Genomic DNA, 72,089 nt, shown 5'->3' on the forward strand with positions numbered 1-72,089 from the left:
GTCACTTTTAGTCATGTCTGACTCTTCATGACCCCATTTGGGGTGTTTTTGGAAAAGATATTCAGTGATTTACCACTTCCTTCTCCATCTCATTTTACAGATGAGGAAACTGAGGTAAGTAGCCTTAAGTGACTTGTCCTTATCTATTACATGGGGATATTAACAGCATCTGCCTCACTGGATTGTTGTGAAAATCAAACAAGACAATATGTAAAGCATCTTGGAAACTTTAAAGAGTCATATAAATGTTGGCCATCATCATTAATATGATTCTTTCATCTCTGGCATTCCATTCAGTATGCTATAAAGACCCTTCCAATTAGATATTCTGCAGCTTTATTATTCCACTTTCAAAGATACTGCTCAGCTATTGCTTTCTATGCTTTCAAGAAAGAATCTGTCCCACCGTCTCTGTTTCCTCTAAGGCCATTATTAATTTCATTCATTCAAAAATCTTCACTAAATCAGAATCTCCTAGGCAGCTCTGTGCTCAGCTACTCTTGAGGGAGACAGGAGAGAAGATATGGTTGCCCTCCTTAGAAAGGTCACAGTCTGGTTAGAGAGCAAAGGCCATCTGAACTTTTCCACTAAACTTGAAAACAAGGCCAGCTAGGTGGCATCACCAGCTCTGGAGTCAGGGGGGCCTGAGTTCACATCTGTTTGCAGACACTTACTAGGTGACTCTGGGCAAGTCACTTAACCCTGATTGCCTTAAAAAAGAAAAAAAAACAAGCAACTTGGAGTCTTGGGAACTGAGTTCTAATCCAACCTCTACCAATGAAATGAAATGTTGCATTGGGAGAACTTTGCCGCAGTTTTGTCAAGTGGAAAATGATGGAACTGAACTACGTGATCTCCGTGGTCCTTTCTACTCTTAGATCTATGCATATTATTCATCTTCATGCAATCTTCAATGCAATCAAACTGGCCTTCCTTCTGTTTCTCTGGGATATATAAATATAGATAGACACATATATTATGTATGTATAACATATACACATACACAGTTACATACCTATTTGTGTGTATACATATATGTACATATACACAAATGTATATATTCCATCTTTCATCTCTGGGACTTTTCTCTCTCTGAGTCCTAGGACTAGAATACATTCCTTCCTCAGCTTTGCTTTAGAGAGTCCCTCCATTCCTTCAAGGACGAATGTCAAGCATCATCTTTATGAAGCCTTTCCTGATCCTACCAAATGACTCCTTGGTGTTCTTTGAACCAACCATTCCACCTTCCAACTCTGGGCATTTTCACTGGTTATCCCGCATGCCTGGGATGCTTCCCCTCCTCATCTATGCCTCCTCACTTCCCCATCTTCCCTCAAGTCTCAGTTAAAATCCTACCTTCTACAGGATGACTTTTCTGATTGCCTTCTTAATGGTAATAATCCCTTCCCTCTGTAAATCATCTCCATTTTTTCCTGTCTGTATCTTCTTTGTGCAAAGTTGTTTGCATGTTGTCTCCCCTACTAAACTATAAGAACTCCTTGAAAACATGGACTTTTTTGGTCCATTAAAGTGCCCTGCACAGAGTAAGCCCATCAAATTGTTTATTGACACACTGACTGGCATAAGGCCTTCATTGCAGTACCTTGTACATCTGTGCTTAATCCTATGTTTGTCTAATATTTTTATCACTGATGTGGATATAGGCAGCAAGGGGACACTCATCAAATTTTCAGATGACACAAAGGTGGGAGAAGTAGTTAATAAACTGGATCCTAGAGTGACCAAAATGAATTCTAGTAGGCTAGCAAGACTTCTTAAATTTTTTCCACTAGCAACCTCTTCAGCACTTCTTAAACTGTGGGTCCTGGCCTCATATGGGGACCCTCAGTTTAAGAAGCACTGGGCTGAAGTATTTGGGCTGAATCTAATTAGAGGAAATGTTGTTAGAAATCAAAATGTACACTTGCCAAAAAGACTATTTTATAGAGAACTCACATGGGGCAGGCAATCACATGGAGGTTAGAAGAAGTGATAAAAGGACACTCTCAAGATCTCTCTCAAGAACTTTGGATTTGACCATGCGAAATGGGAGACACTGGCACAGGATCGCTCAGCATGGTGTACCCACCTCAGACTAAGGTGCTGTGCTCTATGAGCAAAGCAAAATTGAGACAGCACAAAGGAAATGTAGGATGCCCAAATTTGAAGTAACCACCCCAAATATTCACACGTACTATCTGTGTCCAATCTGTGGTAGAGTATCTGAGCTCATATTGGTCTGATCAGCCATGGTTGGACAAACTGAAACTTCACTTTATCATGGTGATGTCATTTGGGTCCTCTTCAAAAATGAAGGACAACAACCAATCAACCTATGAGATGAAATTAAGTAAGGATAAATACAAGTACTTCCACTAAGGCACAACAAATCAGCTGCATAAGTATGAGATGTAGGAGAGATGTTCTAAAAAAATTCCAGAATTTTTATTGGACTGCAACCTCAATATTAATTAGCTGTGTGATGTGGCATCTTATGAAGAAAACGTTTCCAGAAATGGGGAGGTGATAATCTCATTGGACTCATCAGACCTCACTGGCGGTGCTGTGGTCAGTTTTAGGGGCCATCAATGAAGAAAGATGTAGAGAATCTGTCCAAGGCAGAGAAACTAAAATGGTGAAAGGTCTTGAGTTCATGTCAAATAAAGATTAAATGAAGGAACTGGGCTTGCTGACCCCAGAGAAATGAAGACTAACAGTGATGGGGAAGGAAGATATTATAGCTCTTATCAAACATGTATCATAAGGAAGGACTAAACTTCCGTTTTGCTCCAGAGGATAGATAATCAAGAAACAAAGATCAAAAACTGTAGAGGACATTTTTGTCTCTATTTCAGGAAGGAAAATGAAAGCTTCCTGATAAGAGCTGCCCCGAACTTGAATAGATTGCCCAAAGAGGAAGTGTCTTCCCTCTCCTTGGAAGTCTTCAAATGGAGCCTGGAGTGGACCACTTAATAGATTTGCTATAGTGGCCTCAATGATCACTAGGGCCCCTTTCAATTTTCAAATTATCTGATTCTATAGTTATGTTAAATTGATTTTGCATATATTCTCCATTTACTTAGATATGCATAAATGGATGGTTAGGGTTAGGATTAGGTCTCCATGAGAGTAGGAATTGTTTCTTTTCTTTTCTTTTTTTTTTTTTGCCTTTGCACTCCCAGCACCTTCCACCATCCCTAGCACATAGCAGGAATTAACGGATGTTTATTCTTTGGATATGGTTGGTTGGAGTGAGCTCAAGGCTAAAAAATGAGGTCAGTGTCAGGAAGAATAAGGTAGGCACACCATCTTTGCTTCCCAATTGCTCTTCAACCCCTACCTCTCAGTTTCCATCCCTATCACTTTACTGAAACTGGCTCCCTCCAAGATTACTATTAACCTTACTTTACTTTTTTTTCCTAATTCTCAGTGTCATTTCCTTCTTTGTAGCTTTAGGTGCTACTGGTTAAGTGCATTGTTCTAATGGATGCCCTCTCCCCTTTTACCATCAGTGACACTACTCTTCCTTGGTTCTCTTTCCTTTTCTCTGACTTCTCTCTTTTTCATTGGATCTTCTTAAACCTCTCTGAAACATGAACACTCTCTCCTTTTCTGCTTCTGTTCTCTCTTCCTTGACATTGGCAGTGACTCTCACAACTTTGACTAACACCCCTAATGAGCTCTGGTTCCCTTCTCTGTAAAATGAGGAATTGGTATTAAATGGTCCCTCGGGTTCCTTCTAACTCCAACATTCTGTTGGATATTCTAAGGTCCTTTCTAGTTCTGATACTGTATGTTCTATTTGAAAGTCCTCTCTTGTTCTATGATTTTGAAATGCCTTTGAAACTAAGCTCCTTGAGCTGGCTATTGGCCCAGTGCCTAATGAGTTAAATAGGCAACAATTAGAAGATCTACCATCCTCTGGAGATCAATGGCCTTTTCTTGTGCGAGGACACAGGTGTCCTCAAATGGAGTGCCTTTGAATTTCATAGCTTCTGGGCTTCACTCTCCTCCTTTGTCAATTGGAAAAGAAAACGGAAGGTTGGACTAAATGACCAGTAAAGTCCCTCCCAGCCCTGATACTGTATGTTCTATGGCATGACAATGTGGTTAAAATAACACTGAACTTCGAATCTTGAGCCCAAGGTTCAATTCTGAGTATTGACCCTTACTAGCTCTATGACCCTGGACAAGTGACAACTCAGGAGTTCAATAGAAAGAACAGTAGCTGCAACAGTGACTTCTCATCAACAAGCACCTGCTATATTGCAAGGATTTTTGTAATAAAAGTGCTTTGTAAGCCTTAAAAATATTTAAAAAAAAAATAGGAAAAAATAGGAAAAAAAAAACAGGAAGGGCTAAGTCTCAGGGCAAGAGCTAATGCAGAGAGCCACTGGACCTCCCATTTTGACTCATAACTGTCCAGCAAAGCTCTTTTGAATTATTTTTCCCTTCACTAAAGCCTAATAGAGTTACCAGCCTCCCTGAATATTACAGGGCAAAGTGAATCATGGGATGTATGAAACTACCTTTCTGGAAGCTTTGCAAATCTAAATTTCTAAAAGGCTATGGGATAAGCCAGTCTGGATAACAAGTAGAAACTAGGTAATGGATTGCAGGCAACTGTGCCCCTGGAGGAAGTGCTAAGCCCTAACAGAACCCATGGGGCACCTTGCTCCAAGGCTAGCTTCAATAAGGAGGTGGAAATTTTACTGTCCACTTTTATTTCACAACCTGGTACTGAGTTGAATAGCAATTGCTGCTATGGTGCTTTTTTTATATTAGCATAGGAAAGCTGTTCTTGCCAAGCTGCAAGTGTTATTCAGCTATATTAACTCGTATCAGACCTTGTTCGATCTGTTGGGAGACTATCGAGAAATGAGGCAGTGCATTGAACTTGGGATAATTCTAGGTGCTGAGGTCCTTCTCAGCTCTGATATTCAACATTCCATGTTCACAAGATCCTAGATTTAAAACTGGATAGAACCTCAGAAGCCATCTGGCTGTATTCACTCATTTTACAGATGAGGAAACTGAGGCCCATAGATTTCATGGTCACAGAGCTGGTTAAGTTTGTAAGGTGGGATTCTTCCTAACCCCAAGTTAACTGGTAGGTTGCTGTTGTTTTCCACCACACCAGGACTCCAAGTCCAGAAGGTAAAACTACAAATAGAAAGGGAGGAAAAAAAAGAGATGTGTCCAAAGATTCCAATTATCTTTAGCATACAAGAATCTGCCTTTCTGCAGGCTAGCATCACTAGTTCTTTCAAGTGAACCTCAATATGGCATGATCTACGATCCTCTGAGTAGTGTGAATGCTTTCTCACAACAATCCTATGAGACATGTATAAAAGGCATTGTTGTCACTGTTTTCTAGATGATGAAACTAAGGGTCAGAGAAGTTGTTCACCATCCATGGTCATACAAATAGTAAATGACGAGGACAGGATTTAAATTCAGAGCACTTAACTCCAAGTCCAGCGCTTCCCTCACTGTACTATGATACCTCAAGTGCCCAAAAAGGATGGTATTTACAAAAATAACCAAAGCTCTGGCCTGAGAGTCAGAAGACCTAAGTTCAAATCTAGACTCTTCTAGTGTGATATTGCCAAAGGACCCAAATTTGAAGCAAGTAGTCCTGGCTTTGTGTCCTGCCTTTGATTTTTTGGAGCATTTGATGATTTTGCTATCCTTGGGCTGCCCCTGTGGACATGGGGTAGTGAGCTCCCCTTAACTGGAGGACTTCAAAGGCTAGAGGGTCCCTTGTTGTGGGTGTTGTAAAGGGCATTGTTCTTTAGCTCCATGTTGTAGATGACCAGTTCTGAAATTCTGTGAGTCTATGACAATCAGATGATTTCGCCCAATCCTCCCCTCTCATTTTAGAGCAAGAAACTGAAGCCCTGAGAGAGGGACCAAGCTGTGTAAAGTCACGCAGATAACTAGCAACACAGACAAAACAGAAATTCAGGTTTCCTCACTTCCATAATCCCACGTTGTCTCTTAAGCTCCCTTGAAATAACCTAAGAATAGCTATGGTAAGTTTAACTCTGAAAACCATATATACTCAATTTCCATCTCTATAAAATGAAATTCCAACCATTTCAACAATCATTTATTAAGCACCTACTAAGTGCAAGGCACTGTGCTAAGTGATGGGGAAACAAAGACAAAAACAAAATAGCCTCTGCCTTTAAGGAGCTTATATGAAGGGGCTGGACAGATAATTTTTTGAATTCCTCTGTCTTTTATCTTAGAATGCTATGAACTGGTTTTTGTTTTTGTTTATTCAATCTGCCATGTTCCAAGATATCTAGGTGGCACAACCTTCTAGAAAGGAGTCCATGAAGTCTTCCAGATCAGGTGAGAATTCTGGCCCTAGAGTGAAGAAGACCTGAGTTCAGATCCAGTCTCAGACACTAGATTTGTGACCTTGAGCAAGTCACTTCACTTTTGTTTGCCTCATTTTCCTCATCTGTAGAACAGAGGTAAAGACAGCATCTGTTCTCTGAGGGTTTTGTGAGGATCAAATCAGTACTTGTAAAACTCTTAGCACAACATCTGGCACTTAGTTCGTGCTCTATAAATACTTCTTTCCTCCCTCCTAAAAAAAAAGAAGGCTGAGATCTGGTATTGAAAGTTTGAAGCAAGAACCTAAGTTTAAAAAGAAAACTATGCCGAGATGCAAATATAGTAAATTATAGATGTAAATAATTAAAAAGTAATTAATGAGTAACTTGCAACTCTGAGATTTAGAGTCCTAGAAAGGAGACAATGAAATCTATTTCCAGATTGTGTGAGGCAACAGTCCTGGAATCATAAGACCAAGGAATATTCAAGCTAGAAGCAACCTTATGAGACCAATACTTTGTACAGAGGAGGAAATTGAGACCCAGAGAGAACAAATGACCCTTCTCAAGACACACAGATAATTTGGGATTGCAGAAAGACTTCAAGGCTTTGATTCAAAAAAAGTGGGTCTAATCCCAACTCTAGCACTAAACAGACATGTTACTGGACAACTCTTTTCATCCCCAAGCCTGGAGGAAACAGGATATGTATGTACATGGAGTGGCAAGTAACATGTTGTAGTCAACAGACTTTTGAAGATGGAATGGCTGGATTTGAATCCCAGATCTAACACTAACTATGTATTGTTGTACAAGTCATTGGGCATAGTTGTGCCTCAATTGCTGTCCTCTGTCAAAAGAATATAATAATGCTTTCATTTCTTATCTCCTAGATCTATTGTGAAGTTCAAGTGAGAGAATATATTTAAATTACTTAGCAAACCTTAAAGGCCTATAGAATTGTCACTTACTACTTTTATTCCATAGACGTGAGTTCACCTTATTTGTTGTTCAGTTGTTTCAGTCGTATCTAACTCTTCATGACCGCATTTAGGATTTTCTCAGCAAAGATGTTGGAGTGGCTTGCCATTTCTTTTTCTGGTTCATTTTGCAGATGAGAAAATTGAGGCAAATAAGGTTAAGTGACTTTCCCAGGGACACACAGATAGGAAGTGTCTGAGGGTGTATTTTAATTTAGGTCTTTCTGACTCCAGGCCCAAATTCTATCTAGTATGCCACCTAGCTGCCCTTCAAAACCTTATTAAGAAGTAACTAGTAATTTTAGGCAGTCTCTGTTAAATGAATGGTACCAATAACTAGCGTAAGTGATAAAAGAACATTTCTAGAGCAGGAGTCTAGAGCAGACTTGCTTGAAGGGGTAATAATTGGATGGGATCCAAAAGCAAAGTAGGGATTAGATGAATGGAGAGAATCAGGGATGGGGAAAGAATTCCAAATAAGTTTGCCTATATAAGGAAAAGCACCAAAGATGGACAGTACAATGTGTAGACCAGCTTCAACTGAGAGGAAGTGGAACTGGGAGGAGGGGCTGGGAAGGTGAGCAGGAGCTAGATGAGAAAAGGTTTTGAATACCAGGAAAGCCCCACTTGCTCCCAGAAACCTTCTACAACTATACGTGATATACCTCAATGTACCCTCAGAACTCCTGGACCTCTGGCTTCATTGTTTTCTACACAGGCAAATCATCTCCCTGTTTTGACCATGAGGTCCTGGAGGGTAGAGACCTTGGCCTTTCACCAGCTAAAACAGCAGGACTAGGTGGGCAGAGCCAACTCAGAAGGAGCATGGAGTAGTGGAAGGATCACAAAACTTGCATATGGATCTATGTTTGAATCCTTTCCCTGACATTGACTACCCATGAGATCCTGAATGCCACTCTTTATGTCAATTTCCTCCTATATAGAATGCTAATTTCTGGATTATTTATAAACTGTCCCAGATATGTTTTATCCTCCCTCCACAAAAATTGCTCCAATTGATTTGCTGGGAATATAAAACTTTAATTCATGTGACAAGGAATGTCATTTTCTCCATCCCAGCTCAATTGAGGTAATCCCAGGATGTAGTCATAGATGCCAAACTTTTGATATGCTAACATCTAGTAAAACCTAATGTCTTTATAAAGCATGACACCTCTGTCTCTCTGTCTTCTCTGTCTCTCTCACTCTCTCTTTTCCTATCTCTCTGAGTGTCTCTCTCTGTCTCTTTCTCTGTTTGTATCTGTCCAGTATTGTCTGTTTCTCTGTGTGTCTCTTTTTCTGCCTCTGTTTCAGTCTCTGTCTCTCTGCTTGTGTGTCTTTCTGTGTGTCTGTGTATTTGTGTGTGTATGTCACTGTCACTATCACTATCTTTGTTTTTTTCACTTTTTCTCTTTGACTCTATCTCTTTATCAATCTCTCTCCCTCCTATCTCTCTCTGTTCCTGTCTTTCTATCTCTGTTTCTGTGTTTCTTTGCCTCTCTGTCTCTCTCTCTCTTTCTCTGTCTCTTTCTGTCATTGAGTCAGAAGAGTTAATTGGATGAGTACTTCAGTCTAAGCCTTGAAAATAGTTAGAAGTCAAGATATCAGCATGCCGGGAGTTCAAGGAAGTTTAACCCAGGAGCAACCTGTGGAAGATAACCTTTATAAAGGGATGAGGAGAAGATTTCTCTCCTACACACCTACATTGACCATACTCTCTAGCAACAGAGCTACTTACCCAGGAGACACATTTATGGAGCATTCCGTTTGTTGCAGAGGAGAGGCTACATTACACTTTCCCTTTCCACCTTGAGCAGTTGAAGAATCAGTTCTATAGAGTTCTAGATACAGTTAAGGAAGCAGTAACACCAGGGAGTAACACTTCCCTCCAGGGATACTCAGCTTTAGAAAAGGAGTGAACTGAGGATTCAAGCAGCTTCAAGTAAAGTGACCCCAGACAGCATATAAAAGAACCAGCTATGGGAGAGCAAAAGACAGAGAAACAGAAAGACAAAGTGAAAGAAAATCAGAGAAAGAGAGAGAAGCAAAAGGGAGAAGAGAGAAAACAGAGAGGAGAGACAGAGAGAGAGAGAAAGGGAAGAAAGAGAAAGAGAGAGAGAGAGAGATCCTTTCAACTGAAAGTTGTGTTTTGTGAGAACTCTACTGAGAAACATCTTTGAGACCCTATTTGTGGCAAAGGAGTGAGTAGCCTTGACCATGTTTTCCCTGTGCATCTCCCTCACCACCATTGTACTCTGTGCCAACTATTCCAAGGGTTACCACGTGTATTGGTGGGAGACTGCCCCTCACATTTTGGTAGAAAAATGCTTTGTATCTATTATTTTTACTATGTCATCTTAGTAAATTATTTTTCTTTGAGTTAATTATATCTATTGGCTGACTGTTGCTAGAAAGAACACTAGAATTTGGGGCTTAGGACTTATAGTTATAAAATCTAGGACATGAAAGGTACCCTAGAAATTATAAGTGTGGTAGTTCTCCTTTGTGGAAGTAGCACAGAAAGGATGTTGTGCTACATACTTAATAGGATGCCTGGGAAAGGAAGCACTTTTCAGGCCTGAAGGTGCTATTCTCAACTCAAAAAATATATATTAAGCTCTCTGTGTGCTAACCCCCTGTGCTAAGAGCTGAGAGAGATAGAGTATTAAAGTAAGATTTAGTCCTTGCCTTCATGGAGCTTACAGATTACTAGGGGTATAAGACTCAAGCACAGATAAATACATGATTAGAAATAATTCTCAATTCTTAATGTTCTCTGTGGCTTATATTTTTTTTTTACGACAGCTCTGGAATAGACATAATATAAACTTCATTGTCTCTATTTTACAGATAAGGAAAATGTGACTTAAGAGAGTTTATGTGATTAATCTGTGGTTGTTTAGGCAGAAAATACTAAAGCTAGAATATGAAGCCACATGGCTCCAAATCCAGGAATCTTGCTTATTATGTACTTACTGATAACTGTATCTTGGTTCTGTCACTTATGTCCTGAATACTCTTGCAGAAGTCACCTCAGTTTTCTTATCTGCAAAATGAGGGCTATAGGACTAGATGACCTCTTGTGGGCCCTTTCAGGCCCAATTCTTATAATTCTATGATTATAAAAGAAGGAACAAAGTGAGAAGAAATTATAATAATTATATAAAAATATATGAAAATATATCTATATAAATAATAAATATCTAAATACATACAAATATATAAATGGTAATAATTAAAAAGATGACAATAATGATAATAGCAAGAATAGTAATGATGTTAGTTAGATCTCTTCCTTCCTCCCTGTTCAGCATTCTGTCCACTATATCGCGACATGACTCGTCACCTCTTTTGTTGACTGTTATGTAAAATGTGTGTTCGTCCTTCGTGCCATCAGAGAACTTGAATAACATGTCAGTTATGTAAAATAAAATTTTATCTAATGGCAAGCTTAAGGACGTCTGCTCCTAGATGAATTGTTCAAATTTTTAAGCAGAGAGGAACCTTGGCCTTACCCATATGCGTTTCCACGCTGTTCCTCTGGTGAGGAGAGGATCCACTGAGGTCTCCAGTCAGCCCAGGGATGGTATAGTTCTATAGAAGGCTTGCCCCACTAGCCAGTTAACAACATCAGGTTTCTGGATTAGTTGAGAGAAAGGCTAGTATTGGAGCAGTAGACAAATGACCTTGAGCCCGAGAACCCAGGTGAAACAATACAGTTTGGTATCATTATAACGGGACTGGATTTGCAAGTCTAGGTTAGATTCCCTCTTATTCCTCTTACTGATTTAGAGATCTTCCTTTCTCTGGACCTATTTCCTTATTTGCAAATGGAGATAACAGGCATTCCTCTACCTACCCCTTAGAATTGTTTTGAGTCTCCAGTGAGGTCACTGATGTCAAATATTGCCTAACCAGAATTAGGAAGTATTAGAGATGTGTCAGCTGGTCATATTATTCATTGATTGACTCTCCCCTGGTCCTCAGTCCCCCTACACACACATATTTAACAGAAGCTCCTCCAAACTTCCTTCCTCTCTTAACTCCCACATCAAATCAGGTCTCCTTCTGCCCTAGGGCCTGACATTGTCCATCAACCCACCTTCTTCTCTCCTTCCCCAGTCTGGGAAATGAATTTTAGGCAACAGGAGCATGTTCAGATGATGTGCACCTGGCTTACATGTGAATTGCCTCTTGTTCTCCAGAAAGCTGACAAGAGATGGAGATGCTGGCAGGATTAATTACACTCCCTCAGCACAATGCGGGAATTAAAAGGCAGGAGGGTGAAAAACACAAAGAAAATCTATCAGCAGCCTTTTTTGCAAAGAATGGAAGAAGGACTTTCATTATTGCTTTATTATTGGGGGATGCAATGAAAGGGTCTGGAGCTTTGTGTTTTAGAAGTCCTATTAATGTCACCCACCTCCACTCCCCATCTTTAAGGCCAAGAAATGGGGAGGACAATGGTAGAGATGTGGAGAGTAGAAGGGAAATTCCACCCTCCCACTCCTCCCACAGTATACTCCTATTTAGTTAGAATTAATAGACCGACATTTAGACTTCCTAAATTGTCAGCCTTGACAGCCATATGTAGACACTCCACAGGGGTAATCCAGGGCAAGGGAAAGTTCTCAGTTTGTTTCAGAGGAGAGAGGCCATTAGATTCTTTGACATACTTTGCCCTTCTAGATAAATCTTTAGTTATTTTTTCTCTACTATGAGCTACCATCTCCATCTCCAGACTCCCTGTTCACAAGCAAGGAGGTATTAAGGTCCTCAGCCTCCAGGGATTTTTTTTTTCTTTAGGAATCTCCACCCTCAGATCCTTTCCCCTTTTTCTGAACTGATCTCAATCCTTAAAAGTGGAAATGTGTCACAATGCAGAGAAAAACAACAGATTAGGGATAAAAGGCCTCATGGAAGTGCCAGCCCTCCCATTTACAAGTTGGGTGACTGTGGGCAGTAGCTACTCTTCCCTAAGACTCAGTTTCCTCCTCTCTAAAGTGTGGTTAAGACTAAATAAGCAAATTTTACCTTTTTTCTTGTGTCACAAGCCCCTTTAGGACTCCTCAAAATAACACCTTTAAGTGAAAATGAAATACATAGAATTCAATAAGAAACCAATTATATAAAAAATACGTATCCCCCCATCCAAATTCAGAGATTGAATGTATTCTTGATCCCCTTGAAGGCCTTAATTCTAGATTAATAACCCCTGGACTAGTTGATTCGAAGGCCCATACTAGCCCATTTACCCATACTAAGACATCTCTTGCTCTTAGTGCTCCAACATTCTGCAATTTTTGTAACAGTGCTATAAAGCTTTACCTCATACTATAATTAAGATATAAGGTATAAGTTTTGTCTGTACAACTTTCTGGGCATCCCAAAGGATGCTGAAGTTGCTGGAGTGTGGAGGGAGTGGTAAATCTCCTCCCTCCCTTCTTACCCCAACCCCAGTTCATCAATCACATGGATTTTTTCAGAGACTGGCCAAATACTCAGTCTAATTCAGAATTGATACTCTACATCCTGGCTCCCAATTAAATACCTGACTGCTGGTTCATTCCAGTTCTCTTGCTACAGGATTTCATTATCTACAGATATGAGTGAGAATCTTAATTGTCTCAGTATACTTGGAGACTCACAACTAATCAGCGTCTTATTGGCACTCATCAAGAAAATATACTGAGTCTCCTTCACTTGTCTCCCTTAAGGGCTTATATTGGTATATGCACTTAGTAGGCACTCAAAAATAGTGATTCAGTGAATAAAGGAGTGAATGAATGATGAATCCATGTAATATAGTAGAAGGAAATCTGAATCTGGGGTCAGGGAATCTGGGTTTGCATCGTACTTTTTCTCCTAACTAGTTGTGTGACTTTGGGTAAGTCAGTCTATCCATCATGACTCCAGTTCCCTCATCTGTAAAATGAAGGGATTTAATATGATTCTATAAATAAATACATGTGCAATTTTTAAAGGACCACAAATAATGAGAATCTAACTTCCTTTCACTCTGAAGCTAGTTTTCTGGTTAGACCATAAAACTATTAATGAAGACACACATAGTTTTAGAGTCAGTAAGAACCCTCAGGATAAGCCCTAATTTTTCCCCAGAAGGTTCTTTGCCTCTGGTTCCCATTACCTAGCCTTGACACTGTTCTTACTGACTGATCCCTAACCTAAGTCCTAGACTGAATCCTGGCTACAGAATAAGCCTTGACTCTGGACAACAACTGACCCCCTGATCCTGACTCCAGACCAAATTCTAACCAGACCACCAATAGGGAGCCCTAGCACTTGTCCCAAACTGAGCTCTAATCTGGGCTCCAAACTTAGCCCTTAATGTCAGCTGCATTGACTTGGCAGTCCATCAGAAAAAGCTTTCCAAAGGGCGTGAAGAAAGTCAACATATCCAAGATGAAGGAAATCATAGTTCCATTGGCACCTGCTCTGGTCAGACCCCATTGAGGATTCTGAGTTCAAATCCAGGCACTCTATTTTAGGACAGATGTATGGAAGTTCTAAAATGTCTAGAATGCCACTATGATGGTACAAGTCTTCACACCATATAAGGATTGGTTAAAGGAATACTTAACCTGGAGGAGATAATATTTGGGAGGGACATAATAGCTATCTTTAAATACTTAGCAACCTAGATTTAGCGCTCCAAGAGACCTTAAGAGACAGAGTACAACTCCCTCATTTTACAGACAAGGATACAGACTAAGAAAGGATTAGTGACTTGTCCAGGTGATTCACCACACAGCTAGTAAGTAGCTAAGGTAAGACTGGAACCCAGGTCTTCCTGATCCCAGCTCCAAGTTCAACATATGACTCTTGGTACCATACTGCCTCTTCTATTTACAAGTGAAAGAGGGATTAGACTAGTTCTCTTACACACCAGAGGGAAACATAATGATGGACAGAGGTTAAAGAGAAACAAAGTTAGGCATATTATAAGGAAGAACACTTCTTGATCATTACAGCCACCAGAAAGAATTCACTGCAGCACAGAGTCTTAATTTTCCCTTCACTGGCAAAGGAAGTACTTGAAGGGGAGAGGAAGAAAGAAATAATATTAAGCACCTACTATGCACCAGGCAATTTAATTTGTAAAGATCATCTCATTTGATCTTCACAACAATACTGAGTAGCTGTTTCTTTTTAATCCCCATTTTACACATGAGGAAACTGAGGCAGACAGAAGTTAAGTGATTTACCCAGCCTCACAAAGCTGGTAAGTATCTGAGGATGGATTTGAACTCAGGTCACTCTAACTCCAGGCCCAGAAATCTATCCACTATACCACTTAGCCACAGTGTTTCAAGCAAATGCAGAATAGAGAGAATTCCTATTCAAATCTAGATTAGACTAGTTTGCCACTAAGGTCCCAACTCTGAGATTCTGTGGTTCTGACTCAATCTCTGATGATGAATGTCTCATCTAAGCCTTGGTAGCTGGGTCAACATATGAGACAGTGGTCTATCCCTCAGCCTGTACTTGCAACATTTTCTATGATGTTTGCCATCCTGGCACTTAGAACACTCAGATGGATATTCCTTAAGAGACTACCATCCCTCCTCACTTACAGAAGGCATCAAAAAGAGATTTCAACGGAGGTTGTTTAGATAGCAGCTGTTTTTAGAATAACAGAGGTGAAAGAGAATTGAGATACCATCCAGTTCAGTGCCCACCTGAAGCAGAAATTTCTCTAAACAGAGATCCCTAACCTGGAGGCTGTGAACTTAAAAGAAATATTTTGCTAATTACATTTCAATCCAATTGATTTCCTTTGTAGCTGCATGCATTTTATTGTATGCATTTAAAAGTATTATTCTGAGGAGTCCACAGGCTTTACCAGACTGCCAAAGGGATCTATGAGAACAAGTAAGTTAAGAATCCCTGTTCTAAAACCTGAAAAAACTTACAAGAACCTATAAAAAATGAAGTAAACAGAACTAATGGAATACTGTACACAGTACAGCAATAGTATACGATGATCTATTAATGATTTAGCTATTAGTAGCAATGCAATTATCCAAACACAATTCCATTGTGAAAAATGCTATCTACCTCCAGAGAAAGAACAGATGAACTCTGAATACAGATTGAAGCAAATCATTTTTCATTTTTTTTGTTTCTTGGTCCACGTTTTCTTTCATAACACAACTAATATGGAACTGTATTTTATAGGACTGCACATGTATAACTTATATCATTTTTTTTATCATATCAGGTAAAGAGAAGGAGGGAAGGGAGAGAATTTGAAACTCAAAATTTAAAAAAAAAACTAATGCTAAAAATTATTTTAAAAAAGTAAAAGAAAAATCATATAATTTGGAAAATATGATATTATTAAAAAATAAAAGAACCCTTATTTTAAAATAACTCAATCATACTTCTAAAACTTGGACACACAAATCACTTTACCCAACAACAACTCTTTGTAGGGGTAGATCAGTAGAATAGGCTTGGTAACTTAAGACACAGTAGTCCATGATTATAGCAGTCTACTGTTTGATTAACCCAAGGAACCCAGCTTCTGGGATAAGAACTCACTGTTTGACAAAAACTGTTGAGAAAACTAGATAGTAGTGTGGTGGAAACTGTGCATAGACCATTGCCTGACGCAATACACAACAACAAAGTTCAAATGCATACATGATCTAGGTATAAAGGCTGATACTATAAACAAATTAAGGGAGCAAGGGATAGTGTATTTGTCAGCTTTATGAAGAATGGGGAAATTTATGACCAAACAAGAGATAGAGAATAATATTATGAAGTGCAAAATAGATAATTTTGATTACATTAAATTGAAAAGTTTTTGCACAAACCAAGCCAATGCAACCAAGATTAGGAGGGAATCAGAAAACTGGGAAAGATTTTTTACAACTAATGTCTGTGATAAAGGCCTCATTTCTAAAATATATAGAGAGCTGAGTCAAATGTATATGAATACAAGTCATTCCCCAATTGATAGTCAAAGAATATGAACAGGCAGTTTTCAGAGGAAGAAATTAAAGCTAAATGTAGTCATGTGAAAAAAATGCTCTAAATCACTATTTATTAGAGAGATACAAATCAAAACAACTCTGAGGTACCTTGTCACACCTATCAGATTGACTAACATAGCAAAACCGGAAAATGATAAATGTTGGTGAAGATGTGGGAGAATTGGAACACTAACTCATTGTTGATAGAGCCGTGAACAGATCCAACTACTCTAGAGAGTAATTTGGAACTATGCCCAAAGAGCTACAAAAAAATGTGCATATCTTTGATCAAGCTATATCACTCCTAGGACTATATCCCAAAGAGATCATTTTTTTTCATCCTCAAGTTTTTCTTTTTTCAAATTTTTAAAATATTTATTTGTTGTAACAACATTCATTTCCATGAAATTTTGAGTTCCAAATTTTCTCTCCATCTCTCCCCTCCTCCCACCCCAAAATGCTTTGCATTCTGATTGCCCCTTCCACCAATGTGCTCTCCCTTCTAACACCCCTCCCTTCCCTTATTCCCATCTTCTCTCTTGTCCTGAAGGGCATTGTACCCCATTGCCTGTATTTCTTATTTCCCAGTTGTACGCAAAAACAATTCTCAACATTTATTCCTAAAACTTTGAGTTCCAGTTTCTCTTCCTTCCTCCTTCCCCACCCATCCCTGCTGAGAAGGCAAGCAATTCAATATAGGTTATATATGTATAGTTTTGCAAATGACTTCCATATAGTTATGTTGTGTAAGACTAACTATATTTCCCTCCATTCTATCCTGCCCTCCATTTCTTCTATTCTCTCTTTTGATCTCATCCCGCCTCAAGAGTGTTTACTTCTAATTGCTCCCTGCTCCCAGCTGCCCTCCCTTCCATCATCCCCACAGCCTGCTTATCCCCCTTTTCCCTACTTTCTTGTAGTTTAAGAGAGATTTTCATACCAAATTGAGTGTGGATGTTATTTTTAACTTCAGCCAAATGTGATGAGAGTAAGCTTCACTTTTCCCCTCTCACCTCCCTGCTTTTCCCCTCCATTGGAAAAGCTTTTTCTTGCCTCTTCTAAGAGAGATAATTTCCCCCATTCTATTTCTCCCTTTCTTCTCCCAATATATTTCTCTCTCACCTCTTAATTTTATTTACTTAGATATAATCCCTTCCTATTCAACTCACCCTGTTCTCTCTCTCTGTGTCTGTCTGTCTGTCTGTCTGTCTCTGTCTGTCTGTCTGTCTCTCTCTCTCTCTGTGTGTGTGTGTGTGTGTGTGTGTGTGTGTGTGTGTGTGTGTTTGTATAATCTTTCCACTCTGCCATCTTGGTTGAGTCCACCCAAAGAGATCATAAAAATAGGAAAAGGTCCCACATGCACAAAAATGTTTATAGCATCTCTTTTTGTGGTGGTGAAGAACTGGAAATCAAAGGAATGCCCATCAATTGGGGAAAGGTGGAACAAGTTGTTGTATATGAAGGTAAAGGAATAGTTAGATTTTAGAAAAACCTAGAAAGACTTATCTGAACTGATGCTAAGTGAAATGAGTAAAACCAGGAGAATATTGTACACAGTAAAAGTCACAGTATGTGATGACTTTTTCTGATAGACCAAGTCTTTCACAGTAAAGCAAGGGCCTAAAATATTCCCAAAGAACTGTTGAGGCAACATGCCATCCACAACCCGAGAAATGACTATGGAGTCAGAATGCAGAATGAAGCAGATTATTTTTTCTTATATTGTGTTATGTTTTCGTTTGGTTTGGTTTTTCTCATGACTTTTCGGATTCATTTTAATTCGTCTATGCAACATGACTAATGTGAGAATGTGTTTAATAAGAATATATGTGTAGAACGCATATGAGATTACATGCCATCTCGGAGAGGGAGGGGAGAGGGAGAGGGAGAAAATTTCAGACTTATGGAAGTGATTGTTGAAAGATGAAAACAAATAAATTAAATTTTAAAAAGAGATTAAATAATTATACTATCTCTCTCAAAGAGTTTTTTTTTTTTTAATTAATTTGTTTTCAGTTTTCTCTCCCTGGCACCTTGCAAAAAGACAGCTGCTTGTTATGGTGAGTTTGTGACCATTCTTGCTGCCCTGTACATGTAGCCACCAACATTGCTCTTGATACAGGAAGAGGAAGGAACAATTCTCTCCTTCCCCTGAAGTCCATGTAAAAGTTGGCATTGACCAAGACCCCAAAAATAATCTGCTTCAAAGGAAGCCAGAAGTTGCCTCTCCCTTCTCTTTGTAGCTAGCTCACAACATAGTCCTGGATCAACTGTGATCATCTTTGACACACTAAGAGAACCACTGGTCACATATCTGTGTCTGAAAAGTGGGGCCAAGTGGAAGTGATCAAGAGACATGTACAACTCCATTGTCTCTGATACACAGGTCTGCTCCTTCTTCACAATTATACTTCTTGTGATAAACTCTGCTTTAGAGTAGGCCCCTTGCTTCTGACCATTCTCCATCCCCTATCTTGTCCCACACTGGAACATTCTTTACCTGAAATCTTCTATGTTGGAAATCCCTTACATAGAGTGAATCTTCCTATGACATCAGAGATAGACAACCAATCTATTGTACCTGAACTGGCACTCTTCTATACCTACCCCCATGCTCCATTAGTACCAATGGCCTACACAGAGGTATCTACTGCTCTACTGAGTGAATTCCCTATTTTAGGACCTGCTCTAGTGTCAGGCCTAGAGGCCTAAGGGCTACCCGAGTCTTACCTTACCTATCACAGGTCTTTGGCTGGCCAAACCGGATAAAGGTATGAGAGAAGAGACTTTCCAGAGTCGAACAAGGGTTAGGCTTTATTCAGGGTCTTGGTTACATGTGCAGGGTGAATTCTTCCTTAGGAGAGAGGAATCCTCTTCCCAAGGAGGCAAAGATCGTACAGTAAGAGAATGGAAGCGGGAGTGGGAGAGGGAAGAGGGAAGAGGGGAGAGGGAAGAGGGGCCTTCTGTCCTCTAAGGGCCCCTCAGCGCTAAGAGTGCCTTCAGGCTTTCCTGACCCTACTTACTCTCTCCCACCGCATAGTTTGCACCTGAATACCGTGCCTGTTCTGAGCCCTTAGACAACAATAGGTGTGCTCAGACTATGGATTAATCTCGAGGGTGGGGATGCTCTCCCCAGCAAGTTTCCCACGTGGAAGAGGCAGAAATGCACGAGATAGCCCGGGTCTCACACCTCAATTCCCAGCTGTTCCCTGGGGGGCCTCATGAGAACTCTAAGGTTTGGAAGTCCTCACCTTTACCTGCCCAAGACTGTCCACATAGAACTGAGCTTACACCCCCAACACTCTAGTGGTTGGAGAACCAAATCATGGCGAACTGGAGGTGTTAGTATTTGACCTGGTTTGGGAGTGTCAGCTGCTCCCCTGATTTTTCCTTCTCTAATTGCCCCATATACGTGCCTGGGATCCCTACCTTGGATTGTCTCCCCAAGCCTTCAGCCTCTGTTTATATACCTTCCCCCTCAATAAAAGTCAAATTCAATGTGTATATATGTGTGTGTGTGTGAGAGAGACAGACAGACAGACAGACAAACAGAGAGGTGGACAGAGACAGAGATACAGAAAATAGACTGAGAGAAGACAAAAGAACTAATGAAAGTTCAGGAGATTCCACCCTTCAGTATCTTGCCTTGAGAAATACCCACAAGGACTTAGCCAATGTCAAGGATTCCTCACCCTGAGTTTGCTCTTCTGCATTAATGATCAGCAAGTTTCAAAGGGACTTTCCCAGAATATATCGAGAGTGCCAGCCCACTCCCTCTCCTGGACTGTTCCCTGAGCCAGCAGGAAGCTCTAACTTACTAAAATGTTACAAAGATAATACCCAGACATTCCATCCATTTAAAAGCTTCTGTTCAAAAGCACGAGCTAAACAATAACCTTGTTGTACTTACCTCCTAGAGATCTAGGACACTCTTTCTTTTCCAGATGAAAAATACAACATTTTTTTCCCTTAAAATCTAAATGATCTTTATCTAATACCTAAACAGTGCTAGTCTGAGGGGCAGGGAGGTGAGCAGAAAGCATTTGTTTAAAATTTTCCAAAGCCTTTCACATTACAGCAAGAACAGAAGGCTGGTCTTGATGGGGAGACCAGGGCATAAGATCCTTCTCTTTAAGCATCTAAAAGACTGTCAAATAATCAGAAGGAGCAGATATGCTCCATGGACCTAAGAAGAGAATTAGACATGTGAGGGGAAAGTAAAGAGGAAGATATTTTTTTCTTAATATAAAGATATAGGTTTGGGTTCCAATAAAGAGATTTTCCTTGTATGAGTTTCAACCAAACCTGGTATTGATGTTATCACAAGAACTTTTCTATCACATGTAGATTTGATTAGGAAGGCCTTCTCCCATAGCTGGCACCAATCACTTTTTTTCTCAAGCCACCCCATTCTCAGGGTATATATTTTGCCACTTGAACCCCAATCTTGAGCATGTCCTCTCCTTAGCACTTTTCCCTTACCCTTGCACTGAAATGAATTTCTTGTAACCATGGGGACAAACCTCCATTTATATTTTCATATAGTTTGTGTAGATCTCTCTCTCTCTCTCTCTCTCTCTCTCTGTCTCTCTCTCTCTCTCTCTCTTTCTCCATATATGTGTATGTATAATTTCTACGTGGGTATGTACATATGTACGTGTGCACCTATATACATGTGTGTATGCACGTGTTTGCCTTCTTACTTCACCATATCATAAACCTCTTCATTGTAGCAGCCTCCAGGATATAAATATCCCAGGAATTCCAGAACTCAGATCTTTGCTTTAAACCTGAGCCCCAAGGCCAAATCAAGCACCTCTTTAACCCCACAATGAGAACATTGACTTTGAAGTTAATTTCTGAGGCCCTGACTGGAAAAGCCCTGCCTGGTCTCCATTCTTGCTCCTTGACTCTATCCTTAAACCTTAGGAAGGGCCCCAAACCCCCTGCATCCTGAACCTCATGAACTAAACAGCCTGATCAGGGACACAGAGATGTTCTTCTTTTGTTCTTCTGTGGGAGAGCCCTAAATGTTTTCTTCTTTGAAGCCCCAGTTCCAATGAGCCCATGGCAGAGGTCAGACTTAGACACTAGAAGAATAGAGAGAATTGTGATAGTCCTACTGTGATACAGTGGAAAGGACACAGAGTTGGGGGTTAATAGACTTTTGTAAGGAAAAGAAAAAAAGGGGGGACCTAGATTAAAATCTCTCCATTGCTTTCTACCTGTGTATCCTTTGCTAAGTCATGTCATATCTCTGAATCTCATTTTCCTCATCTATTAAATGAACAGCTTAAACTTACTGACCTTTATAACCCCTGACAGATCTAAATCTATTTTTCCTATGATAAAGAATATATCTGGTAGAAAAATTAATCTCATGAGTCAATAAGGAAACTGGCTACTAAAGGAAAGGACTCATGTAAGGAAGAAGGAGCTGAGAAGTTGTTCAAGTAAGGCAGTATCATCGTGCTGCAGAGGCCCTAGAATGCCAGGTGGCTGAAGACTATGCCATAGGCAATGGGGAGCCATGGGAGTTTCTTGAGCTGGGAAATGATATGGTCTAAGTAATGTTTCATAATGATGATTGGGACATTGTGGACGGAATTGAAGAGATAAAGAATAGAGGTAAGGGGGATATTACAATGATCCAGGTGACAAGTAATGAACAAAACTAACGAAAGTAAAGGTCAAATGACGGAACCAAAGAAAAGTGCCATAGAGGTAGAAGGGGCAAGACTGTATCTATGAGGTAAGGACAAGGACGGAGGCAAAGATGATTCTAAAGTTATCAGGCCTCATGACTAGGAAAATTCTGGCCCCACTGGAATATAAAATTAAAAGGAAAATGAGGAGTTCCATAGGTTGAATTTGAAGTGAGTGCCAGTAAGACATCTAGATAGAGGAGATTGACTTAGGTAAGGAGCTGGAGATTTGTGTCTTGAACCTAGGTGAGAGTTTAGGGCAGTGTATAAGCATATATTAAGCCCTTATTGTGTGCCAGGTACTAGGCCAATCACTAGAAATGCATATAAGTGTAGAAAGACAGGCCCTGTTCTCAAGAAGCCAAATTCTTATTTAGCTTCAAAATCCAATGATCTTATTTATGTAGATTTGAGTGCTTCAGTATAGTAGGGAAAGATGTGAAAATGAAAAGAGTAGTAAGAAACAGGCCAAACACAGAGCTCTGAGGGGTAACTAAATACGGGGAGGGAGGGAGGGAGAAGAGGGAAACAGGAAAAGAGCCTGAGGATGGATGGTCAGAGTCGAGAGCAGGATAATGCAGAGTCACAGGAATGAAGAAGCCAGTCATTCTTGGCATTAAGGGGCTGTGAGCTCACAGAACACTAGCCAATCTAGTTTAAATCTTTTAATTCATCAACAATTTATTTACTGAGTGCTGTTCGTCACAGGCCTAATAACGTTGAGTGTTCTGGGGGAACACTTCAACTCTGCAGGCAGCTGTGGTTTCATTTGTGTGCATCCTTCCTTCAATGAGGTTGATTGAAACTCCACTACAATTTGGTACACAGTCTTCAGGAGGTCTTCTTACTTGCCTTTTCAGTTGTTTCTTCTCATTCCCTTTCACACACTGTGTTCCATGGCCTGTAAGTTGTTCCTCTTAAATGAAATCCCATCATCTCTTATCTTTGTACATTTGTGTAGGTGGGCCTTCTCACTTTTGCCCCTTAGCATTCTTAGCATTCTAGAACTGGCTGTCCTATGGACACCTCAGACTCAAAATGTCCAAAAGTGAATTCATTATCTTTTCCCTAAAACTCTCCCCCTCTTGCTAAAATCTCTATTGCTGTCAAGGTTACTACCATCTTTCTGGTATCCTAGGTTCTTAGTCTAGGTGTCATTCTCAACTCCTCACTCAGTCTCTCTCTTCCCCCATATCAAGGCATGTCAATATTCCCCTTCTCCCCTCTACCCCTGCCACCAATCTAGTGCATGTCCTCATACCTGGACTATTGCAATAGCCTGCTGGTGGATCTGCCTGACTCAAGTCTCTCTCTATTTGAGTGCACTATCCACAAGGCTACCAAAGCAATCTTTGTAAAGAGCCCATCTGACCATATCTCCCCACTATTTAATCAACTCCACCAGATTCTTGTTACCTACAGGATCAGGTATAACATCTGGTTGTTTTTTAAAGTCTTTCATAACCTGAACCTCTCCTACCTTTCCAGTCATCCTATTCCTGATTTACCCCTGACAAACTCTGCAGTCCACTGGTGCTGGATTCCTTGATGTTCACTAGACAAAACACTCAATTTCTCTACTCTGGGCATTTTCACTGGCTAGCCATCCCCCATTCCTGAAATTGTCACCCTTCTCATCTCTATCTCTAGGCTTCCCTGGCTCCCTTCAAGTCTTAACTTGCATCTCATCTTTTACAAAAAACCTTACCTGGTCCTCCTTAATAAAGAGGCCTTTCCTCTGAGACCATCTCCAATTTTTATATGTATACACATGATAGGCAGATAGATAGTTAGATAGATGATACACAGATAGTCTTGTTTGTACATAGCTGTTTTCCTATTGTCTCCCCTATGAGAATTTGAGCTCTTTGAGGACTGAGAATTTCTTTACCATTTTTTGATCCCCAGTGTTTAGTACAGTGCCTGAAGCATACAGTAGGTGCTTAATAAATGCTTGTTGACTCAATTTTTTTGACTACTTTTTTCAAACTAGAGTGAAGAGTAGGTGATTCCTTCTGCAGGAGGCCTATCCAAGTGTGTTCAGTTATTTGTATTCTTTCCCTTTTATTCCTTTGAATAACCTTGTGAATAGTAGAAATTTGCTTATCTGTATACACATTTGATCTCCCCAGTAGAATAAAAGTAACTTGAGGGCAGGGACCATTTTAATTTTCTTTCTTTGTTTCCCTAGTGTCTAGCTTGGTGTTTTCATCACAGTGAGGCCTTGATATTTTTAATAGAAAATTTAATAGAATTTAAGAGAATAGAATTGTGTTATTAAGACTAAAAAATTCTCCATTCTTTGCAAAGCTGATTTGGGGCCTCTCCACACCGGTTCTTAGATGACATATGTACTGGAAATTGCTTGAACCTTACAGAAAACCTTTTTTTATAGCTTGGTAGGTCTGATCTTTTGCTAGCATAGCTTCTTAGGATCCAGGATTACTACTATCCCACAATGACAGTCATGTAGTAACAATTACTGTTGGGTCAGATATAAAACTTGAAGGGATCTAAGAACTCATTGGGTCTAATCCACTCATTCCACACATGAGATAACAGATGCCCAGAGAGGTTAAGGGCTGTTAGTGGAGGATGTGGAAAAATACAGATGTGAACTTAATAATATCTAAATAATAACAATTATATCACTGCATCTCTAAGGTCTCTTTTATAGGCCTAACGTATTCATTTCTATAATGTAATGCCCTTCTCCAATCCATCATCCACTCAGCTGCCAAAGTAACCAACCTAAGGCACATTGCTCCCTTGTTCAATAACTGCTAGTGGTGAAGGCCTACCTGCCTGCAGGAGAGAAGGCTAGTCCTTGTGGAAGGCCTGGCATTCAAGGTCCTCTACCACATACCTCAGCCTACCTTTCTAGTCCTCTTTTTAATATGACTGCTCATTATGTATTATACACTCCAGTCATTCTTATCTAAGACTCTAGAGGCTTATAGTTTCCCCATGCATTTGTAGAAGCCATACCTCCTGTCTGAAATGCATTCTCTCTGCATCTCCATCTTTTTTTTAAAGGGAGTTCATTTATTGTCAGTGTTCCAAATGTACAAAACAATTAGAAAATAACCCCCCAACTCAACTCCCCTCTCCTTTCAATAGGTGGTGCAGTGGATAGAGCATCAGTGCAGGAGTCAGGAGGACCTAAGTTCAAATCTCAGCTCAGACACTGTGTGACCTTGGACAAGTCACTTAACCCCAACTGCCTCATCCTGGGTCATCTCCAGTCATCCTGATGAACATCTGGTCACTGGATTCAGATGGCTCTGAAGTGAGAAGTGAGGCTGGTGACCTGCACAGCCCTCCCTCACTCAAAACAAAGTCAAATGCAAGTCATATCATTATTTCTCTGATGGCATGGTCTTCTTTGGCAATGAAATATGAACACACACATAATAATACCCCCATAATAACACATATAATCCCCCCAACCCCCATCCCCCCAAACCACAAACAAATATCAACTGATTCTTGTGTTTTCATTAACAGTGCACCTAAAGAAACAGCTTAGCAAAAATTAAACAGGATTCAAATGGCATCCATGCTGTCCACTCATCCCTGAGGCACTGATTGCCCCATGACTAGAAAAGAGTCCTTATACAAAGTGGTCTGTTTTTGGCTGCTACTTTAGAGATCTTCCTCTGCCTTCTCCTTTTTGGATTTTTCCCCTTGGATCACAGGGGGATTTGTAGCTTCTCTTTGTAGGTAGTTAATAAAGTCATTAACTTCATGACCACCTTCATATTTCCATGGATTCTATTGGTATCTTTGCTGAGCTTTTCTCCCAACTCTTTGTACTTGAATTCCAGGTTTTTACAGTGACCAAACCAAAGAGCATAGAGTTCTATCAGAACATCTTTATCAGTATTCACAATTTCATCAAAGTTCTCAGCTACCACTACTTTCACAGGTCTATCATTATTCTCTGGGATAGGCTTGAACTTTAAGCATCTCCTCAAGTTGCCATCAAAGCAATTCTGCAGGAATTACTCAAGGGCCTTCCCATCACAGGCAAACTCCTCTTGCATAACATATTTCTCTCCTTTAGCAGTTTTGATAACAACAGACACCTCTCCAAAGGTTCTTTCCAAACCAAAGTCACAAAGTTCATGGCTAAAAGTTTTTCGACTAGCAATAGCAAAGTTGAGTTTCGGTATAGCTTCTAGGAATTTCTGCACCACGATCATTACTCTACTTCTTCAGTAGTTGGATCCTTTAGCATTCATCTCATAGCCTAGATCATAATAAGCTACCTTGCCCTGGAATAAGTCTTTGTTTTCTTCTGTCATGTGAGGGCAAATACCAAAAATGTTCTCCTGGATAAAATTTTAAATTTTGCCACTGGTTATCTTTTCCTATTTGTACTGTATACTGTTTTCCTCAAATCTGTTAGCCAGAACAAAGTAGTACCCCCTCCATCATCAGTATACTTCCTCACCACTGTTAGACATGAGGATTTATGGAAAATTATGTCAAAATTTGGTTGCCTGGAGAAGTTCATCGGTATGGTACCACAATTTCATAATGGCATGTTTTTCTAGTCCTGGACAGTGGACAATGCTCTTGTGCCTTCCTAGTCACTAATGGAGTGAAACAGGGCTGTGTGTTTGTTCCCATGCTTGTTAGCATTATGTTTTCAGCTATGTTGTCAAATGCTTTCAAGGAGGATGAACACAGCATCAAGGTCAACTGCCATACTGATGGTCAATTCTTCAATTTGAAAAGGCTACAAGCCAAGACAAAGTAGTGGGTGTTGGTGCATGATTTTCTGTTTGCAGATGATTGTGCACTCAGTGTAGTCTCTAAAGCTGAGGTGCAACAAAGTATGGATCAATTCTCTACCACCTGTGCTAATTTTGGCCTAATAATTAATACCAAGAAAACACAGGTGCTCCATCAGCCATCACCACAACATACATATGTGGAACTATCAATCGCAACAAATGGAGAAGTTTTGTATGCTGTGGATAAGTTCATTTTCCTTGGTAGTATACTTTCCAGGGATGTGCACATTGAAAATGAGGTTGACGCATGTATTGCTCAAAATAGCTCAGTGTTTGGGAGGCTCCGAAGAAACTTTTGGGAGACAAGAAGTATTAGACTGACTACCAAACTGAAGGTCTACAGAGTCGCTGTGCTGACCTCATTGTTGTATGCCTGTGAAACATGGACAGTCTACCAGCACCATGCCAGGAAACTGAATCACTTCCATTTGAACTGTCTTAGGAAGATTCTGAGGATCACCTGGCAGGATAAGATACCAGACAATGAAGTCCTTGCTCCAGCTGAACTGCCAATCGTTCAAACTATGCTTCAGACAGCACAACTCTGATGGACTGGCCACATTATTCAAATGCAAAATGCATGCTTGCCATCTTATGGAGAACTCACATGGGGCAGGAGATCACATGGTGAACAGAGGAAGTGATACAAAAACACTCTCAACGTCTTTCTCAAGAACTTTGGATTTGACTGTGTAACATGGGAGACGCTGGCATAGGACTACTCAGCATGGCATGCCCACATTTGAAAGTGTACTGTCCTCTATGAGCAAGGCAGAATTGAGACAATACAAAGTAAATGTAGGATGCACAAATTTGGAGTATTCACTCCAAATATTCACATCCACTATCTGTGCCCAATCTGTGGTAGAGCATTCCAAGCTCGTATTGGTCTGATCAGCCACAGTTGGACACTTTATCATGATGATGTCATTTTGGTCCTCTTTGAAAATGGACACCAACCAATCCACCAACTTCGTCACTGGAGCATCAATATTGGTATGTTCAAAGCAGTTGTTTTCTCTCAAGTTTGTAGCCGTTTTTAAGAACTCTGAATGAGATTCACTGAATAAGTCTCTGAAGAAGAATACAGAAGTATTTTTGTCACTAATGAACTTCTCAAAATCTTCTGTTCTCATGAGAGAAACTGAGGCAGGTCCTGCCTGCTTCTTCAGATGACTCACAATTCCATTAGCTGTCCCAGGGCCATCATGGCCATCTGGGTCTTCACTATTTCTAAATACTCTCAGGGTGGGATAGCCGCTGACTTCATATTTGTTAGAAGGATTTGCCAAAGGAACGATTCCTTTCAGCCTGATTGCTACAGCTTCCTATTCTGGGGCAAGCCTTTTACAATGTCCACACCAGGGCACAAGAACTCCACCAGCTCTGGCCGGCACTACCCGTATGAGTCACAGGCTGCTCCAAGTTGTCATCTGTGAGCTCCACGTAGGAGGTGGTGTCAGCGGCCCAACAGGCTTCGGCCAGGAGCAGCGCCAGACCCGGGAGCAGAGCGAGATGGTGGCGTATGGCTGTGGAGGGGATCATGGTCCAAGGCAGGAGAGGAGGAGGAGGAGAGGGAGGTGGGTAGGACCGGTCCAGGCATTATTTCTGCAGCAGTATGGAAGGTAGTTCTGGATCTGCATCTCCATCTTTAAGATTACTTATCTTTCATTTCACGTCAAGCTCAACCCCTCTGTGAAACCGTGCCCCGCTCCAGTTTCTAGCACTTTCTCCCTTCTCAAATTACTTGTATAATAATTATAGTGACTGTGAAAATGTATACCCTCAGGAGCAGAACCAGGAGAACGTTGTACAGTTACAGGGATTATGTGATGACTAACTTTGATAGACTTAGTTCTTCACAGAAATGCAAGGTTCTAGGACAGCTCCAAAAGGGTCATAATGGAAAATGCTATCCACATGTAGAGAAAGAATTACAGAGTTTGCATGCAGAGTGAAGCATACTAGTTACTCTCTCTCTCTCTCTCTCTCTCTCTCTCTCTCTCTCTCTGTGTCTTCCTCTTTTTGCTTCTTTCCATTGGTTATAATTCTTCTTTACAACATGATTATGTGAAAAAATGTTTAATATGAATGCATATGTAGAGCCTATATGAAATTGCATGTTGTCTTAAGAAGGGGAAGGAAATTTAAAACTCAAAAACTTATGGAACTGAATGTTGTAAACTAAAAATAAATATTTTTTTTTTAAAAAGAAAATGCATCCCTCAGTAAAATCCAAACATCCTGAAGGCAGGGACCATTAACATATTTGGTTTTTGTGTCCTTAGCCTGAATACAGTGGGGAACCCTGAGGAGAGTAGGTATTTATCAAATTGAACCAAATGAATTCATCTGAATCCTGAATTCACCAGAATGAGCTCTGATACCCCTATGCTCTCTAGTCTACCATCCTGTTTTTTTTTTAGAATTTCTTCCAGCTTTGACATCCCCTGGTTCTATGATCCAGAGGCAATGGGCACTGAATTTACTATTAGAAGTATCTATAGGAGAGAGAAGAAGAGAGCTGAAAGGCATACAGAGGTCTTGCCTGAAGATTTCAGATGCCAGCCATGTCTGCTCACTATCAGAGCCTGTCAGTAAGAGAAAAGGCAAAATGAGGACTTGTGAAGTGATAAGGTTGCCCTTGAGATTCACTGGGACTGCTATCAACTCAGCTTGAATGAGCTTTCCAGGGCACTTTCTCCTTGGTCAAGCTGGACTTGAGCAAAACTTTTCAAAGGATACTTTTCTTTGGGCTGTGACATTGTGGAGAAGGAGGGGATAGAAAGCATCAATTTCATCCCTCAGAGGTTCCAACTTTCTTTGTCCCACTACTTCCTCTGCAGAAAAGCAGCCGCATCTGAGCCAGAGACTCCAAGAATTTTGTCCTCCTGTCCCCAGTCAGTTCTATTGATCTCAACTGATGTGGACACCCACCCCAATGATTTCCCCCACCCCATCTCCTTTCCCAACCCGACATTACTCTCAAGAAACTTATTCACACTGCATGATCTCTAACCAACAATGCTGTATTAAAGAAACTGGCATTAGAAGCCAAAAGAGTAAGTCTCTAATGTAGAATTCTGGTGGGGAGGTGATAGTGGATATTTCTCTCTGGAACTTTCAAAGTTCAAAAATAAAAGTAAGGAATCCATATGCTCAGCAAACATTTCTTTGAGTCAGGCCTGTAACTAATCTATGAAGTCAGATAATAGGAAAGGCAGTGAAGATCTGTGAGGTCCAGTTGATGTTTGTATAACACTTTAAGGATTACAAAGTATACTAAATAAATTATTTCATTTGTTCTTCACACAAATCCTGTGAGGATGATATTCAAAGCATTATTTCCTATTTTACATTTTCTCTCTAAAATATGGAACTAAGAAAAACTAATGAAATTATCCATGGTTACAAGGATGCTAAGCAGCAGAAAGAGCATCAAAAGCCACTTATTTTCTGATCTGAAGTCCAGTGAGCTTCCCATCATCCAACACTACCTCTTACCATAGTAGTAAGACTTCATCACCCTCACAAATGTCAGTTCAAGACTATGTGTCTAAATATGTGTTTAACAAATGCTGTCTAATAGAAAAAATATGATGGAGGTAAATAAAGAATTTAGGGAATTTGGTCCTAATTAAAAAAACTTGACTTTCACTGTCAACCACATTATATGGGTGAAAAAACATATTAATAATAGTAAAAATTAGCATTTATATAACGTTTAAGGTTTTCAAAATAGTTTGCAAATATTATCTCTTTTTATTCTCATTACAACCTTCACTAGTAGGTACTTTATTATCCCCCTTCTACTGATGAGAAAACTGAATCAGAGGCTGGTTGTCTAAGGGCACACAGCTCCCTTCAGAAGCGAGATTTGAACTCAGATCTTCCTAACTCCAGGTCTGATCTGGTTGACTGTTGTCCCTCATTCTCAAAGAGGACCAAAATTGTATCATTATGTCAATATACAATGTGTCCAACTGTGGCTGATCAGACCAAAAGTATCCCAAATCCTTGGTTGGTTGATTATTGTCCTACGTGCTTGAAGAGGACCAAAATGGCATCGCTGTGTCTGAGGCAAGGTAGAGTGTGTCCAACTGTGGCTGATTACAGCAGTGTTCAGAAGGCTCTACCACAAGTCAGATACAGTCCATATGAATGTAAGGGAGATGTTTCTAAATTTGTGCATTTCATGTTTCTTTTGAGCCATTACAATTCTGTTCTGTTCATAGACAACAGTACCTTCTTTTATGTAGGCACATGGTGATAGGTGGTCCTGTGCCAGTGTCTCCCATGTCTCACAATGGATTCCAAAATTCTTCAGAAGGAATTTGAGAATGTTCTTGTATAGCTTTTTCTTATCTCCCTGTGAGAGTCTGCCTTGTGTGAATTCTATATAAAATAGTCTTCTAGGCAAATATACATTTGGCATTCAAACAATATAGCCAGCTCATTAGAGTTGCACTCTTTGCATTAGAGTTTAAATGTTTGACAGCTCAACTCAAGAGAGGACTTTGGTGTCAGTTACCTTATCTTGCCAGGTGATCTTTGGAATCTTTGTAAGACAACTCAAATGGAAGTAGTTCAGTTTCCTGGCATGGCGTTGGTATACTGTCTAGGTTTCACAGGCATACAACAATGAAGTCCACACAATGACTCTGTAGGCTTTCAGTTTGGTGGGTGATCTAATAGTTTTCCTCTCTCACACTTTCTTTTGGAGTCTCTCAAATGCTGGACAAGTTGTGGCAATGTGTGCACTAACGTCTTCATCTATGTGTGCATCTCTCTAAAGTATACTGATCCCCTTTCAGGTTAGGTCCTTTGGTGAAGATGGCAGAGGTGCAGGGAGCAGTGGTGACCAAAGACAGCACCAAGATAAAACTGAACAAAAATGAGCTGAAGAGACATTTGAAGGCAGAGAAGAAAATGGCTGAGAAAGAGGCAAAGCATTAAGAGCTCAGTGAGAAGTAGCCGAATCAAGTCACTACTATCAATCCAATCACTGGTAATGGCATGCCTGCTGAGGAGCATTTGGAAACAAATCAATATTACAAGACCAAAGTCAAATGATTCAGCAGCTGAAGGTCAGTGGAGAAGATCTCCACCCACACACATTCCAAATTCCTCCTTGCTCATCCACTTCATGAAGCAGTATAATCATTTATAACCAGGTGACCACCTGACTGACAGCACCATGAGAGTAGCAGGTCAGATCCAAGCAAAATAGGCTTTTGGGGGGAAATTTGTCTTTTATGATCTTCAAGGAGAGGGAGTCAAGGTACAAGAAATGACCAGTTCCATAAATAATGAATCAGAAGATTTTTTTCATATAAATAATAAACTTTGATGAAGAGACACTATTGGAGTAAAGGAGAAAACCAGGAAGGGAGAGCTGAGCTTCATTCCCCATGTGATTACAGTTCTATCACCATGTCTTCATATGCTGCCTCACCTTCATTTTGGCCTTAAAGACAAGGAAACACATTATCATCAGCAATACTTAGGCTTGATCCTGAATGATTTTGTGAGGCAGAATTTCATCACCTGCTCCAAGATAATTACTTATATAAGGATCTTCCTAGATGTGTTGGGCTTCCTGAAGATAGAAACTCCCATGATTAATGTCATCCCAGGTAAAGCTGTTGCCAAACCCTTTATCATTGTAAAGTTTACGTCAGGTTAATGGAGGGTGGGGGAAGAGTTAAAGATCTTCCCCACCCATCAATAGGCCTGAGATATCTTTTGGTAATTTCTAATAAGGCACTGGGTCACTGGGTTACGAGGGTCATGCCCTCCAGATCTGAAAAGTGTATATATACTCTGAGGTGAGATTTTACTTTGGACCTTATTTTTTGGAAGAAGGTTGGTATGCCAGATGAGACTATGATTAGCCATTAAGAAACACCCCAGCTTTGAAAACCCAGATGTTGGTGCTTCTCTCTCTGGTGATGATGTATGTATTGTTTATAGTCAGAGAGTTGGAAGCCCTGACTGTTGGTCTTTCTGTTTGTAATTTCCATTTGTAATTTATGCTTGTATTTTCTCGGAAGTTCAGTGTGCTGACTTTTCCCCCTGAACTAAGTGAATAACATATGTGTTTGATTAAAGTAGATTGTTGACCCCTCAAAAGTTGCGTTCCTTTTAGAAAAGCAAATCTGATAACCTGTACAGCAGGCCCTCCTATATATGCTGGGATCTTTGCTGTTACAATCACCTACCACAATGAGCTGGATATGAACTTGTATATGAGAACTTTATCACAAGATGCTGGTAGTTTGTGTCATTGACTAGGTTTATGACATTGAATGTCAGTTCAGAAATGAACTTATTTGTCTCACAATTCTGCATTCACAACCTGTGAGTTCAATATCGCATATGCAGATTATCATGATCTCATGGAGATCACCGAAAAGATTATTTCAGAAATGGTGAAGAACATCTTAGCTAGAGTTGAATAAGCACAGGCACTTTACCTCACGAGAGGAACCTAATGGAATTTAAAACCTCTTCAGTTGGATGTTCATCTAGAGGGGGGTTGGCTTCAACCTGAGGTATATAATCAATGGCTTCAGCATTGATTGATGGTGATCTGGTGAGAAGACTGTGGGAGCATTCAGCTCATTTCTCCAGTATCATGTCCTTATCACTAATCAATGTGGTCCCATCAGTACTGAGTAGTTGAGATGCATCATAGCTGCACCAAGACCAAAGGTCTTTGGCCTATAAATAACCTTGAGGTCATCATAAAAGTGCTTTAGATTGTTACTATCAGCATAAAACTGAATTTTATCTGCCTTCTTACTGAGCTAATACTTCTGCATCTCTCTAAGTTTTGCTTGTACTTCATGCATGATGGAATTAAACACTGCTTTGTTAGAGACGAATGAACTATCCTGTTGGTAAACCCTGTGAAGTTCTCCTTTTTTGTTTAACATGTTCTGATAGAAAGGAAGAATGACAAATGTCAGAGAGGATGTGGAAAGATTGGGCACTAATTTGTCAAACCAATCTTGATGTTTGTGAATGTTATGGCCCAAATGAGTAAATGTAATGCAGTACACCAAATCTCTGAAAGCTGCCCACTTCTTTTCTGCTCTACTACTGCCAACAGTGTGTAAGCTCAGATTTCCCTTAAAATTAACACACTGTTCACATTCAGAGAAGGTTCTAATTTGTTGACATAAATCTGGTAGTCACCTTGCCTTGGGGCCACTGTCTTTGTTGGATGCAAGACTATGATTGGTCCAACACTCTACCTCACTCATCACCTTCATTACTCCCATATCCAATCTGTCTCTTACAAGGACATAGTTTTATTAAATGCCAATGTTTGCTCTGAGGGTATATCCATGAAGTTTTGTTGCATTTAGGTAAATGGAAGATAGTGTTGGTAATGAGGTCATGAGACACACAAGTCTTCAGTAGTAAGTGATCACTGCTGTTGCTGTTTCCAACTTCATTCCTTCCAAGGACTCCCTGCCATGTCTGATATGACTTTAAAATCACCTTGAATGACAAGTTTGTCTTCTTTTGGCACACTGATAATGAAGGTTTTCGTAAAACTTTTCTTTAACCTCATTAGGATTCAATATGGTAGGAGCATGAACATTGATGGTGGTGTGTGGTACTTTCCTGCAAATGACAATCATATTATCTCGAGCCTGTCATTTACTCCTTTTGGGAGGCATACAAGGTTTTGACTAGATTGGTTTTGATTGCAAAACCTACCCTGGTTTCATGGTCTTCCCTATGACTGAGGCCACTCCAGAAATACATGTATCCAGCTCCAACTTTGGTAAGTTGACCTTCATTTACCAGCTTTGTTTTACTCAGGGCTTCTATTTGGGTATGATACTCATTGCGTTCTCTTGCAACAAGAGCTGTTTGTCTTTCAGGTCTACTGAATTTTAGGTTGTCCATAAGTATGTGTGCATTCCATGTACCAGTGGTCAGTGAAATCATGTTAGCAAAAGGTTTAGTACAGGTTTTTGTGTTTCAACCATAGGGTAGGATCCCTACCTGCTGCAGTAAATATACCAGGTTTGGGTAAGCAGACAATTTTTAGAGTACCTTTCCTAGCCCTTTCTTCATACCAGGAGGTAAGTAGTGTGTTACCTTAAAAAAGGCTTCTTGGATATACAAAGGACTGCCAAATACCATTGATTCTTCAGTCTAGTGAGATTATTCTTTGACCTAGGTCACCTGTGTTCAGGTTTGTAACTAAGGATCCCAGTATATCCATACCTGCTACTCCATCACTTGCCCAACACCACATGGCTTTGAGGTCTGTCAAAACAGTTAAATAGTATGAGTTATGTCTTTTGGCTTGCACGTAAACTGAACTTAACTGAGGTAAAGTTGCACAAAATCATCAGTCTCCTTCTCTATTCCAGAGTCACTGAAGTCCAATGGCAAGACAAAAGTTGACAGTTGATGATGATGGCTTGAGATGCAGTGGACGACATTGGTGTCTTCAATTTCTAACCAAGCTCTAAATTCTCCACAGTACCTGTTTCCTCTGACTTAATGGTCTGTTGGAACAAATTGTTCACATTCACCCATTCCTACAGGGTAAAATCTTCACATGATTAGACTAGATATTTTCCTAACTCACCAATGGGTTTCAGACTTATTGGTTACCCTCAACCTGGTTAAGCCCATCTATCCAAATGGTTTACTGGGGTGCATCCACTATGCATTCTACAACTTCTTGGAACCACAGGTAACAGTTGGGTAGCAGGTGGACACTATAAGTGGAAAGTAACCCTGAAAATAGGTCAGCACCAAAGGTGCTAGTCTTCCCTGACACCTGTATACCCCTAACTCCAGGTAAAGTATTCTTTCTACTCTGTCACAAGGCTATCTCTAAAATAGTGTAATATATAACATATTAGGTACTATGTTCTCTGTGGAGAAACATTATGCCCCATCCTTTAGTAAGTCAGTCATTAAGCATTTATTAAGCACATGTGCCAAAATTTGTGCTAAGTGTTAGGGACACAAATAACTACCAAAGAGAGTCTTTTCCCACAAAGAACTCTCAATTTATTTGCAGTCATCCTTTTATCAGTTCTTCACAAACACTGAAAGTTGGCATGTCAGATATTATCATTTCCATTTTAGAGTTAAGTATTTTAAGACATGAACATCTAGGTGGTACAGTGGATACAGCACTGGGCCTGAAGTTGGGAAGACCTGAGTTCTAATCCAGCCTCAAACACTAGTTCTATGCCCCTGGGTAAGTACTTAATCCTGTTTGACTGAGTATCCTCATCTGTAAAAAGATCTGGAGGAGGAAATCGAAAACCACTCCTGTACTTTTGCCAAGAAAACCCTAAATGATGCCACAAAGAGTTGGTTGTGACTGAAACAACCAAACAACAACATTTTGAGGTTCAGAAAATGAATGATATGAGTCATGTTCTGATTTAATGGCAGAGCCAGTTCTTAACATTCATCCTGGGCAAAAAGCTCTCCTACAAAGTTTAGAATCCTGTAGAATGTTGCTTCATAAAAGGTATTTGATGGGGAAAATAAGTGTGATGTTGATGAAGATAACAATGTTGAAAATAACAACATTACCTATAAACACTATTACATGATATTAAAATATAATACTTCTAGATGTAACCACTAAAAGGGCCATTGTAGGAGTTTGTCATATGGGCACAGACACAAATAGCCATTTAGTGAAAGCCCCTTGAAATACTTAAGCCTGAGAATACCCTCATCTCAATAATCAGGTAAACAAACATACAACAACAACAAAACAAAATAAATTCTGCTAAAACCTAAGAGCTGCTGAAGGACAACCAATGGAAACCAAGATGGCAGCTCCATGCTAATCTACTGTGAGCTCGAGCCCTGGTTTACAAGGTTAAGGGAAGAGAGATGGGCTAATTATTACAAGTCTTGGAGGCAGAGAAGATTATTCCTGAGGTAAAAAAGCAAGACTACTGGCAATCACGCTAACAAGGACATCAACCTCTCACTCAGTCTAAGTTTTCCTGTAGACTGATGTGAAAAGCAGGAAAATTGAGAACTTCTAGATGATTGTTCTAGACTGATCAATTGGATTATATTTTAAATGCATTGCTGTAGGAGCATAGATTTAGCACTGGGAGGGATTTCCTCTCTGAGATTTTATTCAACCCTTCATCCATTTTACAGATGAGGAAACTGAGATGGGGATGATAAATGACTTGCCCAAGGTCACACAAGAAGTATGCTTAACGGACAATATTTGAAGCCACATTCTCTGACTCAAGAGCTAGCACTTTTTTATTTTTTAATTTAATATGTTTTGTTAACATGTTCTCTATCAATTTTTAGAAAATAAAAAAAAATCTTAAATCAAGTTCTAATTTGTAGTATTTGCTGATTTCTAAGTTATAAGTGATCCTACTAAAAATTTATCAGTCTCTAACAATCTATGGGAATTCAAGCTATCTCCAGCACACCCTTTTACTGCTCTATTTATATTTTAGTACAATGGACACAGAGAGTCAAATTCATTTTGGATAGTAAAGGTAGTAAGACTTTAGTCAATAACAGCCAAGATAAATTCTATATGGTGTTTTGTACACAGTGACTTTGTAATAAATGTTTATTAAATTGAACTGCATTCCTCCAGGCCTAAACCGAGTATAACCTAATACATAGCATATTCCTTGTCAAATCTCCACTGGATACTGCCTTGTAATTTCAGTCCTGAGACAAGGATATCTTTCCTCTACCAGTCTTTTCCAGATACTCTAACCTGTACCTACTTTCTTTTGTGTTTCTTTTTAAAATTTTTATTATTTTGCATTTAAAAAATGTTTTTAGTTCCAAATTCTCTCTCTCCCTCTACCCTCTCCTCCACTTATTGAAAAGGCAAGCAATATATCTTTTATACATACAAAGTCATGAAAACATTTTTGTATTGGCCATGTTACAAAAAAGAAAAATAATAAAGTGAAAAACAATATGCATCAGTCTGCACTTAGAGGTCGTCAGTTCTCTATTTGAAGGCTGACAGAAGTTTTTCATCATGAGTTCTTTGGAATTATCATGTATCCTTGTCTGATGAGAGTAACTAGAGAAAGACACACATACGCAGGTTCTCCCCACACAGCCCATAAAATACCTGTAGAGAGGGACTCTCAACAAATTTTGGAGCAGCAGAAGTGGAGAACAACAGAGTGGAGGAGATTTCCAGCCCAAGGTGACCTGAAAGGCCCACAGGAAATGTTGGTTGCATCAGACACAGAACAGATACCAGCCCAGCCTTGGCCACATGGTACTGCATGACTCTGGGAGGAGGACACCTCAGGGGCGGAATCTCCAGTCGCAGTAGCAGCCAATTCCCAGTCCCAGCAGCAGTGGTCCACAGATCCCTAAATCCACAGCTGCCAAAAGTCAGTGATGGGTTTTTTTCAGCTGGCTGGTAAGGGAGAAGGGCCTTCCCATAACTCTGGCCTCAGGCAGCAGCCCCAACCACATCCATTGTTGGAGCATAGAAGTCCCTGGGGGCACTGAGGACCTGAATATTACCTCAGCCTTGTGTAGAGGCCCTGAGGGAACTGATCTTTATCGCACAATGAATGGTGGCCCTGCCCATCCAGCTTATCTGAAAATCGGCCCCCAGGGTTGAATTGGTAGAACTAGAGATCAGGTGGCTGTGGAGAGGTAACTGCTAAGATTCTGGGCACAAAAATCTCTTACTACTTCCAGACCAGTGTACATGACTGATTGTGCCACCTTGGAGGAACTGAGATTTTACAGATTCCCAGAGTATACCCTACTCTTGACAAAGGACCCAAAAGGAAAATGCCCAGAAAAAAGGGAAAAAAAATTAAACTATAGAAGATTCCTTTCAGATGAGGAAGAACAATGCTCAACATCAGGGAAAGACGTAAAAGTCAAACCTTCTGTATCCTAAACATCCAAAATAAATATTCAATGGTCTCAGGCCATGGAAGAGCTCAAAAAGGATTTTGAAAATCAAATAAGAGAGTTGGAGGAAAAACTAGGAAGAGAAATGAGAGAGATGCAAGAAAAGCATGAAAAGTGGTTCAACACCTTACTAAATGAGACTCAGAAAAATGCTGAAGAAAATAATACTTTTAAAAATAGGCTAACTCAATTGGCAAAAGAAATTCAAAGAGTCAATGAGAAGAATGCTTTAAAAAGCAGAATTAGCCAAATGGAAAAGGAGGTTCAAAAGCTTGCTGAAGAAAATAGTTCTTTCAAAATTAGAATGGAACAGATAGATGCTAATGACTTTACGAGAAACCTAGAAATTGCAAAACAAAACCAAAAGAATGAAAAAAATGGAAGATAATGTGAAATATCTCATTGGAAAAACAACTGACCTGGAAAATAGATCCAGGAGAGACAATTAAAAAAATTGTGGGACTACCTGAAAGCCATGATCAAAAAAGGAGCCTAAACATCATCTTTCATGAAATTAACAGGGAAAACTGCCCTGATATTCTAGAACAAGTGGGAAAAATCAATATTGAAAGAATCCACCGATCTCTTCCTGAAAGAGATCCTAAAAAAGAAACTCGTAGGAACATTGTGGCCAAATTCCAGAATTCCCAGATCAAGGAGAAAATATTGCAAGCAGCTAGAAAGAAACAATTCAAGTATTGTGGAAACACAATCAGTATAACACAAGATCTAGCAGCTTCTACATTAAGGGATCAAAGGGTGTGGAATATGATATTCCAGAAGTCAAAGGAACTAGGACTAAAACCAAGAATCACCTACCCAGCAAAACTGAGTATAATACTTCAAGAGAAAAAATGGTCTTTCAATGAAATAGAGGACTTTCAAGCATTCTTGATGAAAAGACCAGAGCTGAAAAGAAAATTTGACTTTCAAACACAAGAATGAAGAGAAGTATGAAAAGGTAAACAGCAAAGAGAAATCATAAGGGACTTACTAAAGTTGAACTATTTACATTCCTACACGGAAAGACAATATTTGTAACTCTTGAAACTTTTTTCAGTATCTGGGTAGTTGGTGGGATTACACACACACACACACACACACACACACACACACACACACACACACAGAGTACTGGGTGAATGGAATAGGATGGGGTCATATCTTTAAAAAAATGAAATTAAGCAGTGAGAGAGAAATATATTGGGAGGAGAAATGGAATAGGGCAAATTATCTCTCATAAAAGAGGCAAGTAAGTGACTTTTCAGTGGAGGGAAAAAGTGGGGAGGTGAGAGAAAAAACATGAAGCTTATTCTCATCACATTCGACTAAAGGAAGGAATAAAATGCACATTCATTTTGGTATGAAAACCTATCTTACAATACAGGAAAGTGAGGGAGAAGGGGATAAGCAGGGTGGGAGGGATGATAGAAGGGAGGGCAATGGTAGGAGGAAGCAATTAGAAGTCATCACTCTTGGGAGGGACAGGATCAAAAGAGAGAATAGAAGAAATGGGGTCAGGATAGAATGGAGGAAAATATAGTCAGTCTTACACAACAAGACTATTATGGAAGTCATTTGCCAAACTTCACAGATATGGCCTATATTGAACTGCTTGCCGTCCCAAATAGAATAGGTGGGGAGGGAGGGATGAAGAGAAATTGAAACTCAAAGTTTTAGGAACAGCTGTTGAGTATTGTTCTTGCATACAACTAGGAAATGAGAAATACCTGTAATGGGATATAGAAAGTTATCTTGTCCTCCAAGAAAAAAGAGAAGATGGGGATAAGGGAAAAGAGGGATGTTAGAAGGGAGGGCAGATTGGTGATAGGGGCAATTAGAGTGCTCAGCGTTTTGGGGTGGGGGAGAGGACAAATGGGGAGAAAATTTGAAACCCAAAATTTTGTGGAAATGAATGTGGAAAACTTAAATAAACAGATAAATTTTAAAAAAAGAGTAACTAAGCCTTTCAAAATTGATTATCATTACAATACAACTGTCACTGTGTACAGTGTTCTCCTGGTTCATCTCATTTAACTTTTCATGAGGTTATATAAGTCTACAGGTTTTTCTGAAACCATCCCCTTCATTATTTCTTATAACGTAATATCATTCCATCACAATTATAAACTACGACCTGTTCAGCCACACCTCAGTTGATGAGCATCCCCTCAGTTTCCAATTCTTTGCTACCAAAATAAGAGCTGCTATAAATATTTTGGTGCATATGATTCCTTTTTATTTTTTTTTTATTTGAGGGGCATAGAGACATAGTTGTGATATTTCTGGGGATAAAAGGGTTTTCAGAGTTTCAGAGCACTTTAGTTATAGTTGCAAATTGTTCTCCAGAATAGTCAGACTAGTTCGCAACTCTGTAGTGCATTAGCGTATTGATTTATCCACATTCTCTCAAGGCTTTGTCAGTTTCCTTTTCTGTAATGTCAACCAATATGATAGACATGAGGTGACACCTCAGAGTTGTTTAAATATTCATTCTTCTGATCACTAGTGACTTAAATCATTTTTTCCCATGACTATAGATAGCTTTAATTTCATCTTTTGAAAACTCCCTGTTCATATCCTTTGACTATTTGCCAATTGAGGAATGGCTCTTATTTTTATAAATTTGGCTCAGGTCCTTGTATACTTAAATAAATATGTTTTATCAGATAAGGTTCTATAGGATTTTCACAACTCCTTGTTGTCTTTCTAATTTTAGCTACACTGGTTTTGTTTGTGCAGTAACTGTAATTTAACGGTAGCAAAATTATCAGTTTTATTTACTATGATCCTCCCTATCCATTGTTTGGGCATGAACTCTTCCATTATTTGCATATCTGACAGATAATTTTCTTCCATGCTCCCCAGATTTGTTTGTGATATCATCCTTCATGTCTAAACCATGCTCCCTTTGATCTTATCTTGGCATACAGTGTTGGTCTATTACAATTTCCTCCACACCATTTTCCAATTTTCCCAACAGTTTCTGTTGAATAGTGAAATCTTCTCCCAACAGCTTGAATCTTGAGATTTATTAAACACTAGGTTGCTGTGGTCATACATTTCTGTATATCATGTCCCTAACACATTCCATTGATCATCCACTCAATTTCTTGGGTTTGTTGGTATCATATAGAAATGCTGATTATTTATAGACTTATTTTATACCTGCAGCTTTTCTCAAACTGTTCATTATTTCAATTAGTTTTTTAATTGATTCTTTAGAATTCTCTAAATATATCATCATATTTTGTGCAAAGAGTGATAGTTTTGTTTCCTCATTGTTTATTCTTATTTTTAAAATTTATTTTTCTTGTCTTATTGCTAGAGCTAGATTTTCTGATAAAATATTGAATAATGATGATGATGATGATGATGATGATGATGATGATGGACATCCTTGTTTCACCCTTGACCTTATCAGGGAGGCTTCTAGTTTTTCTCAAATATACACTTCTGGTTTTCAATGGATACTACTTATTATTTTAAGAAAGGTTCTATGATTTTTGTTTTTTTTTTTATTGTATTCATAGTTTTCCTAATGTTGAACTAGACCTGTATTCCTGCTATAACTCCAACCTGGTAACAGTATATGAATTTTTCTGATATATTTCTGTAATCTTCTTGCCAGTATTTTATTTAAAATATTGCATCAATGTGTATTAGGAAAATTTGTCCACTCTTTTCTTTCTTTGTTTTTGTTCACTCTATTTTGAGTATGAAAACTATACTTGCGTGATAAAAGGAATTTGGTAGGATGCTTTTATCTATTCTTTTCAAACAACTTGTGTAGTATTAAAATTAATTGTTCTTTAAATATTTGGGCAAATTTCCTTGTAAATTTATCTGGTCTTGGGAATTTTTTCTTGTGACTTTCTTTTTGTAAAGATTGGAGTGTTTAAATACTTTATATTGTCTTCTGTTGATCTGGAAAATTTGTGTTTTTGAAAATATTCACCCATTTAATTTAGATTGTCAGTTTCTCTGATATATAATTGGGCAAAATATCTGCTAATAATTGTTTTAATTTCATTTTCATTGGTTATGTATTCACTTTTCATTTTTGATAGTGGTAATTTGTTTTTCTTTTTTAAAAATCAAATTAGACAATGGCTTATCTATTTTATTGGTCTTTTCATAAAACCAATTTCTTGTTTAATGTGTTAGTTCAATTTTCTTTAACATTCAGTTTTGTTAATCTCTCCTTTGATTTTCAAGATTGCTATTTTATCATTTAATTAGGGGTTATTTTGTTCTTTTTATAGTTTTTTGTGGTGTGTCTAATTCATTGATTTGATCTTTATATTTTTTAATTGATGTAAGTCTCTAGAGATAAATTTTCTCTTAAGTGCTGCTTTGGCTGCACCCCACAAATTTCAATATTTTCTCTCATTATTGTCATTATCTTTAATGAAACTATTGATTTTTTCCCCATGATTTGTTCTTTGACTCGCTCATTCTTCAATATTAGATTATTTGGTTTCAACTCATTTTTAATTCATGCTTTAAAAAAACCTTTTTTTTTTATTATCATTATTCTGGTCTGAAAATGGTGCTTTTAATATTTCTACTTTTCTGCATTTGTGTGTGATTTTTTTAATGCCCTAAAACACAGTCAATTTTTATGAAAGTGCCATGTACAGCTGAGAAAAGGTATATTCTTTTTCTATTCACATCAATATTTTCTAGACATCCATAATATCTAACTTTTTAAAAATTCTATTCATCTCTCAAAGTTCTTATTTATTTTATGATTATATTTATCTCAGTCTGAGAGAGAATAATAGGAGTTCCCTCACTAATGTAGTTTTACTGTTTATGTTGCTCTAAAATTCTATGAAGGGGCAGCTAGATGGTACAGTGGATAGAGCACCAGTGCAGGAATAAAAAGGACCCGAGTCCAAATCTCATCTCAGACACTTAACACTCACTAGCTGTGTGACCTTGGGCAAGTCACTTAACCCAAATTGTCTCATCCTGGGTCATCTCCAGTCATCCTGATGAATATTTGGTCACTGGATTCAAGTGGCTCTGGAGGAGAAGTGAGGCTGGTAACCTGCTCAACCTTCCTTCACCCAAAGCAAAGTCAAGTGTAAGTCATGTCATTATTTCTCTGAAGGCATGGTCTTCTTTGTCAATGAAGGATGAACACACACACACACACACACACACACACAATGCTATTAAGTTTTCCTTCAAGAATTTGGATTCCTTGCTATTTGGTATATGTATATTTAGTATTAATATTACTTCATTGTCTATATCTTTTAGCAAAATGTAATTTTCTTATCTCTTTTAATTAGGCTTGGTTTATTTATGTTTTGTCTGAGATCATGATTGCTATCCCTGCTTTTTTACTCCAGGTAAAATGTAACAGATTTTGCTCTAGCCCTTATTTTATCTCTCTCTGTGTTTTAAGTGTATCTCCTGTAAATAACATATTGCTGGACTCTAATTTCTAATCTGCTATTACTTTCTATTTTATTATCTACTTATTCTGCTATCTACCTCTGCTTTTTGGGTGAGTTTATCCCATTAACATTCACAGTTATGATTACTAACTGTGTATTTCCTTTCATCTTATTTTCTTTAATTTATTCTTCTCTCCCTCTTTTTTTTACCCTGTCCCTTCCTTAAAGAAAATTCTTGTTGGGCTTATGTGCAATCTACATTTTTCTTTGAGGTTTGCTTGTAGATATTTTCAAGACATTAGTTTCTGAGTATGTGTCTTGAGTTTCTCTGTCACCATAGCAGCTTTTTCAATTGAACAGGTTCTTTTTTTTGGTTCTTTGCTCATTTTTTTCAGTCTGTTTTTTTTTTTTTACTTTGAACTATGTATTAGAATTAGGTTCTATCTGTCTTGGGGGAGGCGGGGGGCAGGGAAGGGAGGTTTGATTATCCCAAGCTTCAGGTTTTTATGACATGTTCTTTTCACAGCTGGTTCTGGGCACCTATATTTTTTCAGTCGTTCCAAGTCCTTCCTGGGAGAGGTATGAACACTGCTGTCCTGGACTATCCTCTCCTCCTCACCTAGTCAGGGTCCTCCTCCATTATGACCACAACTCCTCTCCTGGTACCCAGGTAGGACCTCTTCTCCCTTGTAACTGGAAGTATTACAGCCTCAGAACTGCAACCCAGAAATAGGTAATGGGCACTGAAGTTGCCAAGTGGCGTTATCCTGTGCCCAGTACTAGCACAGGGGTTGTCAGTATTCTCTTTCTGGCCTAATCTTCAATTCCCTCACTGTGTCTGAGCTCTGAGCCCACCTGGTAGTATTGTTGTAGCTTCCTTCAAGGCCCATAGCTGGAATTGTTTCTGCTTTCCTGCACTCCCAGCCATTCCAAATCCTAGAGTCCAGCAACCCCTCTTTCTGACCTCCTAAGCCATCCTGGGCTAGAAATAAAAGGACTTGCTCTGGCTTTTTATTGGTTGTGCCACTTAAAATTTGATTTGACACTTTAAAAAATGTTGTTTAGAAGGGAATGTAGGGAGAACTTCAAAGAATGCTCCCTTTACTCCACCATCTTGATTGTGCCCTTCACCATCACTCTTAAAGAAATCATTATTATTTTACATCACCATAATTTCCCTAATTATCCTTTCTTCTCCCCACTCTGTAAGATCCAACCGATAAAACAAACTATATTCAAGAAGGGGAGAAGAGCAGAAAAATGAACAAAATTAATCTTATTATATCTTCAGAATATCATCCTCTTGGACCTTTCATCTCCACAAAGACTGAAGTGGGTATATCTTTTCATATCTCTTTTTTTCAGCCATAAATTAGCATTCTTTTCACTGTACCAGAGAGGGACAGATAGAGCCAGGCAAGACTTCTTGATGTAGAAATGGAAGGAGGGAGGGGAAGGAGAGTGTCAATTGATTCTTCGTGGAACTGCCTGCCTGTGTATCTGTGTTCTGTGTTGTTTCTGTCCTTGGGGGAGTGAAGTGTGCCTGGGTATGCTTCAGTTTACTTAAGGTCTTCATGGCACAAACAAACAAATAAATCTTCTCTTGCCCAGGGGAACAGACTCCTTTATTTTCTCTTTGAAGTCTCTAAGCATTAGTCCTAAGAGTAGATATCAAGCATCCTTGGGAGCCAACATACATGAAAAAATAAGAAGATTGCTCCTTTTGTAATATTGGTGCAAATGCTGGCCAGGCATCATGCTTTTATGGAGGCAGACCATCAGTCTTTGGTATCCTGGCCCTCTGACCATTCTTGGGCCAGGGGTCATGGATGAACAAGCTAAAATGCTCAGAACCCCAGATAATACTGAAATGCCATCAAAATCATTAGCAACGTTGATGAATTTAAGTTAATTAGACAACTATGCATTGCATTTAAAACAAACTCGTGTATTATATGTTAGAGGAGATAAAATATAAGTATCTGATGTGGACCTGCCACCCTTGTGCTCCCAGTCTAACTGAAGGAGATGCCAACAAATAATAACACAAGTGCTTCCAAGAATCTATGATTTCCTCACATGGGAATTCCTTCCTCCACTACAGAATTTAACCCTTCCAATACTTTCCATTATCTATGATTTTTTCCCTGCATTCTTCCATAATTCTTTTATAAAGGACCTCCTCCATGAGACAGAGACATTCCTCTGGTTTTATAAATATTCTATAGATGCCATTATAGTAGTTAGACTTCTCAAGAATCTCCAATAGCTCTTTTATTACCAGGATAATATGCAAGCACATCAACTTTCCTTTTAAAGCCTTTTATGGTATGTCCCCAGTCTACCATTTCAGGATTTCTATACTTTGCTTCTCTTCATGCACTCCAATTTCCAACCAAAGTCACATACTCTTTATTCCCTGAACTTGACCTTTTATATCCTATTTCCATGACTTTGCACAAGCTGTCCCCAGGAATACCAGGAATGTACTGATTCATCATTTCTGCTTCCCATGCCATGTCCTATAGAAAGCCTTTCCTGATCCTCTTACTTGTTAATGCTTTCTCTATCTCTGTCTCCCTATCTCCTTGTCTCTTTGCATCTCTGTCTTTCTCTTCAGCTCTGTCTCTACCTTTCTGGATCTCTCTATCCAGTGACTTGCTAATTCCTGGGTTGAGGTGGGAGAGTCAATCAGGAAAGATGGGGATCAGACCAATGATTTTATTAGTCCATAGAACATCCAGTGAGGAAACACCTTCTACCAATACAGATGAACAACTCCTCTGTACTTTACAGTTATAGAGAATTTCCTGGGACAGAAGACAGGTGAAGTGCTTCGCCCAGGGTCACACAAACAAATGCCAGGTTTCCTTTTGTAACTTCCATAAAATAAATATTTAATAAATAAATATGTGTTGAATCAGATTGGATCTGTTGCCACCACTACCACCACCACACATATACATGTACATATTTCCTATATGACCAGCCCACCTCATGTTCTGGTGATACATACCCTTTATGATGGCCAGTCAACACACAAAATATACATGTTGATTGAAATAGAGTAATGTGAAAGCCATGCAATGTGACTTTCAAATCACATTTCTTTGGAGAAATCTAAGAAGGCTTCCTGTGGAAAGAAGACAGGAAGCAAAGAAGGAAGTAGGGAAGGGAGAAGGAAGGAAGGAAGGAAGGAAGGAAGGAAGGAAGGGAGGGAGGGAGGAAGAAATACACATGTACAGAGAGAAGAGGAGAGAGAGAGAGAGAGAGAGAGAGGGAGAGAGAGAGAGAGAGACAGAGAGAATATCTGTGATCATTCAATTTTGTTGTCTCTCTCAACAACTTTGAATTTGATTGCACAACATGGGAGATACTAGCACAGGACTGCTCAGGATGGCATGCCCATGTCAGAAAAGGTACTGTGCTCTATGAGCAAAGCGGAATTAAGACTCCACAAAACAAAGACAGGATGCACAAATTTGGAGTATCCACCCTGAATGTTCACACAGACTATCTATGGCCAATCTGTGGCACAACATTTCCGAGCTTGTATTGGTTTAATCAGCCACAGTCGGACAGATTGAAACTTGAGTTTATCATGGTAATGCCATTTTGGTCCTCTTCGAGAACAAAGGACAATGACCAACAAATCATTTTAATTACTTGGAAGTTGATAATTCATGAGTGGAATCTATAGAAAGTCTCTACCTATAGCCAATATAGAGGAACATCTACATGGTATAATTTGATAGGCTGTCATGACATACAGATTCTCCCACCTCAACTCCATACAGCTATTTGGGGAACAATTCATGTCTTTCAACTCGTCATGCTGTAAAATGAACTCATTGTCTTTGCAAAGTCTATTCCTTCTCCTAATTTCCCTATTTCTGTTAATAGTGCCACTATTTGATCTTTGAAAGATTTTGAATAATAGAAAAGGCACCTTAAGATTAGAGAAGGGCAAATGCTATTGAAATCTTTTAAAGGAAGAAGATTAAGTCTGCACAACATAAAGTAATGAGTTTAACTTCAATTCATAGCAAAATTCTACAATGTATTATAGTTACAATTTAGACAATTTGACGTCTCCCAGGCCTCAGTTTCCTAAACTATAGAAGGAGAGGGGTGGACTAGATAGCCCTTGAGGTTCCTTCTATCCCTAGATCTGTGATCAAAGGCATCTATATAAAGGTAAAGGAAATAGATTGTCCTGCGACTATTGGGGGGGGAGGGGTATCTTTCTCAGTCATTGCTGGCAAGACTCTTGCCAGAGTCCTTCTTAATAGACTGATCAAAGGCATAGCTAGTGAAAGACATAGTCATGAAACATGACTGTGAGCACATAGAACATGTGAAAAGAGAAGGGATGATCACAAAGGAAAGAGATATAACCATTTCCAAATGGAGAATTCAAGGAAGGCTTCATGGAGGAAATAATATCTGAGCTGGACCCTGAAGGAAGAGAAGGGTTTCCTAATTCAAAAAGAAAAAAAAAAGCAAATTTAGATTAAAAGAAAAAGCATTTCTATGCATATGGAGGTGGGGAGGTAGGCTGAGGGTGGATATTGGCCTAGGTAAATGTATGAAGCAATAAAATGATAAGCAAAATTTGGGGAATAATTGTCCAATTTTGTATAATTATAGGATATTTGAAGGGAAGGAGTGGGAGAAGTCCAGAAAGGTAGATTGGGGCAAGATTATGTGGAAAACCTTAAATGCCAGGTTAAGAAGTTTGAATTTTAACAATATCAACTACCACACACATTTATTGAATACTTAACATTCTATTCTAAAGTTAAAAGCAAGCTATAGGATCATGGGATAATATCTTAATATTAAGACACTTTACAGGCAAACACCTGAAATGCTGCTGAATCCAAGATTCTATCTCCATCTTTCAAAATCATTTGTTTCCTAAAAACAAGTTCTAATGTTTCCTCTTCCATAAAGCCTTCCCTATTTTTTCTTGGTGTAAGTTAGGTTTTCCTCACTCTAAAGTCCCATAGCACTGTGCTTGCACCTTAGTATGTTTCTTATTATATCCTATCCTACCTCAGTGTTATTGATATATATGTCTTACTCCTCTGTGACTATGAGTTTCTTGATAGCACAGACTGAGACACATTTATATCTGCCCCTAGAACTCTCAACTCTCTCCTCTTCTCTCTCTCTCTCTCTCTCTCTGACATACACACACACACACGTATGTTCACATACACACACACTAACAGGCACAGAACTTCATTTATAATAGCCATTTAGTATACATATTTATGGAATAAACCCAAAATTCATCAAGTAAAAAGAAAATACTTACTGTAAATCTATTATTCAAAAAGACCCTGCCCTAGTGTTATGGTTGGGAGAAATAAGATATAAAAGGAGACATAAAGATTTGAAAATGTTATCAGGATTGTTACAAAATTCTAAAAATAAAAACAACAGCAAAATAAAGCAAGCTTTGTCCCAAGAAAGAGATATGAGAGGATACTCTCATTCATTCCTTTTTAGACTATGGGGCACACAAACGTGGAATATTTTATATAATTTTTAAATTACATGATTACATGATTATTAATATAATTTCCTATTATTAGTCAGTCATTTTGTTTGTTTTTTGATGTAATGATTCCCATTGCTGAAATTTTTTCTCTTCTTATAAGGGATAGCTCTGGAGGTGGAAGAGGGGATAGAGGAAAAGTTGAGTAATATAAAAATAAAAATGAATAAAATATGTCTTAATAAAAACAAAGATGGGACATTCCAGTTAGGAGAAACACAACTAAACCTCATGGACAATTTGAGAGGAACACAGTATATTAGAAAATTTAGTGACAAGTTTATTAATGTAGACAGTAAACATTTTAAGTATTCAGAAAATGTAGATCATATGACTGAAATATTCAAGTAAGGATTCCTACAGGAGGTTGGATTGCATGGACTAGCTCCTTAAAAAATAGAAGTGAACTAGAGAAGCTAACAAGTGTCATTTTCTCTCTAGAGTAGTAGTGTCAAACTTAAATAGAAACAGGAACCATTGAACCATACAAAAGGATCCCTAGAGTCCCATATTGACTTAGAAAACCACATATTAACATAAATTATGTTCTACCACATTTTTATTTATTTTGTTAATTATTTCACAATTACATTTTAATCTGATTCTAGCCATAGTCATGAATGTTGCAGGCTTCATTACATATATTTGACACCTCAGATCAAGAGTGTAGAACAGCAGAGTTTCTATTCCAACCTCAATTAATATAATTATAGAAGACTCAGATACCTCTATTAAATCAATCAATCAATAAAAATGTATAAACTTGGAGTGAACGAGTCATTAGTCAATTTGAAAGATTAAGGTTCTTTGAATACAAGATGTAGAAAGATGATGACAGGAGACATTTTATGACTGGCTGAAAGATCTAGTCACACTTTGTGGGCTTACATATAATAAACTGCACGTAGTTTAGAGATGGTGAACCTCAGTCATCAGTCAAACTTGAGTAGGTTGCAGACTTGAGAGCACCGTGAAGAGACAAACCTTTGTGCCTACAGATAGTGAAAGGGAAAAGGGGGATTGAGCCCAGAGAGAGTGTTATATTACCCTACCTACAACCATATCATCACACACTGGACCAAAAACAAGCAAATGAAGCAAAGCAACACCCAATCCAATAAGGAATAGCGAGAGAGGCACACACATTGAGAACACACCGAAAACAAATATGGATGCAGAAAGATAGCTTATAGGAAAATGAGGAAATTTTAAAGACTAGGGTCTTTTGGCACAAGAAGAAAGGACTTCCAATAGTCAGCAGTACTAAGTTTACTTTTTGGCCTAATATATTCTTTACATGTGTATTCACTATCATTGAATTTTATTGTGGCTGTGGTTCATTCATTTAGGTCATGTTCACCTCATCATGACCCCATTTGGGTCATGGGTTTTAGCAAAGATCCTGGAGTGGTTTGCCATTTCCTTCTCCAGTTTATTTTACAGATAAGGAAACTGAGGCAAACAGAGTTAAATTACTTGCTTAGGTCACACAGTTAATGTCAGGACAGGTTTGAACTCATGAACATGAGTCTTCCTGATTCCAAGCCCAGTACTCTGTCCAGTGCACCACTTAGCTACACTATCTAGCTGCTTTTCATTGTCCATTTTTTGAGTGGGAAAACAATTGGGGTTCAGACATTTGCCCAGGATCACACAGCTAGTAAGTGTCTGAGGACAGTCCTGATTCCAGGACTGGTGCTCCAGTTACTGTGCCACCTAACTGTCCCCCTCTCATTGTACTTTAATTGTGTGTCTATGTAAACTATTTGCCCCATGGATCCTGTGTATAGTTCTGTGAAAGTATACCTCACGTTCTGGGGAGGATTATTTTTGTATTCATTGTCCCTGCTACACCAAGTCAGTAAATATACTTTCCAAAAACTAATCAACTATTAGTAATAAATTGGATCATATTGGTCAGGGGTTCATGAACAACAGTATTCAAAACCACTGCCCCTCTGAATTATTCACGGAATCCAAGAGGAGAAGTAGTTAACCATCTTCAGATTGTTTTCGTGGGGGTGGGGAAACTATAGGAACATAGTCATAAAAAATTGAAGCTAGAAGGTGCTTTAGAACACAGAACATGTATAATCTGACATAGAAGGGAACATAGAAAGTAAATATTAGAATTGAAAGGGACATTACAACATAAAATGTTTAATCTGGTAATAACTTTAGAAGATAGAAATGTTAGAGTGTAGAGTGCCATGCTTGAAAGGAAATTTAAAACATAAAATGTCAAGAGCTATAAAGGATTTTAGAACACAGAATGTGGGATCTGGAAAGATCTTTAGGACATCAGGAAGGGTTTAGAAAGGAGGGGAACAGGAAGAGAAAGAACATCTTTACCACCTACTACGTGCCAGGCACTTACTAAGCGCTTTACAAGTATTATCTTACGAACCCTGAATTTTAGAGCAGAAAAGGATCTCTAGACCCCAGGGAAGGGTATTTGGGGGAGATTATTGGGGAAGATATATTCTATGGCTATTGAATCACAGTAGTGTTTGCCGCCGGCTCATTTGCGTAGTTAACAGCTAAAGAGGATGTAAAAGTGACTTATGAGTTGAAATCAGGTGTGCAGGCATAAAAGCCACAGTGCCCATGATGGATGTGACTGGGTAAATAGCTTTTATAATTGGTATGTTTTTTATTAAATTTTAAAGGCTGGGTATTTATGTGAAAAGGAATCGTGGGCATGTTGAGAGTGGCGGGTCGCTGTCTAATGAGCCCTCCTTACGGTGCTGCCTGGCAAACATCCAGGACAATAAACTGCTTTTCAAGGAGCTCCTTCCTTCTGGGTGCCTGTAGTTCCCTGGGGAGCGGGAAAGTCAGAGGATGAGAAAAGGAAAACTGATAATGTAATCAGCTCCACTCTGAAAGTTTCCCATAAATTCCTACCTGTTCTTCCTTGTGATGTGGTAGAAAAGCCCTGGAGTGGGAGTCTGGAGACCTAAGCTCTCTAGTGTTAGTTGTGCCACACATTCCCAGGTTGGCTTTGGCAAGCCCTTTCCCCTCTCTAGCTTCAGTGTCCTCTTCTGAAATTCAAATCAATTTACAAGCACTTAGCAAGCACCTACTATGAACAAGGCACTGAACTAGGCACTAGAGATCCAAAGACAAATGCAAAATTGCCCTCAGAGAGCTTACATGCTACTGGAAAATAAGAGAATGGACTGCATGGCTGTCAAGTCTTTCAGCCTTGGAATTTCATAGTCAATGTGCGAAGGTCACTTCTATCTCCAAAATTCCATGACTGTGCTGTCAGAGAGAGAGAGAGAGAGAGAGAGAGAGAGAGAGAGAGAGCAAAGGAATTCTCAGTCTTATTCAAGAGAAAATTTCCAAAAGTCTCTAGTATAGGAGGATGGAAATTAGAACATGTTGAGTCCTCAACATGTTGGCTTGTTCCTAGAGTCTTTGTCTCACCACAAAGTCCTACTAAAGAGAATTTAAATCCTAAGTGACCTCTTTTGAAGGTAGAAGTCAGAAGAAAGGGCATTCCTCTCTCAAACTATCACCAACTTTACCCTCCCACAGGCATGAAAAATCAAATAATCATTCTTTTCACCAAAGAGAAGTCCTTTTTAATCATTTTATTTAATTAATTTGTTTTCAGTTTTCAGCAATCAGTTCTATAAGTTTTAAATTTTCTCTCCCTCTTTCCCCTTCCCTCCCCAAGATGGCATGCAGTCTTATATGGGTTCTATACACACATTCTTATTTAAACACATTTCACATTAGTCATGTTGTATAGATGAATTAAGATAAATGGAAGAAACAATGAAAAAAACAAAACAAAACATAACACAAGAGAAAATAGTCTGCTTCATTCTATGTTCCAGTTCCATAGTTTTTTCTCTGGGTGTGGATGACATTTTGCCTCAAGAGTTCTTTGGGATTGTTTTAGATCCTTGCACTGCTGTGAAGGGCTAAATCTATCAGAAACTGTCTTCACACACTGTGGCTGTTACTGTGTATAATGTTCTCCTGGTTCTGCTCATTCACTCAGCATCAGTTCATACAAATCTTTTCAGGATTTTCTGAAGTCCAATTGTTCATCATTTCTTATAGAACAATAGTATTCCATCATATTCATGCACCACAACTTGTTCAGCCACTCCCCAGTTGATGGGTATTCCCTTGATTTCCAGTTCTTGGTCACCACAAAAAGAACTACTATAAATATTTTTGTACGTGTGGAACATTTTCCCATTTTTATGATCTCTTTGGTATATTGCTGGATCAAAGAGTATGCACATTTTTGTAGCCCTTTGGGTATAGTTACAAATTGCTCTCCAGAATGATTAGATCAACTCACAGCTCCACCAACAATGCATTAGTGTTTCTAATGAGAAGAATCTTAAGCAAATATTTAGACTTGAGCTCAGAGTTACATTTGTAACTACTATTCCTGATATACCTTCTTAGTAACTAGACTATCTGAAAGTCAATACAGTTCTACTGGTTCATCAATAAAGTTCTACTAGAAAGGAGGAGACACCAGATGAGGGCTCATGAGAAATAGAACTAGAAGCCACAATCTCTCATGGTGATCCTTAGAACTTTGCGAAGAGAAGTAACCAGCCATATTCTGGGGACAAAACCTGTCCATGTGAGTAGAGTTGGCAAGATGAACCAAGAAAGGGTGTTAAAACATAATTACTGTGTCCAAAGTTACTAAGGATTTCTTAATTACCAAATCTTTTCTCAGTCCTGACTGTTCTTGACCTTTCTAGTAATTGACACTGTAACCTTCTCCTCCTGTATTCTCCTCTGGATTTTTGTAACACTAATATCACTTGGTATTCTTCTTATCTGTATGACCTTTCCTCAATCTTCTTTGATGCATTTTCTTCAGTGTTTCTCCCACTGTCTGTGAGTGTCTCTCAAAGCTCTCTCCTAGACTTTAAGCTCTCTTTAATCGATGAATGCTCTCATTTTGTGATCTCATTACTGCTAGTAGGTGGCACAATGGATAGAGTGCTATGTCTGCACTCAAGGATACAAGTTTAAAACCAGCCTCAGATATTAACTATGTGATCCTGAGCAAGTCACTTAACCTGTGTCTGCCTCAGTTTCTTCTTCCTATCTACAAGATTTGAATAACAATAGCACCCTTTCTTCCATAGTTGTCATGACAACAAAATGAGATAGTCTGTAAAGCATGACTAGGGTAAAAACCATTGATCTCTCTACCATCCCCAAGCCCATCTTCCTATAGAATTCCCCCATTACATTAAGGGCACAAACATTTCCAATAAGTCAGATATGTCTCTTTTGTCATCCTCAAAATTCTCATTCTCATTTGTCCCAAATAATCAATAATACATTGTCATTTCTAAATTCACATCATCTTTCAAATATAGTACCTTTTCTCTGCTCACATTGCATCATCCTCATTCAATATCTTTCACGTGGTCTATTGCAATTGCCTCCTAAATGGTCTGCTTGTATGCTTCTCTTCACTACATCTTTCATATAGTTACCATATCCTACCACATTGATCCCCTGCTCAATAAATTACGATGCTCCTTATTTTATCTAAGATCAAATATAAAATCCTCTGTTAAACATTTAAGTATCTTCACAAAATGGCTCTTTCCCATCTTTCTAATCTAATCTATTTTTTAAAAAAATAAATCACTCACTTCTGCACACTCTCTGATTCCTCTATACTGGTCTTTTTACTGTTCTTCATAAATAAGACTCCATTTCCCATTTTTGTGATTATAGCTAACTTTTATATAAAGTCTAGTATGTATCAGACAATGTACTGACCAGTATTATCTTACTTGAGACTCAAAACAATCCTGGAATAAAGGTGCTGTTATTATCCCCATTTCACAGATGGGAAAACTGAAGCAGACAACAATGGAGTTACTTGCTCAAGGTCACATGGCTAGTAAATGTCAGAGGCTGAATTTGAGTTGACATCTTCCTGACTCCAGGCAATGTGCCACTCAATTGCTCTATATCATGGTATTGAATGTCCCCCATGCATAGAATTCTTCCTCTCCTCCTCTCAGAATTCTGAACTTCCTTCAAAATTTAGCTTAAGCACCACCTTCTGCTGAAGGTATTTTCTAATCCCCCAACTTCTAGTTCTAATTCATCTAAAATTCTCTTGTATCTCCTTTGTATGTATCTTTCCAAATACCTACATTGTGAATACTCTGGTCTTGCTTCTCTCGCAGTAAGGCAGGCTACATTTCCCCTTGAGGTTCTAGGGGAACTCCCCAAAGGGTTAGGGTATCTTTAAATGCTATTGACTTCAGCCCCTCCCTCAGAATTTATTCCCACCACTGCCTGATGTCAATAATTAGCATTCCAGTTCCATTTAGACAATTGAAATCAATGAGATTTTACAAAGGGATGTTTACTTTGAAGATGTAGAAAGAATAGAAGTACAAGCATTCCCCACCTACAGGCTTGGGGGGGCATACCCTCTCCTCTACTATCACCTTGGTCTTTGGGGCTGTTAGGCTAAGATTTAATGAAGTTTCTATATAGGAGTGTTTATCATTTCTTCTGTCTCAGGACCTCTTTTTGCTCTTCAAAATTATTGAGGAATCTAAAGAGCTTTTGTTTATATGCATTATAACTATCAATATTTCCCATAATAGAAATTAAAACGGACAATGTCCAAAATATTTATTTAGTTAAAAAGAGTAACAATCAATCTATTACATGTTAATATAAATAACACTTTAATGAAAAATAACCATACTGTCTGAGACAAAAATTAATTAATGAAAAGAGTAGCATTGTTTTACATATTTTTGTGCATTTCTTTAATGTCAGACTTAATAGAAGATAGTTCAATTTTCATATCTCCTCCATTAAATTTATTGTGATGTTGTTTTTGTTGAAATACATGTAGTTAGATACATGTGGACATGTAGTTGGAAAAGGGATGAGCATTTTATTTTATTTTATTTTATTTTAATTTATTTATTTGACATTCATTTTAACAAAATTTTGGGTTTCAAATTTTCTCCCCTTTTCTCCCCTCCCCCCCCAAATACCAAGCATTCTAATTGCCCCTATCACCAATCTGCTCTCTCTTCTATCATCCCTCTCTGCCCTTGTCTCTATCTTCTCTTTTGTCCTGTAGGGCCAGAAAACTTTCTGTTGGGGGTGTAAGCTGAGTTCCATGTGGACAGTCTCGGGCGGGTAAAGGTGAGAGCTTCTAAACCTTAGAGTTCTCATGAGGCCCCCCAGGAAACAGCAGGGAATTGAGGAGTGAGATCTCGTGTATTTCCGCCTCTTCCCGTGAGAATGTGATGGGAGAGAGCATCCCTGCCCTCGAGACTGGCCCGGATCTGGGCACACCTATTGTTATCTAACAGGCACGGTATTCAGGTGCAAACTATGTGGCCGGAGAGCTTAAGTAGGGTCAGGAAAGCCTGAAGGCACTCTTAGTGCTGAGGGGCCCTTACAGGACAGAAGGCCCCTCTTCCCTCTCCCCTCTCTCCCCACTTCCACTTCTGCTTTCATTCTCTTACTGTAAGATCTTTGCCTCCTGGGAGATTTTTCTCTCTCTCCTAAGGAAGAGTTCCCCCTGCACATGTAACCAGGACCCTGAATAAAGCCTAACCCTTGTTCGACTCTGGAAAGTCTCTTCTCTCATACGTTTATCTGGTTTGGCCAGCCGAAGACCTGCGATAGGTAAGGTAAGACTCGAGTAGCCCTCAGGCCTCTAGGCCTGGCAACTTTCTATACCCCTTTACCTGTTTTTCTTATTTCCTAGTGGCAAGAACATTACTCGACAGTTGATCCTAACACTTTGAGTTCCTACTTCTTTACCTCCCTCCCTCTCCACCCCTTCCCTTTGGAAGGCAAGCAATTCAATATAGGCCAAATCTGTGTAGTTTTGTAAATGACTTCCACAATAGTTGTGTTGTATAAGACTGACTATATTTCCCTCCATCCTATCCTGTCCCCCATTACTTCTATTCTCTTTTGATCCTGTCCCTCCCCATGAGTGTTGACCTCAAATTGCTCCCTCCTCCCCATGCCCTCCCTTCCATCATCCCCCCCACCCTGCTTATCCCCTTATCCCCCACTTTCCTGTATTGTAAGATAGGTTTTCATACCAAAATGAGCGTGCATTTTATTCCTTCCTTTAGTGGGATGTGATGAGAGTAAACTTCATGTTTTTCTCTCACCTCCCTTTTTTATCCCTCCATTAATAAGTCTTTTGCTTGCTTCTTCTATGAGAGATAATTTGCCCCATTCCATTTCTCCCTTTCTCCTCCCAATATATTTCTCTCTCACTGCTTGATTTCATTTTTTTAAGATATGATCCCATCCTCTTCAATTCACTCTGTGCACTCTGTCTGTGTGTGTGTGTGTGTGTGTGTGTGTGTGTGCGTGTGCGTGTGTTATCCCACCCAGTACCCAGATACTGAAAAGTTTCAAGAGTTACAAATATTGTCTTTCCATGTAGGAATGTAAACAGTTCAACTTTAGTAAGTCCTTTATGACTTCTCTTTGCTGTTCACCTTTTCATGCTTCTCTTCATTCTTGTGTTTGAAAGTCAAATTTTCTTTTCAGCTCTGGTCTTTTCATCAAGAATGCTTGAAAGTCCTCAATTTCATTGAAAGACCATTTTTTCCCCTGAAGTACTATACTCAGTTTTGCTGGGTAGGTGATTCTTGGTTTTAGTCCTAGTTCCTTTGATTTCTGGAATATCCTATTCCATGCCCTTTGAAATAATTTTGATGTCACATACCCCCTAAAAGGATCTCAAGGCACACCAGGGATCCTTGGACCATATTTCTAGAAGCACAGGTAGATAGCTTTGAACTCTCCAACTTCGCATCCAAATGCCACAGTGATACTGTCTGAGCTCTTGTCTCAACTGCTATTGTTCTGGATCTGCTCCCTTCAAAGCTGGATTGTCTATCTATAAAACCCAGCATAGATATGACTTTCCTTTTGGAACTCACCAAGTTGTATCCTTCATGAATAGCCATAATGTAAAATAAAAAGATAAATGCTCAGGGAAGAAACTGATGCTTATATTCACAGGCCACATGTTAACTTCAGATGGGGTGAACCAGAGGCCTCTGCTTTCACAATATTGTCTTTCTTCTCTCACTGCTTCACTGACAGTAGGAAGAATTCACCCAAAGAAAAGGGCAGAGGCCCTTACGAGCAACCTTTGAATGCCCATTGGTTCCAGCTACATAATCTCTTCATCTTTTGGTAAGCAGACCAAACCCAGTTATAGAATATCTACACATGCCCAGTGTCTCTCTAAGGCCTTTCCATTATGGTCATCTTGACTAGAAGGCTGTAACTTCCCCCAACATCTTCCACATCAGAGACTGAATCAGTTAAGCATTCTGCACATGCCCATAAAAACAGGGCTCGTTGACCAGTACCTCATTTTACCTACCTATATAGTCTTCTCCTTGATTGGAATACAAGCTCTTTGAAGATGGGAACTGTTTCTTTTCTTTATATCCTCAAGTGTAGCAAAGTGTCTCGTCCATAGTAAGCACTTAATAAATGCTTGTAGCTTCCATGCTTGATTAACTTGAAGTTCAAAATGTGAAATAAGACGTGAAGGAGTAGGTGTGTGGGGAGTACAATCAAAAAGTCTTTCTGTAGGAGTTGACATTCCAGCTCCACGTTAAACAATGAACAGTCCAATAGACAAAAGATAGAGCAATAGGAAGAGAGCCATAGGAAACAGCTTTAGCAAAGGCAAAGAAGTTTGAAGATAGATTGTGTGTGAGTGTGTGTGTGTGTACGTGTGTGTGGTGGGTGAGTGTGTGCTGAGAAAAGGTAGTACCAAACCATATTGTAAAGGTCCTCATTTGTAAAATGGAACATTTTGAGAAATAGTACTTTTTCTGGTCTAAAAAGTTCTTTCCATCAGGCTCTTAAAAATGTAGGTAATAGGTCAAGAATAATAAGGCCTTAAATAAAGAAATGCATTAAGAGTGGAAATGAAAATTTGAACAAAGAGGACCTCACGCTTTCATCCAGTTTTTGCCTTCTCTACCGTTACGTAATTAGTGTAAGAGCCAGCTAAGGGAAATGTCTTCTATTACATTGAAAAGGAAGCAGCTTCTTCCATTATTCAAAAGAGATTCCCAATATTAGTTGCTAGGAGGAGTCCCATTAATAACCTGAAAAAGTGGTCTAAGAAGGAATGGGATGATCACTTTATTACTCAACTATTCTAGAATAATGTCCCAAACTGGATTTTTAAATATTGTGATTCTTTCCTCTTCAAGGTTACTATTAATGTTACCTAAAATTGTCTTGGTAGAGGGACATGTGGGAAGGCATGGGGAAAGTATATCAGTTTGAACTTCACTCTGTCTTTCTAATCTAGAAGTCATTTAACCTCTCTGGGCCTCAGTTTCCTGATATAGAAAATGAAATGGGTGGACTAGTTGATCTTTGAGGATTCCTTCTAAGTCTGATTATATTTCCATTTTAACTCCGATTTCTTGATAATCTTCCACTGAGGGGAAACCATTTTTTGTTTTTCCCCCTAAGCAGTTTGTTTTACTTTGGGATGGCTCCAATTGTTAGGAAGTTCTGTGCTTTGGTTTGATTTTCCTTCTACAAAGCTTAGATTTACCTCTGTGCAGCTCTCACCCATTATTCATAGTTATATCCTCTGGTTCTACACAGAACAATTCTTCTCTCTTAAGCTACCACATGACAGCCCTTCAAATACTTGAAAGTAGCTTTCATACCTTACTTAAGTCTTCTCTTTTTCATGCTAAACATGCCTGATTCATTCAATCAGTCCTTGTGGGATATGTTCAAGAAGTCCTGCTCTGTCCTTGTTTCCTTCCTCTGGAAGGTCTTCAGTTTATTAAAACCCTTCCTAAAATGTTGTGGCCAGAATTGAACATGACATTCTTGATATGATCTGGTTGCTGTACTTCGTTGTTGAAGAGGACCAAAATGACATCACTATGCTAGAGTCAAGTTACAGTGTGTCAACTGTGGCTGATCAGACCAATAGGAAATCAGAATGTTCCACTATAGATTGGGCACAAATACTCCATGTGAACATTTGGGGTGAATTCTCTAAATTTGGGCATCATGTGTTTCTTTTGAGCTATTATGATTCTGCTTTGCTCATAGAGCCGAGTACCTTCCCCGATGTGGACATACCATGTTGAGTGGTCCTGTGCCAGTATCTCCTATGTCACACAGTTAATTCCAGATTTGAGCTCACCTTCCCAAATCCAAGTCCACTTCTCTATCCCCAATTTCACCTAGCTGCCTATGATTTGCACTCCATCATCTACCAACTGATTCTGAGCTGCCTTCTATGGTTTGCTTGTTGTTTCAATGAGTCCTACCTTTGCTCACAAAGCAAAGGCTTTCTCAAGCCTCATCTACCTCCTCTGTCTTCCATACTAGTCATTAGCATAGTAAGGGGCACAGGATACTAAATTTTTATTTATCATCAGAGCTGGAAGGGAACTTTGAGATCACTTTTTTAAACCTCTTAATTTTTGTAGGGTAACAAACAGACCCAGAGGAAAGAAAAAACTTACTCAAAATCATCAGGCAAGTTAGTAGAAGAGTTGAGAAGCTAGATCTCTTCCTTGGAGTTTGCATTCTTTCCACTATGCTATGAGTTGACTTATTGTCTCTATTGTTGACTAACAGAGAGGTAAAATAAATTTTGTCTAATGGCAAGACTGAGAGGGAACCTCTCCTCCAGGATGAATTATTCTGACTTTTAAAGACAGAGGAACCTTGGCTGCCCCTATATGTGTATCCATGCTTTTCCTCTGGTGAGGAGAGGATCCATTGAGTTCTCTAGTCAACCTAGGGATAGCCTAGACTTTTAGATGGTGCCCCATAAACCAGTTAGCAAATTTGGGAGGCTTCTGTATTAGGTTATAAGAAGGCTAGGATTTGAGATGACTCAATTTTCCTTCCAGACCCTCAACTTTATTAGCAATGCAATGGGAATAATGATATTTGTCACTGAAGATGATTGTGAGGCTCCAACAGGGCAATGCAAATGAATTTTAAATTTTAAAGGACAATATAAAGGCCAGTTGCCATCACTGATACTATTTCTCACTCTTTTTCTTTTGATTTTTGGTGGAATTCAAAATGAAGTGGTCGTTGGACAAGTCACCATTCCATTTACTTAAATAATTAAGTCAATCTATGATGTCACTGATTCATAAGCTTCCTGACAACCATAACAATTGAAACTCATTCTGTGCTTCCCTCCTTGTATGTATTTCCCCATATAATTGTCACGGGTGGGGAGAGGGCTGACAGAGAGTTGAGTGGACACTCTACTGTGCTGGACTCTTTCAGTGCTTTCATTTGACATGTCTAGGCTATCACTATGGCTGTCTAATACTTGTCATCCTTCACCCTTATAACGAGTCTATCAATATTTCTTCCATGACAACTTTTCCAAATTTCTCATTGTTTACATGGCACTGCTTGCTCACACCCACCATTCACCTCTCCTTTGCTTTCTGTGTTAGAGTTATTTTTGATCCTCAAGGGAGTTCTGGTTTTTGTTGCATGTGTGTCTGACTCTTCCTTAGGTAGTGACAGGTAGGTAATCCAGTGGATAGAGCATTGGGCTGCAAGTCAGGAAAATCTGAGTTCAAATTTAGCCTTAAACATTTACTAGCTCTGGAACCCTGGGCAAGTCACTTAACCTCTATCTCCATTTCCTAGATGGGATAATAATAGCACTTAACTGGAAGGGTTTTACTGAGGATCAAAGGAGATAATATTTGTAAAGTGTTTTGCAAACTTTAAAGAGTTACATAAATTCCAGCTATTATTATGTAACTAAAATGATGATAATGATAATGATGAATAACAGACCCATAATGTCTCTTTGTTCAGTAAATGAAAAGTACCAGTGAACACAAAATAGGTCACAATAACACCTAAGAAAGTGTGCCATCTTTGGACATTAGCCAGCACCTGGAGATCAGCAGCTGTGCAGACCCAATTATCCTGTAATTCAGGCTTTAAATGCTGGTAATGCATGAATTACCAGGACCATTGGAGAGAAAGGGTTGTGTGAGTTTCCCAGGCAGCCAGCCAGAACTGCCCTGGGGCTTATGCTGCAGACAATCCTCTTACAGTAAATCCATGGGCTGGCAGAAGGAGCTTCCTTAGCAGTCTCATATCCACAGTCCAAACCCAATTCACTTCAATCCAATTCAACAATTATTTATTAACTACCTACTGTGTGCCAGGACCCATGGTTTAGTCATAAGGGAAACATCAATTAAACATTGCCCTTGCACCTTGTAGAGCTCACAGACACCAGAACAAGATGAAGAACTGAGAACAACAATATAAGATGATTTGTCATACTTGGCATCCACCGGGCATATGTGGGATTATAGGCTAGAGTTTTAATTAGGGAAACCAAGGCTTTGCCCCAGGGTACCAGGGCACCGACAGCACTTACATGCCTTAGGTAGCTAGAAATAACAGTTTAAAATCTTTTCCACAAGAACAAGTAGTTCAAAATGGGAAGCTACCAGATGGTGTTCTGGGGTGAGCTCCTCTCCTAACCTGCCCCCTGATTTTCTTTTAATTTTCATCTCAGTAGTTTCTCCAACAGGTACCAGATTCCCAAAGTCTCAGTGTATATTCTGCAATTTCCCAGCCCCCACAGAACAGTATGTTCTCTACTTACATGTCCTGGATGTCATTTGTGGCTATTGCCGTGGACATAATTCCAAGTTATATCATTATTTTTGGCCATAAGCGTAAGAGACTGTCCCCAAACAGCTTTCCTGCAAATTAGCTAAGCTAGACAGCTTCCTACCAATACCATTAGCATTACTTCAGTAATAAAAACTCTCTTTAACCTGTGGTGGACAGGCTACAGATGGGGGTGGGAGAAGGGAGTGGACCCCACATTCAGAGTAACCTGATAGGAGGAATGATTCATAGTCACAATTTTTCAAATTAATTAATTTTTAGTTTTCAACATTCATTTTATAAGAAATATATATATATATACAGCTTATTTATTTTCAGTTGTCAACATTCACTTCCACAATATTTTGAATTTCAAAATTTCTCCTCATCTCTCCCCTTCTCAACCTCAGGACAGCATGCACCCCAATCATCTCATTCCCCAATCTGCCCTCCCTTCTATCACTCCCCATTTTCCCATCCCCCTTCCCTCTATTTTCCTGTAATGTAAGACAGATTTCTATACCTCAGTGCTTGTACAATTTATTTTCCAGTTGCATGCAGAAACAATTTTTAACATTCATTTTTAAAGCTTTGAGTTCCACATTCTATCCCTTCCTCCCTCTCCACCCACCCTCATTGAGATAGCAAGTAATTCCATATACGTCATATATGTGTAACCATGCAAAACACTTCCATAACAGTCATGTTGCAAAAGACTAAACACATTTCCCTCTATCCTGTCCTGCCCTCCATTTTTCCCCTTCTCTCCCTTGACCTGTCCCCCCACTATAGTGGTAACTTCTGATTACTTACAATCTGCCATCTCTTTAGTTATCCTCTCTCTCCTATTCCCTTCCCTTCTGTCTTAATGTAGGGTAAGATAGTTTTCCACATCCAATTGAATGTGTATTATTCCCTCCTTAATCCAAATCCCATGACAGTAAGTCTCACTTATTCCATTTCATCTCCCCACTCTTCCCTTCCATTGTAAAATCTCCTTCTTGCCTCTTTTATGTGAAATGCTTCACTTCATTCTACATACCCCTTTCTCTTTCTTCTAGTACATTCCTCTCAACACTTAATTTTATTTTTTAGGTATCCTCCCTTCATATTCAGCTCACCCTGTGCCCTCTCTCTGTACAAGCACACACACACACACACACACACACACACAAATATGTACATATGCATATACCTACACATATATGCACACACACCTATATAGACTGACACACACACACATATACATATATATATATGTAGAGAGAGAGAGAGAGAGATATCTAGATAGATAGGCAGATATAGATATATAGATATCCCCTCTAACTACTCGAATACTGAGAAAGGTCTCATGAATTACACATATCATTTTTCCACGTAGGAATGTAAACAGTTCAACTTTAATGAGTCTCTTAAGGCTTCTCTTTCCTGTTTATCTTTTCATGTTTTTCTTTATTATTGCATTTGAAAGTCAAATTTTCTATTCAGCTTTGGTCTTTTCAACAAAATGCTGAGAAGTCCTCTATTTCATTGAAATTCCATTTTTTCCTTGAAGTATTATACTCAGTTTTGCTAGGTAGGTGATCCTTGGTTTTAGTCTTAGCTCCTTTGACCTCTAGAATATGATATCCCAAGCCCCATGATTCCTTAGTGTTGAAGCTGCCAACTCCTTTGTTAGCCTGATTGTGTTTCCACCATATTGAAATTGTTTATTTCTGGCTGCTTGTAATATTTTCTCCTTGACCTGGGAACTCTGGGATTTGGCTACAATATTCCTAGGAGTTTTCCTTTTGGGATCTCTTTCCAGAGGTGATTGGTAGATTCTTTCCATTTCTATTTTGCCCTCTGTTTCTAGAATATCAGGACAGTTTTCCCTGATAATTTCTTGAAAGATGATGTCTAGGCTCTTTTTTGATCATGGTTTTCAGGTAGACCAATCATTTTTAAATTATCTCTCCTGGAACTATTTTCCACATCAGTTGTTTTTCCAGTGAGATATTTCACACTGTCTTCTATTTTTTCATTCTTTTGGTTTTGTTTTAAAATTTCTTGATTTCTCAAAAAAGTCGCTAGCTTCCATTTTCTCCATTCTAATTTTTTAAGGAATCATTTTCTTCAGTGAGCTTTTGGACCTCTTTTTCCATCTAGCCCATTCTGCTTTTTAAGGCATCCTTCTCCTCATTGGCTTTTTGAACAGCTTTTGGCATTTGGATTAGTCTCATTTTAAATATGTTATTTTCTTCAGCATTTTGGGGCCTCCTTTACCAAGCTGTTGATTTGTTTTTCATGATTTTCTTGCATAGCTCTCATTTCTCTTCCAAATTTTTCTTCTTCTTCTCTTACTTGATTTTCAAAATCCCTTTTGAGCTCTTCTATAGCCTGAGACCATTTCATAGTTTTCTTGGAAGCTTTGGATGTATGAACCTTGATCTTACTGTGTTCCTCTGGTTGTATATGTTGATATTCCTCTTTATAAAAGCCATCTTGGCTCCACCCCACCTTTTTTAAGATTTTGAGTTCTAAATCTCCCCCCCCTCCCCTTTCCCCATTATGTCATGCAATCTTATATAGGCTATACATATACAATCATATTAAACATATTTCCACATTAGTCATAATGTAAATAAAGAATTAGGACAAAAGGAAAAAACCATGAGAAAGGAAAAAAACATGAAAAAAAAGAAAAAATAGTATGCTTCAACCTGTGTTCAGACTCCATAGTTCTTTTCCTAGATGTGGATAGCATTTTCCATCATGAGTCTTTTGGAATTGTCTTATATCATTGCCTTGCTCAGAAGACCTAAGTCTATCAAAGTCAGTAATCACACAATGTGGTTGTTACTGTGCACAGTGTTCTCCTGTTTCTGCTCACTTCACTCAGCATCAGTTCATGTAAGTCTTTCCAGTTTTTTTCTGAAGTCTGCCAGGTCATCCTTTCTTATGGCACAATATTATGCTCATACACCACAACTTGTTCAGACATTCCCCAATTGATGGATATCCCCTCAATTTCTAATTCTTTGCTACCACAAAAAGAACTGGGGTAAATGTTTTTGTACATGTGGGTCCTTTTTCTGTTTTTATGATTTCTTTGGGATACATACCTATAAGTGGTATTGCTATCCTTGAGAGACTGGACAAGGAAATAGGACAGGGGATAAAAGATGAGGTCTCCCAATTTTAATAACTGGCTAATAATATGAGAGAAAAATAATCATTTTTCTTCTGACCTGTACAATAATAAAGGAGAAATATGTAGGCTGTCAAGAGTACTAGACCTAGACTTAGGAAGACCTGAGTTCAAATCTAGTCTTACATACTCACTTGCTATGTGATTCTGAGAAGTCACTAAGTCACTAAAAATGTGTCTGTATTAGTTTTTTCCTCTGTAGAGTTAACAATAGTATCCACCTCCCAGGATTGTTATGAGGATAAAATGAGATAATATTTGTAAAGTGTTTCACAAACCTTATAATGCTTTAAAATATGAGCTAGAGGTGGGAAACCTGCAGCTTTGAGGTCCTCAAGTATAGAAGTTTGGATTCAGTAAGCATGCTGTACTACACTTGAGGATCTAGAGGGCCACATGTGACCTCTAGGTATCAGGTTCCCCACTCCTAAAGTAGGGAAAGCCACATGAGGAATAACAGATACCATTGGGAACAATTTGGCTAGAATATAAAGTAAATTAATGGGAATAAGGTTCACTAAGCACACCAATGTTGTGCAGTGGCATTATGACAAAGGCAGCATTATTATTATCTCCCATTACACAGATGAGGAGACTGAGGCTCAGGGAGGTTAGTTAAAAGATTTTGTTATTGGAGCCAACTGGATGTCTAACCCAGGTCTTCCAGATGCCAAGTCAAGTACACTGTGTCCACTATATCACACTAACTTTTAAGTCAAAACTTCAACCCAGGTCTCCTGACATGAATAGTTAGATCATCTAAATGCTGCTCAGAAAGAAGTGTTGTGGTGTGATGGAGGAACAGTCCTAGCTTCCCATATACTCCTTGATTGTGATCAGAGGGAAATCCTGCTTCATTTTCCAAAGCTCTTCATCTATAATTAGAGGTGAGAAAAGAAAGATTCAAGCAGAGAGGGAACAGGACAGAATAGCCTTCCATCAGGTTTATCTCCTAGGAATGAAAGCTATGTCCCCACAGCAGAGAAGGAGGGAGGGAAATAGGAAATCCAGAGGACCAGAAAAATGCTGATCTGGAAAAGACTCAGAGAGAGAGAGGGACTGGAGTCTCGCTAAGAGTAGTAAGCAGCTAGTTCCTTGAAATGGGAGACTTTTTTGTCTGTTTAATTGGAGGTAGAACATATTTTTCTCTAGACAAAAAACAATGCCCCCTACCTTTGCTCTAGGGCTATCTGTATTTGAAAAATTGACAAGAATCATCACCAGGAAATGGGTTCAGAGTTCAAAGAAGTTGGCCTATGATTGCTACAACAGTTTAAGTATATCATCCTTTCTGGAGAGGAGATTTGACCTGATGAAGCAGGATGGAGGGAAATGTGCAACTATCTTAGAAGTAGGTGGACCAGAAGTCCAGAACCATCTAGTTCTAACTCCACAATACTTGGAATTATGCTTGATATGCAATCTTGGGAAAGTGCCCCTTCTCTGGGCTGCTGTTTTTTTCCTCTTTAAAATGAGAAGGGGATGGGGGAGTCCAGAGAGGCCCTTAAATGTCTGATCACTTTTATTTTATTTTCTAAAGTCTCTTATTTCATTAAAACTTTCTGTATCTGAGTCTACTTTAAATAAGTACTAGGGCCCAACCTCAGCCATTTAGGTAGCCACACATCACCACCTTAGAGGATCTCAGAAGCACTAGAAAACTAAGGCCAAGATAGTGGAAAGTAAATCACCCAATTCACAAAGGTTAGGGGCGAGGTTAGAATAATATCCCAATTTTCCAGAATCCTTGATTTGACTCTCCTCCATCTACAGGGATGCCAGTCTATCTCTCCCAAAAGTGAGTTCTCCTGCCCCCTTATTCAGATACCACAGGATTCAGAGCTTCAAAGGCCTGCCAAGAAGGAACTTACAATACCCTCATTTTATCCAGGAGTAAAGTGATGCCCTGAGAATGAATATGACATGTTCAGGGTCACAAAGAGAGTAAAGGGGTAGATAACATTGGAATTCAAATCTCTGGACACTAAATCTAATGGGCCTTTCTCTACTCTGGACATTGTCTAATGGCATACAAAACACCTACTCAGAGATTATCTCTATGAACTGTGGGCACTGTAGTCTGTGCCCTCCTTTAATGAACTTGCCTGGGCAGAGACTGAGAATGAGAAAAGCCCCAATCTCCTTCAGTTAAATGCCAGCCATTCGTAGGGAAACTGACTGGCTGCAAGAATCAGGCTTGGTTCCTTGGCTCAAAAACAATCCTTTTATCTCTTTCTCTTGAATTAGAAGAGGAGGGGGAATCTTCCCCAATCACTTCTTGTCTGAGGTCTGGAACTGGTACTCACTTCTCTGGCTGGTGAGTCTGGCTCTAGGTCACCTGAGTCTAGGGACTGTTCTAGGCTGGCAGTGATTAGAGAGCCCCGCCTTGGAAGTTCAATTATCTAGTCCTCTTGGTTCCCCTCTCTCACCTCCTTTTGGTGGAAGACATGCTTTCAGAAGACATAGACAATACATGAAGACATGGCCATTAAATTAGACTATGTTGCTTCTCTAAGGACCCCTGGGCTACTTACTTTTTAAGTTCACTATAGTAACAATAGGAATAAACATATGCAAAATCCATATCAATTATCTCATTTGATACTCATGCTATGAGGAAAATACATTTATCCCTTCCACATTATGACTTTCTAGCTTTGATGTAGTACAGGTTGGTATAAGAAATTAAATGGAAATTTTGAGGGAGTCTTATGAAAGCTACAGACAACACACAAAGGTCAGCAGGTGACACAAAAAAAGTTTAAAAACTTTTTTTAAGTTCTCAGAAATGCATAAAATATATATGTTGTATTGTATAATATCAACATGTTTTATCTTTTAATGCCTAATATCTCAGACTTCTTCTCTGGCATGGAGGGAGGGACAAAATATTTTAGTGAATCTTCCAGATTGAGGGGAAGGGAAGTGCCCCTAACTCCTCCATACCCCTCACCTGCAATGTGGAAGGGATATTTGTGATGCAAATATTAGGATCCTAGACCTATAATTGGAAGAAGCCATATGGGGGGGGGGGAGGCGTGAGTGTTAAAGAGAGCACGTGACTCTTCTTTGCTTCCTCCTTCCCGTCCTGTAGGTCCATTGATCCCCATCAAGAAGAAGAAAGACTGATATTGACAGGCCCCGAGACTCAGGTTACATTTGTATTTACATGTGTGTCTGTATATATTCCCTATTTATACACGTGTTCATGTGTGTAGATATATATGGATTAAGAAAGGACTGTTATAGAGCCAGGCTAGAAATAGCTTTTCCTCAATGTTCTACAGGTACTCCTGAAAAGTTGGAGTATCTCTTTTTTAATGTCATTGGTTCAAGTCCCCATTCTAGTAGATTCCAACGATTATTAACTGTCTGTGTCTATAATCTCAGTTCATTTTAACTAATTAATACTGACTAGCTTTTACAAAGGGATATTTGTTTCATAAATTTGGAAAGAACAAAAGTAGACACATTTGTCACGTACACATAAGAGGCATATTCTGCTTTATAATGTCCCAGTTTCTTGGGAGAGTGAGATCAAAATCACCATACTGGTTCTACCAAGTTCATGTGTAAATGTGACATCACTACTGCTAAGTCTTTGTCTCTGCCACTGCTGGACCTTGAGTTTAACAGTCATTCCTCAGGACCTCAAAGCTGGCCTGGATAGCTACAAACCCTAGCATGTACCTGATTCTTAGATTTCCAAGTGGCTTGCTCTCCTTATTTTTCAAAACTCACAAGACTTCCAATTGATACCTACAACAAAAAACAAATCAAGACAGAGAACTAAGACTCATATTTGCAGGCTGTGTGCTGACTCCTGATGGGGAGGACCCAAGTGCCATCCTCTTAACAACATTGTCTCTCTTCTCTCACCAGAGTGTCACCAGCCTAGAAGAAGTCATATGACATGAAGCCTAAGATCCTGTTCAGCTTGTGCCTCTTGAATGTCCCTTAGCATATGTTGGCTTTATGAACTCATTTTATCATGGAATAAGCAGACCAGAACTAGCTCTAGAATGTCTATGCCAAGGTCTCCCATTGCATCCTGGGCCATCTCCAGTCATCCTGATGAATATCTGGTGACTGAACTCAGATGGCTCAGGAGTAAAAAATGAGGTTGGTGACCTTGCACAGCCCTCCCTCACTCAAAACAAAGTCAAGTGCAAGTCATTTCATCATTTTTCTGATGTCATGGTCTTCTTCAAAAATGAACTATAAACACAATGCAAGTTCCAAAGACCTTTCAGGGCATATTTGTTACATGTCATCACAACTCCAAAAGTAGACCACTCAGACTCACCCACATGAGGGACTACAACAGAGGCATTCTGTGCACGCCCATAAAAACTGAGCTTATTGGCCAGTTTCCCCTTTTGTACACATATACATACACATGTATATATGTATTTATGTATCATACATACATGGATCTTCTCATTTTACAGATGTAGAAATTGAAGCCAAAGAGATTTAGTTACTTGCCCAAAACCATATAGAGAATAAGTGGCAAAGAAAGGACTGACACCATGTTATTTACTTCCAAATCCAACAAGCTTTCTCCTACTGCTCTCTGCCTCTCATTATGATACACGTTCTATAGATCAAAAAGCTAAGGCTCAGAAAGGGGAAGTGATGGTCACATACTTATCACTCATCCATTCAATCAATCAATCAACATTTACTAAGTATCAGCTATGTACCAAGTACTGGAATAGATGCAAAAAAGACAAAAAAGAAATAACCCCTGTCCTCAAGGGGCTTACATCCTATTGGAAGAAATAAGACATATACTTGCAAACGTACATACGAAAAAAATCTATAATAGAGCGTCACTTTTAGAATTTAATAAATTTGGGTGTCTTAAGAGGCAAACAACAGCAACAATGAAATGTACAGGAAAAACCCTTTTAGACACAAAAGCAGCAATGTATCCCTTGGAAAAGGTGTGAGGTTTAAATAGCTCAAACTGTACATGAAAAGGCTAGAAAAATAATGAACTTGCCCTTAGGGCACAAAAAAACCTTTGTCTCCAACTATTTACTTGCATAAGAACCAAAAGGATTCTGGGAAGTATACGTAGAGTGCTTATTATAAATAACGGTGGAATCCCACATTGAGGGAAGCTAATTCAGAAACAAGAAGGACCATTGAACAGAAGAGGTGGCAAACCTTAAAGCCAAGTCTCTAAATAAGTCAAAGAAGAAAGGCTTCTTCATATTCTAGGGTAAGGATGATTGTCCTTGATGAAAACAGTACTACAGCACTCTAGCAGAAAATAGTGGAGTTCAGAGAGATCTGAGGACCAATCTTTCAGAAGGGATACTATCCTGTGAAATGCTCAGTGACTGCCCAATCTGAGGCTATAGCCTAGAAGCTGAGAAATGGAGCAAATATCTATTACCTACCATTCTCTCCCCCACCCCCAGCAAACTTTGCAAGGTCCCTCCAGAG

At 39.1% G+C, this 72,089-nt stretch overlaps 2 pseudogenes; one reads left to right on the forward strand and one right to left on the reverse strand.

Annotated features, from left to right (window-relative positions):
- Positions 1-25,652: 25,652 nt before the first annotated feature.
- On the reverse strand, positions 25,653-28,381 carry LOC140502278 (protein disulfide-isomerase A3 pseudogene; annotated as a pseudogene).
- Positions 28,382-31,647: 3,266 nt separating this feature from the next.
- On the forward strand, positions 31,648-33,297 carry LOC140502279 (lysine--tRNA ligase pseudogene; annotated as a pseudogene).
- The last annotated feature ends 38,792 nt before the right edge of the window (positions 33,298-72,089 follow it).

This window comes from Notamacropus eugenii, chromosome 4 (genome assembly GCF_028372415.1).
Source record: "Notamacropus eugenii isolate mMacEug1 chromosome 4, mMacEug1.pri_v2, whole genome shotgun sequence".
Classification (NCBI taxonomy): Eukaryota; Metazoa; Chordata; class Mammalia; order Diprotodontia; family Macropodidae; genus Notamacropus; species Notamacropus eugenii.